The following is a 72,089-nucleotide window of genomic DNA, read 5'->3' on the forward strand; positions in this document are numbered from 1 at the left end:
TGTCTGATCAACATCTTTCTTTTTCTCATCACCAGCACCAACATCATCACCAACATCCAAACTCTCAGTCTCTTCAACCAAGTTTTCTATCTTCACTTCTTCTTCTCCTTCTTTCTTCTTTATATATTCTTCAACCTGCTGTTCTTCAGTAACAGCTTCTTTTTCAACAACTTTTTCTTCTACCTTCTCTTCCTCAGCTACCTTCTTCAAATCAGTTACCAACTCATCAACATTCTTCTTCATTCTTTCTTCATCCCTCTTCTTCAGACTTGATGTCATGGCATCTCTGATGATTTTATCCAACTTTTTCTTATAGTGTTTATCCTTTTCAACATTTGAGTAGTATTCGCCGGATAGAGGAATTACTGCAAGAACTTCATCAAAAACCACTTCCTTTGGATGAACGACTGGTTCACCATCCCTGTTTACATAACACTCTCGCTTCTTGTCCCATCTTTTATTGCTTCTTGCTTCTTCATACTCTTTTTCCATATCCTCAATTCTGTATCCAACGATACATCTTTCTCTGTAAGTTTTCTCTTTCAGAATCTCTTCTCTTGTTTTCTCCTTTATTTCAGCAACAAAAGCACGAAGTTTGCTCTTTGATACAGTTATGCCATGAGCTGTGAGACGGTCATCAACAAGATCATCTTCTGGAAGAAATTCGCTCCAGTTAAACCCTTCATCATCATGGATTACTGCACATGCTCTTGACTTCTCTTTGGGATTATTTTCAATCAATTTCGGCTCTTCTTTGCTACGGTGGTAAATCGCCTTTCGGTAATAATCATCATTGAAAGGTTTCTCGGTTTCATCAACTTCAGAATTTTTGCATTCTCTTTTGAAATGACCTTTTTGCTTACATTTGAAGCAGGTCGCTTTGGATTTATCGAATCCCAACATTGTTGATGGACCACCTATTGACTGCTTCCCAGTAATCTCCATATACCTCTGAGCTCTTCGAATGCAACTTGCTAAACACCAGCGTATGTCAATGAGTTCCATTTCTGCTGGATCGATCTAGTCATAATCTTCCTTTGTCAGTTCTGAATTTCTAATTTTTCCAGATACTAGACCTTCATATGATTCCAGGACAGATTCCAGAAAACTCATTTGTTGTTTTGCTGCATTGATGCTCATAGTCGGAGAATTCTTCAGTTCAAGGCAATGTTGCAGAGAATTTCTTCTGATTCTTCAGGATTTGCTTTTGCAGAAGATGAATGATATCTTGGATTGTAGCTTGATGAGCTTTTCTGTGGTTCTTTTGATTTTTCAACACTGAATGCTGTCTTTGGTGATTCACCAACTTTCACCGAATGTGTGCTACCTTTGTAATAAAGACCAACATTCTGTTGATGTGTAGAACTGCTCATCTTGCTTTGTTTTTGCAGCTCAAGCTCATGACTTTCTATCTTTTCTAACAAAACATCAAGAGTAATTGAATCATATAAAACATCATTTTTCAAAATAAACACAAACGTCTGCCACTGATCAGCTCGTGGTAACGCTTCAATGATTTTATCAATTATTTCCTCACGTGTTTTCATAATTCCAAACCTATCGAGTTCAATTTTTAAATGACAAAATCGTTCAATCATTTGCCTTACTGTCTCTTCGTTTAAACTATCAAACAAACCAAATTCCTTTTTAAGTAATGCTATTTTATTCTTTTTAATCTGTTTACCACCCTCAGCTTTAACCCTTAACGCTTCCCAAACCGATTTTGAAGATCCATCATGAACAAGTAATGAGAATATGTCATCTTTAATTGATTGCTGGATTAAGGCAATCATTCGTTGTTCATATGAAAAATTCTTTTTATCTTCAATGGATAAGCTTTTTAGTGGAATTTCTTCATTTTTGTCATCAACAGGTCTATCGTAACCAAACTCCAAGCAAAACCAGCTTTCATGTGCATAAGCTTTAGCCCAGTTGATAAATCGTTCTTTCCACCATGTGTAATCCTCAATATTTTCAAGCTTTGGTGGTTTTGAATAAGTCCCATAGAAGTTATCATGTTTAATGTTATCATTGATTGTTTTTGTTATTGATTTCGGTGTGACAGTTGATGTTTTGGAAGATTCTGATGTGAACGCTTTGTAGAACATGTTGTAGAACTCTTCAACAATGACGTTTCTTGTTTATCACTTCGAATCACAGCACCCGAAACGAACAAACACAATTAGTTCAAACACTTATCAAACAACTGAATCTGACGGGTATCCGGTCAAGTTAAGTCAAACAAAAGTCAACAAATAATGATGATCAGATGACAACGGATCGGATGATGATCCGATCGAGTGACGATCCTATGATTGACAGTGCGCTTTGGATCAGGTAGTTATCCGATCGAGTAACAGGCTGTCCGATCGAGTGAGGTGATGTCCGATCGGGTGAGGTGATGTCCGATCGGGTGGGATGTCGTCTAATCGGGTGAGGATCCGATACTTGTACCTGAGACACAAACAAATGAAGAGTTTAGGATCGGATGGCAATCCGTACGGATTGCCGTTCGATGATTTGCACAACAAGTGAATTTGTGAAAGAGTGATAAAGAACGGATGATGATCCGATCAAGTAGCTTTGTGGCTCGATCGAGTGGTCACTCGACAGTTTACACTAATATGCAATTGAGTTTCAAGTTCTTAAACTTTCACATGTACTATCAGTATATTCACATGCAAACAATAATGACTTCACATGTAGTTTATCAATTGCCGATAAATTGTATTTTGAAAACTTAAATTTTTATACTTACACAAATCACATGCTAACTGATATCATGAACTAACAGTTCACATGTAACAATGTCAGACTTGAAAATTGATTATTGGACCTCAAAATAAAGTGGGCAGTTGTTGAATATATCGATTAGTAAACAATTAACATTCAATTTATTTTGGCCGACAAACATTCAACTCAAACAATATCTAATTGGACCGTTCAATATGGACTTTAATAAAATGATTGGGCCTAGACAAGGTGTAATATATGAATTCAGGAGATCACGTGATGTATTGACCCGAGACAAAAACTTAAAATGTTTGTTGATCGGATCACCGCTCGATCGGATGGGGATCCGATCGGGTGACAGTAAAAGTCAAAATTTTTAATGATATGCAATGAATCGGGTGGTGAACCGATCGAGTCACCACTCGATGCTTATGCCACTCAACACTTGTTCACACAAAATGATATTATCTTTAAGGACCGTCAAACTATATTACTTCACATGCAACTGACAACATTGAATTTCTAAATGGCCGACAACATTTAATGCTCTCATGGACTTGGTTGACAAACACAAATTGAAATCACATGCAATCAGAATCAACTTTGTTTCTATTGGACCTTAAAGACTTAGTGGACTGTTAATATTGTTTCTAATATTTTGATTGGGCCGAGAGAATGTATATCACGTGATTAGATGTTGAAGTTTATTAAAATAGGCCGACACAAAACACTTAAACCTATTTGACCTGTGACCCGATCGAGTGAGATATTTGGACTGGATGGTCACCCGATCGAGTGACAATCTGAGACTTGACACTAATGTGCTTTAACAAATCAATGTACAACGAATCGGGTAGTCATCCGATCGGATTGCCATCCGATCGGTGAATACCTTTTTGAATGTTAACAGCAACAGTCAACATTATGAACATTTTCGAACCAAAAATATTCAATATCTCATAAACCGCTTAGAATTAAGATCTGAAAATTTGTAGGCTTTTAGATCAAGTGTTTTCGCACAACATATCCAAAAATCAGCAATTTTTATCCGTAAAAACTCGTTTAATTTTGCGATTTTCAGTCAAGAACGTGAAGAAGGTGAGAAATGAAGAATTTTTTTTTGATAAATCTGGATGAAATTGGATTTGAATCTGATGAAATTCTGTACGAATCTGTATGAGTGATCTGTGCAATCGAGCTCCTGCTCTGATACCACTTGTAGGATCGGTTTTGACTCCGTAATGATTGCGAACCGACTCGTGTAATGTGCGGAATCCTTACACGAACGTGACCGAACACAAGATTGTACTATAAACGTGATTCTATTGATAATCTGAAAACGTACAAAGCACCACGAATCACCTTGAGCACTTTCTCTCTCTAAGCAACAAGCTCTCCAATTTCCAAAATGGCAAAAGTCCTTAAACTAAGACATTAGGTTCCTATTTATAGGCCAAGGGGCTTAATGAAAGTTCTCATTAATTACATAAATGCCACCTTGCCTTTTACTCTAAATATAACACTAAAAGGCTTGTTTTCTTCAGTTTCATGCTACGAACTGGAATGACGGAGGCGATAGACATTACTGCACTAACAATCATTATGATTGTAATTTCCTAATCTTATACTTTAGTTGTTAGACTTGGTGACGTGGAGTGGCCTCACCTCCACATCAATCATTAGCGACTCCAACACCTTCCTGAGGGTGCAAAGTGGCTTCAACTGAGGGTTGTCAGTGGAATGGTGGTCGTAAAAAAGGGAGGGCTTTGGTAGCAGCTTAAGTGAACCAGTAAGAAGCTTCCATTTGGAGAGGGGTTTAGACTATCCGGTGCGGAGGGGAGTCCCTCCACGCCAGTGTAACACCTCGGAAAATCATGTCTAAAATAATAAAGACACGTGTCATGAACTTTAAACGTGTAATGAATTGATTTCGAGGGACTAAAGTTGACAAGCGAAGAAAGTAGGTGTGTAGAAGGATCCAAAGTGTCAACATTTGAAAATTTTGCCTTTCAATAACCCTACACGATGCTTATACTCTTAAACGAATAAATTTTGAAACGTATGAAGCAATTTGTGAAAGAAAGTGGAAGTTTACAAGACGCGAGGGTTAAACGTGTCAACATGTTAAATTACTACCTCTTAGTGACCTTTTAACGAACCCGAGACTTTGTAACAATTAATTACACTCTCAAGAATAAGTGACAAAAATTTCACGAGGTTTCGATATCGTTTGATATAAATACGTTAACTTTCGTAAATAAAGGGTTAAAAGAGTCAACGAGGCAAAACTTGTGTTTTCGATTATCGTTTAACGAAACCGGACCTAACGATGTTTAATCATATCCTAAAGATCATCAAAATATAAACTTTATGGGTTAAAAGTGCTTAAAATTGAAGTTATGAGGTTTTAAAGGTCCAGGGGTTAAATCTGCCAGGTTTGAAACTTATTGTGCTGGTCACCCTAGGGGTGGCGTTGCGCCACACCAAAATCACACTGCCGTCGCGCGACGCGATGGCCTAAAATGGGCAGAAACCATGCACAGGTGCAGGTTCTGCCATTTCTTCACCATTGCATGCTTGTATTCGAAACTAGGAGCTGTTTGATGGTATCTAAAACCACCTTGGACACTTGTTAACATTTGGAGACAACACTAAACACCTGGGATGATCTGGAGAGGCTCACAATTGCTATAAATAGGTGCTCTTTGGCAGCAATCTTCACTTGCACTTGAAAATTTCACATACTCTCAAATTCTAAAGCTTTGGAGCATTCTCTGGAGCATCTTTAGCATTAAGGAAGCTCTCTTAAGTCTAATCTTCGTGCTAAGGACTCTTGTAAGCGTTCTTAGCTTCTGTAGTTAAGATTTTATTAGTTTAAGGACCGAAAGTCAAAGTTAGTGTAAATCTGCTTTGACTTTGTGATTAATCACTAACGGTCCAGCCATTATTCGAATTGAAAGTGTCTATGTGTTGGTAATTAAGTAGGTGATAATCCCTCAAAAGGGCACCTTCTAATTATCACGTTATCTCAGTCAATTGTCGGGTCAAAGTTATAAACAGAAAAGTTAAACGAGTCAGTTTTTATAAAATAATTCATAACTGATAATGTAGAGGCCATAAAATACGTTTTATCACTTAAATAATTTGGTAAATAATATAAGAACATGTTTAGGCATGTTTAACCCGACAATTCTGAGTATTAGGCTCGGTTCGCAACCGAAAGTCGCAAAAGTAGACTTTTGCTTTGACTTTCAGTTCTGACCCGAATTAGCTTAGTTTAGTTATGCCTTAGGGTTCCTTTGTTACCATATTATATGTTAGTATAACCCTCTGAGATTATACTACATGGTCCCTAAGAAATCTGAATCATTTGCATGTTACCGTCAAATGCTTAAAAATTGACCATTATGCCCTTATGTTATAAAAACGAGATTTTTGAAAATGTGAGAGAACAAAAAGCTGTATTATTGATATATAAGTATGTCCTAAAAATTTGACATCCGTTTCTGGTCTCAAATAAAAGTTACGCAAGATATCGTAAAAATGAAACTTTTTGTTAATTAAATGGCATTTTCAGCATAAATCATATTTAAACCCAATTTTTGGCACCAAAATTCCTACTCACTGTTATGATATAATATTTAGGAATTTTTGAAATTTTTGTCAAATTTTATACTGGCCATAACGTAGAGTTCTAGCATGAATTCGGTAATTAACGATAATGCCCTTTTCGTTAATAAAATGAGTTTAACATATGATTTGAATACCAAACCTTTTCCTACTGATATCATATGTTAAATAAAATATTTTAAGCTTTAAAGACTGATCAAAACTTCAAAATTTTATAAACATCTCAAAAATCGTCAAATACCGACTTTTACGCTTATTAAGCGCATAGTATGGTTTAAAACCATATTTAACGCTTAAGACTTGTTACCTACTGATTTTAAAAATAAATTTTTATATGTTAAAGGTAAGTATAAGTCTTGAACTCAGATTCCGAATTTGACCTTTAAAAGCCTATGTGAAATGACCAAAATGCCCCTACGGTGCATAGTTTGGCCATAAATGATAAACCTCACACATGTATGATATCTTACTGATGTAACTTGATAAAATAAATATTTTTACTAAATATTTTAGACCAGAACCTCAGTTTGATATTTAACCACTTTTATAAACTTTAAAATGACCAAAATACCCTTACGGGACTTAAATTGGTTTTAAATTCGTTTTTGGGCATAATGGAAGATATCCTACTGATATCACAACATATTTTAAACATAATAACTTATGGAACTTGTACATGACTCATTCGGTTACCCGTTATGCATATACGCGTTCGGTATGGTTTATGTAACTAGTTTGCATAAATTAGCCGAAACGGGTCAAATCTTATCATTTTTACTTCAAAATCCAGAATGTATTTAGTTTACCCATTCTATACAAGTCATCATACTTGTTGGGTCTAAATCGCATTCTAATCCGGTCTTCGCTTAATCTTGCGTTTTGTACCGAAAACCTTTCTTTAAAACTAACCGATGTAAGTTAAAACTTAAATAAGACTCGTTAGGAATCTAATAGGTTATTAAAAACCTTCGTTCCAGATTAGGAGCCCAGTAAAAGCTACTTGCACTTGCTGATTAGAATATATGGCTAAGAATAAATTACATTTTAGCTCAGGTAAATACTTTTAACTTATTTTCCTTTATACGGGCTTGGGATACAGTAAATTATTACCGCTTGGTCGGGTATTGAATATTTAATCGATTAGTGGTTAAATCATTGAGATAACCCGTTTTAATCTGTTTTGTTTGATATAAAGCATTTGGGGGTTAATATGACCGTGTCCCGGATATCCTCGGCTCATTCATTTGAAATGGCCACGACTTAAGCACGGGGTGTAGGCATACACCTGACAGTTGCGTATGTAAAACGGTATCTCACTCGTGAGGAAACTTACTGTGGGCTTATACTAGTGGTGTGTCTATTAATCTTGTCCCGGCTCTTCTATTCCGGGCCTCGAACGTACGACAAACAAGTAAAACTATATACAAGATTATATTAAATAATCGTCCCAAGTTATAAAAGATTTTATGCCTTGTGCATCCAAACCAATTATATAAACACTTTTAAAAAAGAGTTAGTTAATTGTACTTACCAGTGTAAACTGACGTATTTTTCAAAAAGATTAAGTGCATGTACTACACGAAATGGGCTGGAAACTCCTGAGTATTAATTAAAGAGTCTTGCAAGCTTTTAATACTTAAAGTCTGTTGAACAATATTTACTTTCTGTTTTAGATCCGCCTGTGGATCCACTTACAACCGATGTGTAATATTTTATTATACTTTCAATTTGGTTTGTATTATTACTTTAGACTTCCGCTGTGCATTAAACTGTGATTATTTGACTATGATGATATCAACTACGTCACGATACTCCCCACCGGTAAAACGTGGAAATATCGGGGTGTGACAGCCAGCATAGCCCAAAGGAGCTTGAATATTTCGCGGGCGTGGGGTAAGTGTTTGGTTGTTGACTTGGTTGAATTTTGGGTTTTTTTTTCTTCAAAAAATTAGCCGTTGAATGGCTAGATTTATAAAAAATAAAAAATCCTAAAAATTAATTTATACACACATTTAACCAACAACCTATTCAAATCTCCCCACACACACCTTATATGACTCTCAAATTCCTCATTGCTTTAATAAAATTCAATCATCATCATTTTCGTTTGACAATTTTATTTTATCATCTTCATTTAACAAGGGAGCTGTAACACTCTTCAAATTTTACTTGATTTAATAATAGATTATACCCTTGTAAATAGAAGTTTCTTAATTATCATAAAATTTCAAGCAAGAAGTTCATAAGTAGCATAAACCTTAGTCAACTAACGACTAAGTTAAAACATTTCTAAAGTGTTTAACAATTGTTTACAACCCATAAACCAAGTCTAATTAAGATATAAAACATTGCGGAAGCTTCAAAAGAAATTGTGTTCGGTTCTTCAAACATGCTTGATCATCATCCATATTCTTGCCAAACCTGAAAACTAAAGATTTTTAACAAATCTTAATGTTAGAGATTTTTAGGAATATTACGTAATCAATACTACGTTTAAAAACGGATTTGATTTCAGAAAATATACAAAGTTCAACATTTAGGGCTCCACCGTAACTTACGGTAGTCACCGTAAGTTACGCTGGCTTCTGGAAAACTATGGTTCCACCGTAACACAGGGGTAAAACACCATAGCCTTCTGACCTATCTCTGTCCGACACAATGGATATCGGTACCCCATGACGGGCTATGATTTCATTGGTGTACACCTCCGACATCTTCTCGGATGTATAAGTCTCATGAATCGGAATGAAGTGAGCACTTTTCGTCAATCTATCCACAACTACCCATATAGCATCAAACCCACGGTTGGTTTTGGGCAATTTGGTCAACAAATCCATGGTGATTTGTTCCCATTTCCAAACTGGGATGTCCAATGGTTGCAATTTACCATATGGCTTCTGGTGCTCCGCTTTGACTTGCAAGTAGGTCAAACACTTCTCCACATATTTCACAATATCTCTTTTCATCCCGGGCCACCAATAGTTTTGTTTCAGATCATTGTACATCTTGGTCGCACCCGGATGAATTGAATATCGGGATTTATGAGCTTCATCAAGTAGAAGCATCTTCACCCCACAAGTATTTGGAACCCATATCCTCCCGAATCGAGTCTTCAACCCGTTATTCCCATCCGACAAATCTTTCAACTGACCGATTATTCTTTCCTTCTTCCAATTCTCCTCTTTTACTACTTCTAATTGCGCCTCTCGAATACGTTCAAGTATACTCGAGGTCACCACGAGCTGCATCGACCTTACTCGTATTGGGACATAGTCCACTTTTCTGCTCAGAGCATCCGCTACCACATTTGCCTTTCCGGGGTGATAGTGTATTTCACAATCGAAATCTTTCACCGTTTCTAACCATCGCCTTTGTCGCATATTTAACTCCTTCTGATCGAAGAAGTATTTTAAGCTCTTGTGATCTGTGAATATGGTGCACTTTACCCCATATAAGTAGTGCCTCCATATTTTTAAGGCAAATACTGCCGCAGCCAACTCAAGATCGTGCGTGGGATATTTCTTCTCATGTATCTTCAATTACCTCGAGGCATAAGCTATAACTTTGCCCTGTTGCATCAAAACGCATCCGAGCCCCGATAATGAAGCATCCGAATAAACCACCATGTCTTTGACTCCGTCCGGCAATGTCAGTACCGAAGCTTGGGTTAACTTTTCTTTTAGCGTTTGAAACGCTCTTTCTTGATCGACACCCCAAATAAACTTTTCTTTCTTTCGGGTTAGCCTTGTTAGCGGTGTCGCGATCTTGGAGAAATCTTGAATGAATCTCCTATAGTATCCCGCAAGCCCCAAAAAGCTTCTAATTTCCTAAGGGTTCTTTGGGGAATTCCATTTCGACACAGCCTCGATCTTGGACGGATCCACCAATACTCCGTCGGCACTTATGACGTGGCCAAGAAATTGTACCTCTCGTAACCAAAAGGCACACTTAGAGAATTTCGCATACAGCCTTTCTCGTCTAAGTGTCTCTAACACTTCTTGTAAGTGGTGTGCGTGTTCAGCTTCACTTTTCGAATACACCAAGATATCATCGATAAACACGATGACCGACTTATCCAACATTGGCTTGCAAACCCGGTTCATGAGGTCCATGAAAGCCGCAGGTGCATTTGTTAGCCCAAATGACATCACGAGGAATTCGTAATGTCCGTATCTCGTGCGGAAAGTCTTCGGCACATCCTCTTCCTTGACCTTTAGTTGGTGATACCCCGATCTAAGGTCAATTTTTGAAAACCAATTCGCACCTTGTAGTTGGTCGAAAAAATCATCTATCCTCGGAAGCGGGTATCGGTTCTTTACCGTGAGTTTGTTTAACTCCCGGTAATCGATACACATACGCATGCTTCCGTCTTTCTTTCTCACGAACAATACCGGTGCGCCCCAAGGAGACACACTCGGCCTTATGAATCCCTTGTCAAGCAGGTCTTGAATTTGGGACATCAACTCTTGTAATTCCGACGGTGCGAGTCGGTACGGAGCCTTCGCTACGGGTTTTGCGCCCGGAATCAATTCGATCCCAAACTCTACTTCCCGTTCAGGCAGTATTCCCGGTAAATCCTCCGGAAACACATCTTCATAATCTCGTACTACCGGTACATCTTCAATCTTTTGTGATTCTTTCTCGGGCTCATTTGCGTATATCATGAATGCCTTGCATCCTCGCTTCATAAGCTTGTGGGCTTTCAACATTGAGCATACTATGGGGTTGCCTCCTTTTTCGCCATAGATGGTGACGTGTTTCCCGCTCGGAGATGTTAGTTTTATCTCTTTATGAAAACACACGACCTTTGCATAGTGCTGAGATAGCCAATCCATCCCAACAACTACTTGAAATTCCCCCATGGACATCGGGATTAAGTCTATCAAGTATTCCTCATCGTGGATGCTTAATTTGCAGCCTCGACAAACATCACAAACTATAAAACTTTTGTTGTCCCCTATTTCAACTTCTAAGGGCATAGATAATTTCGTCAATACAAAAGAAGGATGCCGAATAAATCCATGCGAAATGAAGGATTTATTCGCACCCGTATCAAACAGTACACGTGCTGGAATTGAGTTAATTATGAATATACCTGAAACCACATCGGGTTCTGTCTTCGCTTCAGCCGCGGTAAGTTGGAAGGACCTAGCCTTCGCTTTGGGAGCTTCTGTTGGAGACTCTTTTGTGTCTCTCTTTCCTACCAACTCGGGGCATTCAGATTTCTTGTGACCGGGTTGATAACACTTGTAACAAACGGAAACTTTTCCGGGACATAGCGATGCAGTGTGCCCCGTCTTCCCACATACCGGACACGACTTGTCTTTGAAACGGCACTCACCCTTGTGCCCCTTTCCACATACTTTACAGCTTGGTGACCCGCCTTTAGTCTCCACCTTCTTTCCCGATTCAGCAGTTCTAGCTTTCTTTGTAGGGCTTGGATTCACATCTTGTGCCCTTCGTTCACCCCTTTCAACTTGTTTCTTTAACTCGATTTCCCGCTCCCGGGCGGTGTTGATAATCTCCGTGAGGGTTTCGTATTTTGACGGAGTCATAAACTCCCGGTACTCGGCACTCGGCACTCAGCATGTTGTAATAGTAGTATATCTTTTGCTCTTCAGTGGTGACTAACTCGTCACAAAATCTCAGCTTATCCATGAAGATACCCGTGATCTTATCAATTGTTTCACCCTTTTGTCTTAGCTGGATGAATTCTTCCTTGATCCTGTTAATAACCGCTTTGGGACTGTGGTGTTTAAGGAATGGTACCTTAAACTCGTCCCAGGTCATAACCCTCGCCGCCTCGGTTCCCATTTCCTTCTTTTTATTGTCCCACCAATCTTTGGCTTGATTTCTCAATTGACCCGTTCCGTAAGCAACAAAGTCACCTACGTCACAGTGGGTTCGTTCAAACACTCCTTCGACATCACTTATCCATCTTTGACAAATTATCGGGTCAACCTCCCCGTTATAGATTTGCGGTTTACACGCCATGAATTCCTTGTACGAACACCCTTTGCGTTCTCCCGACTTTTCTTTTATAAGGTTGACATTATCTTCCAACCTTTTGACTCGCTCTTCTACAAGAGACAACACCGTGCTTTGAATCTTGTCTATAAACCCGGATAGACTTCCTTCAATTGCCTTCCCTACCTCTTCGGCAATTATCTCTTTCATTTGTTCGGTGCTTGTTTGCACCGGATTGTCATCATTCCCATCAGACATCTTGAAACTGAAATGTTTACATTTAAACGTTAAACATTTCATTTATAACATTGCTTCTTTTGTTTCGGTTTAGCCAAGTTCTCAACTTGCTTTAACCGTTCACATTTGGTGCACTTTCTGGGTTTGAGTGTGTTAACACGCTCTTCCCATGCACTTCAATTCCTTTCTCATTCTTATATGAGACATAATTTGTTAACATAATAAGTTAATTCTTACCGGACGATCGATCAAGCTTGAACCGAACACTTTGTTGACAACCTTAAGCTCTGATTACCAACTTGTAACACTCTTCAAATTTTACTTGATTTAATAACAGATTATACCCTTGTAAATAGAAGTTTCTTAATTATCATAAAATTTCAAGCAAGAAGTTCATAAGTAGCATAAACCTTAGTCAACTAACGACTAAGTTAAAACATTTCTAAAGTTGTTTAACAATTGTTTACAACCCATAAACCAAGTCTAATTAAGATATAAAACATTGCGGAAGCTTCAAAAGAAATTGTGTTCGGTTCTTCAAACATGCTTGATCATCATCCATATTCTTGCCAAACCTGAAAACTAAAGATTTTTAACAAATCTTAATGTTAGAGATTTTTAGGAATATTACGTAATCAATACTATGTTTAAAAACGGATTTGATTTCAGAAAATATACAAAGTTCAACATTCATTTTAGGGCTCCACCGTAACTTACGGTAGTCACCGTAAGTTACGATGGCTTCTGGAAAACTATGGTTCCACCGTAATACAGGGGTAAAACACCGTAGCCTTCTGACCTCTACCGTAAGTTACGGTGGTACCGTAACTTACGGTAGCCTCTGCACATATAAGTTTTTGACTGTTTTGTTTGTGTTGTCCATACCAATTTCTCGAATCCTTTATTCTAACAAACCAACATATTAAATTCTCGTGTTTTAATATGTCAATATTCAATTGTCATCAATAGACCAATCAATCATATTACGAAGCAATACCCATGCTTTATTTGATTATTCGACCCGTTTGGCTCGTCTAAGGAATCCTCCTTCATGACGACTACCAACGAGTTCCAACCAAATTTGGCCTATTATTCAATATAGCGACATCACCGCTTTAATTCAAAACAACCCGTATTCTAAAATTTAACTACGCATATTATAATCATGAAAATTTATTTAATGTAACGGGTCAAGTTACATACCTTCAAAGTAGGCCTTTCAAACATGGTTCGCCACCCGATTGTCCGCTTGACGCTTTTGCGCCTGTTCCTATAGAGTTCATTTCTGATATGTTTAGAACTCTCTTTAAATCATAATTCGCATAATACACCAAAACATCATAATTATGCGTTTAAACTTGGAATTTCAGTTTTAAGCCTTCTTAGATGCATTTCAACAAACACTTCAAGGGCAGATTTTTACATGATTAAACATCAATTCTCTAGTTTATCATTTAACCCTATTTTCACATCATTCAACCTTTTTATATGATTGTTATCTTCTAATTTCCTGAAATTACTTCAAAATTGTCAAATTACACTAGATCAACAATCTATTTCCTAGTGTTTATCAAATTACACATAACCCACTAATCACCTACAATGGTGTTCATAGGTTTCACTAAATTTCATATGATTTCAGCTTGTATTTGTCTAGGGTTTGTCCCTAGACACTATATTGTTCTTAATCCATCATAAAAATAAACATGCAACCCTAAATTTCAGATTTCCCGAATTTGTGAGAATTTCAAGTTGAGAGTTTTCATCAAATTTTACATACCTTGTAATCCCCTTGTGATGAGGATCAATAATCTATGCTCGATTTCTGTTTTTGATCAGATTTGGACCTTCAATTTATGATGAACTAGGGTTTTGATGGAGCTTGGAGTCGCCCCTGGCTCCTGATCGATCTCCACAACACAGACAAATGTGTTTGTGTTTTAATTTTGTTATTTTAGTAACACTAGTTCTCATTTAGACACTTTTAACCCCTCACGTTTCATACTTTATTTGTTTTAGCTCTTAAATGCTTATAAGTGACCCACTAACCTGGTTAGTGCCACTCTCTTTGTCAGTTTTATTCACTATTTTATTTGCTACCATATTGTAAATTTAAGAACTCGTATTTTCGGGATGTTACAGGAGCCGAACTAATAATATCTTCAGTTTAGAAATGTTGTACAATGTATCGTTGAAGATGTTGGGAGTTCACATACCTAACATGAATTATTGGTAAGTGATTATTTTTCACCAAACTTCCAACATATGACGATAAGAGTTTTAGGCGACGTGTTCGTGGAATGACAGAGAGAGTAACACTGGAACTTGAATGCATGATCGTGAAATGGAGGTCGATGTGAAGATTGAGGAAAAAATGAGGAATGATGCATAAACACAGTGGGAATAGAGTTTCTTATTTTAATTGTTAGGGTAATAAAATAAATAAAAATTAAAAAGTCTAAAAAGTTTAGATAAAATAAAAGTATGAAAATCTTTTATGAATATCATAAACAAGCAAACATGAACAAATGCTCACGAACACGTTATCGAACGTTCACGAACACAATCGAACGAACGAGACCTTTGTTCATGTTCATTCATATAACTAATCGAACGGAATTTATTGTTCATTTTCGTTCATTTATTAAACAAACAAACGTCCGCCAAATGGTTCACGAACTGTTCGCTGAATGTTCGATCCGTTTACAACCCTACTTATCCCCACAAAAAATCGCCAACGTATGCATATGTTTCCCAAACAAATACCAATTTCCCCCTGTATTATTTTGCAAAATTTCACCTACTCAGTACATTACTGTTCAAATTTATGTATCGTGATTGGTTATTGAGAATGCTTTGGGACCACATAAACAAACCCACCCATTTACCCAGACACACAACCACACTCCACTACTCATGTCTCTCTCTCTCTCTTGATGGCACCACAACAAGTCACAACCACCATTCCATTAGTGTTGGCACCACACCACCACTAGCCACCAGGTCGCTGGTGCTATCTCCTCAGTCGAGTCGCGTTGCGCCACTGTCGTCGTCCACGATCAGACTTGGATGTTTTTCCGGAGGTGGCGGCGGACGGGTTTTCATTGCGATGAGAGTGAGAGAGTGTTTGATAGGGGGAATGTATGTAGAGAGAGAAACAGGGTGGTGATGTTAAGGTGGTCGCCGGTGCTGTAGTGGTGCCGACTAGATGTAGGTGTTGTGGCGATGACTGTGCTAACATCAGGTGTAGGAAACCAAAATAGAAGGAGACGGATGTTCGTTGGTGTTAGAGAGAGAAAGAAGTGGCGGTGTTGGGCGGCAGAGGCGACGATGACGGTGGTGAAACCGGCAAAGGTGGTTAAGGAAGGAGCCATGAGGAATCATGTTCAAATCTCTACTCTTAATCATACAACACAGTTTTGCTGAGTGGATCAAACTTTGTAGAGATTCTTTTGCTAATATCGTTTTATCCCCACATAAGTATATCACTAAAATTAAATTATATGTATTACTAAATTAATATATTGACAAGTTAACCCTCTATAATGTGTATGCCAAGAGAATGGCGATTTGATGTGATTTGATATCGGTTGTCATATTTCTGTATAGTTTGTATTTCTGTCATGTTTCTAGTGGTCAAGAGCTTAGATAGTTTTCAAATTTCTTTAATGTGTTTGCATTTTAGGGGGAGTAGAAAATTTCAGAAAATCCAAAAACATTAGAAAATTTGAAAAAGCCTAAAACATGATAAAATCAAAAATGAGTTTTGTTGTGAAAAAGAGGAAATGATAGTACATCAGTGGACTATCACAGCACGCTAAAGATTTGAAAAGTTAAATGTGATAAACGATTTTACTGAGGATGTGTCAGTAGATTTTTACACATTTAGTAAATTGAAACGAGATATAAACCTAATTCAAATTTGCTTAATTCGTGGGTAACTATTCTTGGATATATGGGTAACCCCTGAAATCTTGTTTGAAAGATCCCTCTTTCTGAAATACTAGGTCTTTATGCTCAGTGATATTTGGGGTATTATTCCGGGACTTCTGCTAAATGGAAGTTCTGACCTAGTCCCCGGATAATGCTTTTCGCAAATGCTTGAAACATAGCATCGCCCTCAGCATGCTGATGAAACAATAAAATTGATAGTCGCTGCTGTTGAAATCAAAAGATCCTCTAAAGGGGACTCACCAAAAGTCGAAGCCGTCATCTCTCTGCGTATACAGAAGTATCGACCTGAGCTCTCACGGCCCTCGCACATAACCCCTTTATAGATATCATCTGTGGTATACTCACCTGTAAGACTGAATATTGGGATCTGGATACAGGAGTATATTCGAGTGGAGTGATACACAATTAAGTTTAAGTTTCTAAAACATTAATATCGTATCTCGAATCAATTGAAATTTGTGTGAAAATTTAAAATGGACCAATATACTGACAATCTAGGTAAATTGTTTAGAACTAAGAATGTTTAAAGCTTAACGGTGTTAGTGATATGTCTCAAAACTGATATGATCCTCTTGCACAAACTCACAAAAATATTGTCTGTAAATATTTCATTTCTGCATCTTTTGTTTTACAAGTGGTGTCAGTTATTATCTTTCAGAAAATACAAAAAGATTTTAGTGTGTTAGCATAAATTTTGAAAAAGTCAAAAAGATTTTCAACGACTGATATTGAAAAACAGATTTTCAAAATTCTAAGTGCTAAACATGATGAACAGATGGTTTGGGAGATTGTGATGTTTTGATAAAATGATACAAATTTCAAGTGGTTCATCAGTATCTGATTGGTTGATTAGTTTGTGATTAGTGATGTCTATATGCTTAAATGTTTATCATAAAACTTATGTTTGTGGTAGAGTTTTATGCAGGAAGAGTCAATATTTGAGGGGGAGTGCATGTTGGAGATGAGGAACTTTAAAGATGTCAACATCTAAAAGAAAGAGATGAAGATAGAGAGAGAGAAGCCCAGAGACTGATCAAGACTGAATGTGCGAAGATATGACATTGTCAAAGACTCGATGAACGACTCGTCAACATCTGAGGGGGAGTTTGTTGGTGCACTACATCTGTCGACTTCGTCTTGGATCGAGTCTTAGTTTTAGATTGTTAGATCAGGGCATGTTTTATGAGAAAATAGGATAGCATATAGGTTTAACTTAGGAGGTCCGCTTATGTGTCAGGTCTGCTTATGTGTCACTAGGAGGTCCGCTTATGTGTCAGGTCCGCTTATGTGTCCATGTACCTTGAAGGGAACCTCAACACCTATAAATAGGTGCACATAAGCGAACCACAAAAGACAAGACCTTGTAACTCGTACCGAAGTGCTGCCGGACCGAGATTTGGATGTAAACTGTTATAAATCAATACAGAAAGGTGTTTAAAGTGATTTGCTAGCTGTTTCTACGTTGATTACTTGTTTTCCGCACCTGTAATTGACGAAAACTCCTCTGAACGACTCGTTCGGGTCGAAACACGATCCTACAGTACGACAAACAAGTAAAACTGTATATAAGATTATTTTAAATAATCGTCCCAAGTTATAAAAGATTTTATGCCTTGTGCATCCAAACCAGTTATATAAACACTTTTAAAAAAGAGTCAGTTAATTGTACTTACCAGTGTAAACTGACGTATTTTTCAAAAAAATTAAGTGCAGGTACTACACGAAATGGGCTGGAAACTTCTGAGTATTAATTCAAGAGTCTTGCAAGCTTTTAATACTTAAAGTCTGTTGAATAATATTTACTTTCTGTTTTAGATCCGCCTGTGGATCCACTTACAACCTTTGTGTAATATTTTATTATACTTTCAATTTGGTTTGTATTATTACTTTAGACTTCCGCTGTGCATTAAATTGTGATTATTTGACTATGATGATATCAACTACGTCACGATACTCCCCACCGGTAATATGTGAAAATATCGGGGTGTGACAGCCAGCATAGCCCAAAGGGGCTTGAATATTTCGCGGGCGTGGGGTACGTGTTTGGTTGTTGACTTGGTTGAATTTTGGGTTTTTTTTTTCTTCAAAAAATTAGCCGTTGAATGGCTAGATTTATAAAAAAATAAAAAATCCTAAAAATTAATTTATACACACATTTAACTAACAACCTATTCAAATCTCCCCACACACACCTTATATGACTCTCAAGTTCCTCATTGCTTTAATAAAATTCAATCATCATCATTTTCGTTTGACAATTTTATTTTATCATCTTCATTTGACAAGGGAGCCGAACTAATAATATCTTCGGTTTAGAAATGTTGTACAATGTATCGTTGAAGATGTTGGGAGTTCACATACCCAACATGAATTATTGGTAAGTGATTATTTTTCACCAAACTCCCAACATATGACGATAAGAGTTTTAGGCGACGTGTTCGTGGAATGACAGAGAGAGTAACACTGGAACTTGAATGCATGATCGTGAAATGGAGGTCGATGTGAAGATTGAGGAAAAAATGAGGAATGATGCATAAACACAGCGGGAATGGAGTTTCCTATTTTAATTGTTAGGGTAATAAAATAAATAAAAATTAAAAAGTCTAAAAAGTTTAGATAAAATAAAAGTATAAAAATCTTTCATGAATATCGTAAACAAGCAAACATGAACAAATGCTCACGAACACGTTATCGAACGTTCATAAACACAATCGAACGAACGAGACCTTTGTTCGTGTTCATTCTCGAACGAAATTTATTGTTCATGTTCGTTCATTTATTAAACAAACAAACGTCCGCCAAATGGTTCACGAACTGTTCGCTGAATGTTCGATCCGTTTACAACCCTACTTATCCCCACATAAAACTGCCAACGTATGCATATGTTTCCCAAACAAATACCTATTTCCCCCTATATTATTTTGCAACATTTCACCTACTCAGTACATTACTGTTCAATTTTATGTATTGTGATTGGTTATTGAGAATGCTTTGGGACCACATAAACAAACCCGCCCATTTACCCAGACACACAACCACACTCCACTACCCATGTCTCTCTCTCTTGATGGCACCACAACAAGTCACAACCACCATTCCATTAGTGTTGGCACCACACCACCACTAGCCACCAGGTCGCTGGTGCTATCTCCTCAGTCGAGTCGCGTTGCGCCAATGTCGTCGTCCACGATCAGACTTGGATGTCTTTCCGGAGGTGGCGGCAGACGGGTTTTCATTGCGATGAGAGTGAGAGAGTGTTTGATAGCGGGAATGTATGTAGAGAGAGAAACAGGGTGGTGACGTTAAGGTGGTCGCCGGTGTTGTAGTGGCGCCGGCTAGATGTAGGTGTTGTGGCGATGACTGTGCTAACATCAGGTGTAGGAAACGAAAATAGAAGGAGACGGATGTTCGTTGGTGTTAGAGAGAGAAAGAAGTGGCGGTGTTGGGCGACAGAGGCGGCGATGACGGTGGTGAAACCGGCATAGGTGGTTAAGAAAGGAGCCATGAGGAATCATGTTCAGATCTCTACTCTTAATCATACAGCACAGTTATGCTGAGTGGGTCAAACTTTGTAGAGATTCTTTTGCTAATATCATTTTATCCCCACATAAGTATATCACTAAAATCAAATTATATGTATTAGTAAATTAATATATTTGACAAGTTAACCATCTATAATGTGTATGTGTCCCGCTGCAATCAATTATTTTAATACTAAAAAGTCAAAGTAATTTATTTCAATGAAATAGTACGGTCCATAGACACTTTTGGTGTGGGCCTAGAAGCCCAATTTCTACAACCCCAAACAAACAAGAAAACAAAGGGAAAAACACTTGATGTATTTTCTATGAAGATTCCGAAGAAATCTAACAAAAGATTTACACAAATTGTAACCCCAAACCCAGGAACCAGTAAAACACATATTCATTTCAATTTTAGTAAAACCTAAATAAAAGGAATTCAACAATACTAAAAATATAAATAAATACAAAAAATAAAAACAAAAACACTCCAAAATTCATCTCCTTTTTTCTTCTACCAGATTAAAAAATTAAAAAAAATAAATAAAAACAATTGGCTTTTGATCTCAAAATCCATCATCATCCAATTGTATTTACAAATTCAAGAAACCACAACAACGTGTTTTGTGTTTAAAAAGAATAGAAAGAATTGAATTTCTAAATTGAAAAAGAAACCTAAAAATTATAAATCTTTAAAACAAACATACAAACAAACAATATGGAAAGAAGATTAATCAGTGAGATCAAAGGGACGACTCAAACTATTATTCTTGTTGTTCTTTCCTTGTTCCTTTGGAATTGTAACAATAATAATATCTATCTCCTCTTCACATCATCAATTTTATTGGTTCTATTTTCTTCTTCTTCTTCTCTCTCTAGAAATCTTTTACTCTCTCTCTACATACCCCCCTTTATTATAATCATCTTTCGATTTCTTGAACCAAATTGAAATCCGCTTGTGGGTTATCTTTGTTTCGTCAAAGGGTGTTGGAAAGTTGTAAACTTTATGTCGGTTGGCATCTGGGAACCCTAGTTTTTGTGGGTCTTGTGATTTCTAGGGTTTCGTTTCAAGATTCGGTTTAATGGAGACTGGGTCCGAAGGAGAGAGCAATCGGAACATGAATGATCAGATTAATGGTCAATCTGATGGATCCAAGAAGCCTAAACGCCAGATGAAGACCCCTTTTCAACTTAAGATGCTTGAAAGCACATATGCTTGTATGTCTTCATCTTTCGCATATTTTTTTAGCTTTTTTGATGATTTGTGTTTTGGATTTGTTGTTGGTTTTGTGGGTTGTGTGTGTAATTAGGGTTAGTTTAGGGATTTGTTGGTTGTTGTAGGTTAAAGTTTGAAGATTGTGTTTTTAAAGATTTGTTTGAGCAATTTGGTTTGGTGTGAATAATTTTGCTTGTATGTCTTCATCTTTCTGATAATTTGTGCTTTTCTTTGTTGGATTTCTTGTTGGTTTTGTGGGTTAATAGGGTTGATTTTGGGATTTGTTGGTTGTTAAAGCATTATATTGATGGATAAGTTAATGACTTTGAAGGTAATTTCTTAGTTTTCTGAATCCCTGGGTCGGAATTTTTCTGGGTATGGTTGTTGTTGTTCTTAGTTTTCTGATTCATATTCTATGATTTATTGAATTTCTTGTTGGTTTTGTGGGCTATGTTTGTAAAAAGGTTAAAATTTAGGGATTTGTTGATTGTTGTAGCTTAAAGTTTGAAGCTTGTGATTTTAAAGATTTAGCAATTTGGTTTATTGTGGTTAATTTTGTTTTGCAGCGGATATGTATCCGTCCGAGGCTGTAAGAGCACAACTATCGGAATCTTTAGGGTTAACCGATCGGCAATTGCAAATGTGGTTTTGTCACCGTCGGTTAAAAGACAAGAAAGAAGGCACTGTGAAAGCATCGGTTGGGGAACGCAAGGAGGTATTAAAACCTGCTAAACAAGAGTTGGTTGTGGCTGACCGCGGCGGTGGTGGGAGTGACCACGGTTCACGGTCCAGGTCGCGTCATGAGTCATGGGCCAGGTCGGGTTCGGATTCGGATTCAGATTCTAGCCAGTTCAATGAGCCGTTGGTGCATAGCAGGGCGTATGAGTTGACTCAGCAGAAGATGATGTTACGAAGGATAATTGATTGTGTGGAGGCTCAATTGGGTGAACCGTTAAGAGACGATGGACCATCTCTTGGAACGGAGTTTGATGAACTGCCTCCGGGTGCTTTTGGGACACCGATAGGTAATTGTCGTCCATAAAGAATAATGTCAATTAAGATGCTTTTTCTCACTTATTGTATTCTACAAGAATGCTATGTTATGCTATTGTGAGTGATTGGAGTATGTGAGCATATTAGCATACGGTGTTTTCATATGTATTTTTCTTATTTGATGGAATGGAAACAATATTTTCATCTGTTGCAGTTTATGTTGGGCAATTCTTTAAATAAATCTTTATATATTTCTTTATTAAATATATTCAGTTATTACAAATAATATATCTGGTATATATTTTTTTTCTTTTTTTTTTTTAATCTGTTGCTTATTAGTTTTCAACAATCCTACTAATTTTTATATATTTTCGTTGGATGTTACTTGTTTAGCAGTGGTGAAGAAGCCTCACGGTCAAACTAGTAGGCGTTCTTATGACGGAAATCTATTTGAGCCACCACCGATCAAAGTTGGTTCTCCACCTTTACTACATATTATTTTATTTATTTATCTATTGTTTTATTTTTTTATTTTGTATCAACTTATTGTATATTTGTAGGATGAGGTGGCTGGTCTTCAGGAGGGTGGTGTTCCTAATATGAAACATGAACCGTACAGAGCGGTCTCTCGGTTATACGACTCACCCGGTGGTTACGCAAGTGACCAAAGATTAGCTCTTCAAAACGGTCAACTGCCACCACCGTATGGTGCTCTGGGACATTCAAAGGGTGTTAGTTTATCGGTGCCGAAAGGGGAACCAAGGTATTTATCATCACCTATAAACGATAACGACTTCATTCAACCTAATGAAGAAGTTATGCAAATGTGGAGAAAACGCAAGGTATGCTTATGGATCCTTATATATCTAACCGTTGTTATGAAATTGCGGTACTGACATGTGTAACGTTGTGTTTTTATTTGTGGTTGCTTTTGCAGAGTGAAGATGGTGGAAGGGACGGTCCGTCAGAAAAGAGGATGATGAAGGAGCTCGAGAAAAAAGATATGTTGAGGAAAAAGGTACGACGTTATTTAAAATAGTTTTATTTTCCGGACTTATTTTAAAGTTTATGTTGTGCGTTTTTTCTTGTTTTAGAAAGAAGAACAAATGAAAAAAGAAATGGAGAGACAAGACCGTGAGAGACGGAAGGAAGAAGAAAGAATGATGCGGGAAAGACAACGGCAAGAAGAAAGATTTCAACGCGAAGAAAGGCGTGAAATGGAACGCAGAGAAAAGTATTTGCAAAAGGAATCTTTAAAGGTAACGAATGATCTACCATCTTACATTTTTACCCTTGTGTCAGTGTTTGAGTTTGACTTGACTTTGACTCTTTTGAATATACGTTCAACTTTTGTAAAGGCGGAGAGAATGAGACAAAAAGAAGAGCTTCGAAGAGAAAAAGAAGCAATAAAAATGAAAGCTGCTATCGAGAAGGCAGCAGCACGGAAAATTGCGAAAGAATCTATGGAACTAATCGAGGATGAACGTTTAGAATTGTTGGAATTAGCCGCATCTCATAAGGGTTTGGCTTCGATCGTTTCACTTGACTATGAAACCTTGCAAAATCTCGATTCCTTTCGAGGTAAATACCACTTCTTTTTGCCCATCATTCACCATTTAGATATTTAGATAATTAGTGATAAAGTTTTTGTAACTACTTATATGAGTCCATTTTATTTATTCTCAGATCATTTATGTTTGTTCCCACCAAAGTCTGTGCAAGTGCGGTTTAAAAGTCCGTTTTCTGATCATCCATGGATCGATTCAGAAGAAAACGTTGGAAATCTTTTTATGGTATTTTTTAATATTTTTTCATTCTTTCACAATGCACTTCTTAATTGTCATAATTAAAATGAACTAAATGAATTATCCGAAACAGGTTTGGAGATTTTGTATGACGTTTGCCGATATTCTCGGGCTTTGGCCGTTTACCCTTGATGAGTTTATTCAATCTCTTCATGATTACGTGAGTTTCACACAAATATCTTTGAATTTCTTCATTTCATTTCTATATAGAACACTTTTATATATATATATATTTTTTTTATAAATATCAGGATTCAAGATTATTGGGAGAGGTTCACATTGCTCTCCTAAAGGTAATAGTTCGAGATATCGAAGACGTCGCAAGGACACCCTCTGGTGGGCCCGGGACTAACCAATACACGGTTGGTAATCCCGAAGGTGGTCATCCTCAGATTGTCGAAGGGGTAAGATATTATCGGATCCCGAGATATTTTTTTTTTACCTATGTCTTTGATATGGTTGCAACATATATTGACCAATGTTTTTTTTTTCTTTTTAATTAGGCATATATGTGGGGCTTTGACATACGCAACTGGCTTAAACATCTAAATCCATTAACATGGCCTGAAGTACTTCGACAATTTGCTTTGTCCGCTGGTTTTGGACCCCGGTTGAAAAAAGATAAAGCCAAACATCCGTGTTTGCCGGAAAATGATGAGGTGCATATCAAGTTCTTTTTTTTTTTATATAAATTGTTGTCGCCTAAACTCATGGAGTTTATTAGAGGTGTCAAGTTTAACTTGGTTGTGTTTTATCTCCAATGGGTTAAATCAAGAAAAGAGTTAATTACGTTTTTTGTCCCTGTTGTTTGTTGAAAATAACCATTACAGTCTATTAGCTTAAAAATGACCAAAACAGTGCCAGTACTTTCACTTTCGTAACAATTACAATCCACCTCCATTAACCCCATCTATTTTACCGTTAAGTTTTGTAGACGTTTGTTAGCTATGGTAACTAACTTAACGGTAATTTGGATGGGGTTAACGGAGGTGGACTTTAATTGTTACAAAAGTGAAAGTACTGAAACTGTTTTGGCAATTTTTAAAATAATAGATGGTAATGGTTATTTTCAACGAACCACAGGGACGGAAAACGTAAGTAACTCTTAAGAAAATTTAGCTAACAATGAAACGGGTCGAAAGTTGCCCAAAGTGTATTCAAATGCTTACAACTTTCTACATTGCTTTATTTAAATCAGATTATTATGTCAATAGCTAGTTATCTAATCATCATTATTCAATAGCGCATAATTGGTATTTATCCGGTGTGTGCTTGTGCAGGGTAAAGATTGTGAGGACGTAATTACCATGCTACGGAACGGTTCAGCTGCTGAGAACGCAGCCACATTGATGCAAGAAAAAGGAACCCATCTTCAAAAAAAGTCTCGACATCGTATGACTCCTGGGACGCTTAAATTTGCTGCGTATCATGTTCTCTGTCTCGAGGGTAGCAAGGGCCTAAACGTCTTGGAACTTGCCCAAAAGATTCAGGTTATTATAAAAATATTGTATTTTGACTTGGGCTGTAAATGAACCAAACGTTCAGTGAACAGTTCGTGAACCATTCGGCGGGAAGTTCGCTTGTGTTTGTTCATTTATTAAACAAACGAACACGAGCAAGAAATTTTCTTTGTTTAGTTAAACGAACATGAACAAAGGTCGCATTTGTTCATTTATGTTCGTGAACGTTTGGTAACGTGTTCATTTATGTTCGATTGTGTTCGATAGTTCATTAGTGTATTTGGTTTTTATATTTTTATTTAAATTCTTCAAAATTCCGACATATAACATATTTAATAAGTGTCAGCGTATTATATTGAAAGCTTGTTTGTGTTCGTTTGTTTCCATTTGTGTTCATCAACGTTCGTTTTCGTTTGTTGCCTAAAGTTAACAACGGAACACGAAACGTTCATTTCCTTAACAAACGAACACGGACATAAAATCTCGTTCGGGAACACATATATTTCTCAACAAACGAACACGAACAAGGTCTTGTTCGTGTTCGTTCGGTTCGTTTGCAGCCCTACTTTGATGTTTCTTTTGTTATGAAGATTATATATTGACGACTCTTTTTAACAAAGATTGTTTTTTTACTGTTCTTTTTGTAACTTTTGAAGAGAACGGGGCTTCGGGATCTTACAACAAGCAAGACACCGGATGCTTCAATCTCTGTTGCGTTATCACGGGACCCGATTATATTTGAAAGAGTAGCTCCTTCTACTTATTGTGTTCGGCCCGCTTATAGGAAGGATCCTGCTACTGCTGATGAAGTTATTTCATTGGCTAAAGAGAAGATACAGACGTACGCTAACGGAATTTTATCTGGGTTTAATTTTGAGGATGCTGAGAAAGATGAAGATTATGAATCTGAGGTTGTTGAGGGTCAAGAAATTGACGATTTTGGTACTTCGTCTAGTATCAAAGACACCGGCTTTTTCGGTGAAGATGTTAAAACGTCCGTTCGTGAAGATGTTGATGTAGATATGAAAACCGAATTTGAAAATGCTGGTGAGTTTGTTGTATAGTTCTCCTGCCTTAAAAAAGTACATTTTTTAAATTATAAGGAACTCAAAAGATGTTTCTCTGGTCAGTCGCACTAGCCCAAATCATACTTGTTAATAGCGATTATAGCGCTCGCTATAGCGAATAGCGTAGCGAATCTGGAGTGCGTCGCTATATGATGGTTAGCGACTAAATTGCGGGAAAATAGTGGATTTATGTTTTTTTTTGATAAATATTGATAGCCATTGAAAAAAGCGTATTTAGGGTTTTTTGTAGGGCTGCTAACGAACCGAACGGACACGAACAAGACCTTGTTCGTGTTTGTTTGTTAAGAAATATATGTGTTCATGAACACTTACCGAACGAGATTTTATGTTCGTGTTCATTTGTTAAAGAAATGAACTTGTTCGTGTTCGTTCGTGTTTGTCAATTTTAGGCAACAAACAAAAACGAACATTAAATGAGCACAAATGTGCAAAAACTAATGTTCATGAACACAAATGAAACAAACAAATACGAACAAGCGTTCATGAACAGAATATATAATACACTGACACTTATCAAATATTTTATATGTTGGAATTTTAAAAATATAAAAACTAAAAACACTATCGAACACAAACAAACACGTTTCCGAACGTTCACGAACATAAATGAACGAACACGGCCTCTGTTCATGTTTGTTCATTTAACTAAACGAACGAAATTTCTTGTTCATGTTTGTTTGTTTAATAAACGAACGAACAATAACGAACTTCCCGCCGAACAGTTCACAAACTGTTCGCCGAATGTTTGGTTCGTTTGCAGCCCTAGTTTTTTGTTTCAGGATTGAAAAAGGAAGCGTATTTTCTTCCATATTTACCCGATTTTTGATAAAATTACATGTAAAATATTTCTAAAGTTTTCTTTTAGTGTCGCTAAACATGAAATAGCACGAAATAGCGCCCGCTATTTCATTGCTATGTAGCGTATTGGTAGCTTGTCGCTATCGTCTGCTATTCGTTATTGACAACTATGACCCAAATCACAAAGTAGACTTCTTTTGTGATTCTTTATAGTTTTGATTAGAAGTGGCAATTTTGAACTATTTACTTCGATTCGGGTTATGTTTCATGTTTCAACGGTTCATCTGGTAAAATTATATACTTAAGCTAAAAAGGAAATGGATGGGTTGGATTGGTCGAAAATGGCCAACATGTTTTTTAATGCATAAAACCTTCCAAGTCATTTTAATAAAAAAAATGAATTATTACTAAAAACAAAAAACCTTATCGTATTTGAATTTTTGACAATCAACTATTTACGTAAAACTCATTTGTTGCTTTTTGATTTAAAATTAGCTTATATCTTTTTTTTTTCAAGGCGTTGGGACGAGTAATATTAATCAAGAAAGTACCGAAATTGACGAAAGAAAATTAGGAGAGCCGTGGGTTCAATCGCTTACAGAAGGGGAATATTCAGATCTTTGCGTTGAGGATCGTCTCAACGCTCTCGTTGCTTTAATTGGCGTTGCCAATGAAGGGAACACTATTCGTGTAGTTCTTGAGGTAATTTCAAGTTCCGCATTTTCAAAATTTAATTTTAACCTTTTTTAAATAAAATCTAAATCAATAACTTGTATTTCTATTAACCCTTGTATAGGATCGCTTAGATGCGGCCACATCCGCTAGAAAGCAAATGTGGGCCGAAGCACAACTTGATAAAAAACGTTTGAAAGAAGAATTTACACCCAAATATCAAGAATCTTCTTTCATGGCGGCTACAGAAGGTAGTCAAAGCCCGTTGATTCCGGGTCAAAACGGTTCTGCGTGCCAGACAAATGGCCAAATTCAGAACAATGGAAATTATTCGACTGAAAGATCACGATTACAGTTGAAAGCTTTCATTGGTCACAAAGCAGAAGAAATGTACGTCTATAGATCGTTGCCGTTGGGTCAGGATCGGAGGCATAATCGATATTGGCAGTTTGTGACATCGAATTCAAGACATGATCCCGGGTCTGGCAGGATATTCGTTGAATTACAAAACGGTTGTTGGAGGCTAATCGATTCCGAAGAGGTAAACTTTGCACTTTACATATACAATTTTTTATTTAGATGCCAAGATACAATGCGTTAATCATAATCCTTTTTTGAGGAAGTGATTTCACACATTTACTAAATAATGGGTCGATTTGGGTTATGTTTATGTCTCTCTGCTAGGTCAAATGGGTCGAATAAATTTTTAATTAAAAACTTATATGGAAAAAAGTCAGAATTTTCCCAAATTGTTTGTTTAACACATTCAATCTCAAAACACTTCATTTAAATATTTCGATTGTTATAATATTTTTGTTGTAATTATATAATAACAATTCTTGAAACAAAAGTACTAGTAACTTACGTGCTTATTTTTATGTACGTGTTTGTACAAACGTTGGTTTACGTTCGACGTAAATTTTTTTCGTAAATGAGCCAGGTCAAATATAATACTTTTTTTGTGCTTATTTTTATGCATGTTTTCAGTTGGTTTATGTTTTGATGTAAATTTTGTTTGGTAACGAGTCGGGTCAAATATAATTGAATTACTTTACATTTCGACACTGCCGCAACGCGCGGCGGGTAAACTTATTAGTTATATCTATTATCTAAAACATGAAATGGTAGAACATCATTTTAGTGTGATACGTAAAATCGTTCTTAAATTTTGTTAAAATAATTTATGGTTACCAATATTTTGCAAAGGCTACTGATGAAAAAGGGGTAATTTCAATAGAAAATTTGCCAAAAATGTGAACTTTTTAACAATTATGGTTATTTTAAATCTTTTAATGTCATACAAATCAGGCATTTGACGCTCTTCTGTCGTCATTGGATACACGTGGAGCTCGGGAATCTCATCTGCACATAATGCTGCAAAAAATAGAGTCGTCATTTAAACAAAACATCAGAAGAAACTCAAATAACACCGGTGTTTCAAGTTCCGATTCAGTGGACCCGTCACCATTTAAAATTGAGTTGCAGAGAAATGAATTGGAGAAAGAAAACGCTATGAAACGGTATCAAGATTTAGAAACATGGATGTGGAAAGAGTGTTTATACTCATCAAATTTGTCGGCGAAGGCACATGGTAAACAAGTGTGCACCCCGCTACAGGGGATCTGTGATTCTTGTCACGGGTCTTATTGCTACGAGAAGGCTATTTGCCCACGATGCTATAGGTCTTTTAGCACGTTTGGTGACAAATTATGTTATCCCGAAGTAGATATTCAAGACGGTGATCGTAAACCGAACAATTCAAATGACTGGGATATCACCCATCCGATAAGAATCCGATTGATCAAATCCATGTTAATGTTCTTGGAGGTAAGATTCGTATATGATCGAATTGTTCATCTTCTTAACAGTAATTTATTTACCGTTTTGTTATGTGTGTTTATATGTTTGACTTTGGTTTGACTAATTGTTTGAAACTACTACATAGGCTTCCGTCCCACGTGAGGCCCTGCAATCTTCTTGGACCGAATACAGTAGGAGTCCTTGGGGTTCAAAGTTGCATGATTCATCGTCACCTGCGGATCTTCTACAGGTTAAACTCGATCTCTTAAAGTATATATAATGCTCAAGAAAATAATCTTTTTTTCTTGTGTAGAGTACACGGATGGTCCCTTTGGTTTGCACTTTGTAACACATTTAGTCCCTAGCTAACAAATAACGTTTCAGCCGATCCAAGTTAAGGACTAAATGCGTTACAAAGTGCAAACCACAAGGACCATATCCATGTACTTTTGAAAAAAAGTTGGGGACTAAATGCGTTACAAAGTGCAAACCACAGGGATCATTCGTGTACTTATGGAAAGCTAGGGATCATCCATATCCATGTACTTTTGAAAAAACAGTCTTTATTTTCTTGAATAATAGTATTTAAAAATTATCTTTATTTTTCTTAAAATATAATCTTTATTTTCTTGAATAATTGTATTTAAAAACGATCTTTATTTTTCTTGAAACATATTTATTTTCTTGAAATGCTGTTTTACATATCGTGGCTCAAATTTGGTGACTGCAGGTTCTTACGCAGTTCGAGAGTGTCATAAAACGAGACTATATGTCGTTGGAGTTTGAGACCACAGAGGAACTGCTTGGGACCTCTGGCTTATCGGACCGGGTGGGATCGGGCTCGGTCCCTGTACTTCCATGGATACCACAAACAACAGCTGCTGTCAGTCTCAGGCTTTTTGAGCTTGACGGCTCGATTTCTTATACTCCTGAACAGAAAGCCGAGCTTAATATGGTACAAAAATCGAAAGATATTGTGGATGAGGTATACCTATCTCTCTATCTTTATTTGCTTTATTTTCTCCTTTTTTTCACCCGAACATGCACACATTTTAGAAGTTTTGACTTTTGGGGTCAAACATGCTATACGCAAAAGTTTAATTAAAATTTAGAGTAAAATGCCATTTCCGTCCTTGAGGTTTGGTCAGTTTTGCGATCTTTGTCTAAAGGTTTGTTTTTTCGCATCTGGATCCAAAAGGTTTGAAATCTTGTCATTTTCATTTGGCTTGTTAACTCCATCCATTTTTCTCCGTTGAAGTCAGAGGTATTTCCATCTTTTTTGTTAACTTAAAGGGCAATTTGGTCTTAATGGATTCAGTCAACGGTATTTTAAATGCTTGTACATAAAGTGAAAAAGCCCGATTTGCCCTTTTAATTAACAAAAAGACGAAAATACCCCTGACTTAACGGTAAAAAATGGCAAGGTTTCAAACCTTATGGATCCATACGCGCTCGAAAAACGCCATTTTAGGTTTGTATTTGTACAAGTAGGAAACCAATAGTTTGGAACCGGACAACTCTTAACTGAACCTGTTCAAGTCGGTCTGCTTTTTGGTTGATATTAAATTTCAGACATTAACGTAATCTTATAACTTGTTTCTCCACAGAAAGCTCCGTTAAAGTTCACATTTTTGAAGAACATTGGGAAAACGTTGAACGCAGACCATGGTAAACCTATAAAACTGCCTCGTGGTGGTGGCGGTGGACGTAGTCGTGGTGGCGGGAAGTTGCAGAAACGTGCAGCGGGCTTATCGATCTCCGGTGGCCGACAAAATGTTAGAGCCAATGTTACAATGAGTCAAGTTACTAAACAACAAGCACATGCAATGGGCCAACTAACGGTTCGGAAAAGAATAATTGAAAAGGCTCAAGAAGAAGAGCCCGTACGGAACTTCATTGGTGAAGAATGGATTCATGGACCGGTTGACAAAATGGAAACCGACAATCCTGAGTTCCATGTTAGCGAAGAAGAAGAAACGAGTGAATCTGAATCTGATGATGATGACGGTGAGGGGCATCAAGTTGGGTTTGAAATGGGAAATGCGGAAAGTTCAGGGTATGGAATTGCAAATAATGAAAGTAGATGGGGTGGAATGGAAGTTAGCGATGACGAGGGGTTTGAAAATGTTGGAGAAGATGATGAGATTATGAATGATGATTATGTAGATGGGAATGATGGAAGGAGTTTCAAGGTTGAAGATTCGGATTCGGATTCTTTTGGTTCGGGTGAATATAGCGATTGAAGTCTTAAAACACGGCGAATATTTATATCAATTTTGAAGGTAGAAGATGATTTCTTTTTTTCATGTTTTTTTTTTTTTTTTTTTTTTTTAGTTTTTATACTGTGTTATAACTAGTAGATGTGTTTTTATGCATAATCATTGATGTAGGAAACAAAATAAACGTATAAGTTGTAGTGACATTACGGATCCAAGAATTGTCATTAACGAGTCGTGGGTCAGGTAACAAGATGATTTAGACAAGCTTAAACGACCGCCAATTAAAATGATATAAACTTTCCATGATGGAGTATTTGTGAAGTTTGAAGCCTCATACACAGACTAATTCTTTGACCTAAATGAATCTTGCTTGTGTAATTTTACTAGTAGTATGTGTGTGGTAGGCGGGTTTTTTTTTTATTTTTTATATTTTTTTTAGTGGGAACCCGCACCACTATGGTGGAGATGATCATCTAGTGTCACTAGTGGCCATCAGCTATGACCGTCCGGTGGAATGTGTGGGCCCCTGCAAAAATTAACTTCAGTTGGTGAGTTCTGGATGGTATGCAGTTTAAAGACTTTCAGGAGAGGAGTCAGCATAACACATTACTTGTTCTTTCTCGAAGACGATCTGGACTCAGGTTTGCTTGTGGGTTAAAATTCCAGCTATCTCTAATGGTCTTTGCTTTCGAGTATTTTATGGGCCATGGTTCATTGAAGGAAAGAAAGTTACGATGCGGGTGCTTATGGCAAAAAACATTGTGGTCCTTATGGCTAGATAGGAGTGCACGGGTCTTTGGTGGTAAGGTAGACTGGTAGAGGCATAGTCGTGGTTCAAATTGGTGGAAAGCAAGGGGAATCTGGCCCACCATTGAAGTTAAATATCAAGAATCTCTAAACGTAAAATATTAATGAAGTTACTTTTTTTTTTTGGAACGGCGACCAATGAAGTTACTTGCAACCAACTTTTCGATCATTTTCCACGATTGAAGCTTCTTAGGGCCCACTTGAAATGATGAAAAATATTGGTCTTTTTGCTACTTCTAGCCTTCTAGGACTCACAATTGAGATCCTATCCCTTTCCCCGTACTTGAATATAGAAAGAAAATTATAATTTTGTTTATTTTTATTCATAAATTGTAGTCCTTTATCTCCAAATTACGTAAAACCCAAAGTAAACCTCAATTCACATGAGTTCACTATTCATCTCCAAGGGTATATATATCTTATACTTTTTAGTGGAAAATTGTTTTATTTAATTGATTATGAATATGAATATATAGAGTGGGAGTTGGATACAAAGTCAATTTTTCCTATAAAGTGTAAAAAGTCATAAAACACCGTAATATCAACCATAAAATACACTCAAAACCCACAAATAACAAAGTGAAGATTACTAAAACATTATATTTGTGGGTTTTGTGTTGTGTTTTGATTGATAAGACTTTGATTATCGAATGACTAACATTAGTGTGTTTTATGTTGATTATCATGTTGTGTTTCACATTCATAGTTCTACAATGACGTGCTTGATTTTTTTATGCATTGTTAGGGTTTGGATATTGTGTTTTAGTGATCTTCACTCTGTTATTTGTGGGTTTTGAGTGTGTTTTATAGCCGAAATTGTGGTGTTTTATGACTTTGTACACTTTGTAGGAAAAATTGACTTTGTAGCCGAACTCCACCCTATGAATATATATAGGGGGAAACGGATGTGTAGGGGTTTTAAAAAGTTAACAAATTTTAAGAATCTTCTATCTGTACTTTCTATAAAAGGGCATATGGGCATGACATAAGAAAAGCTGAGGTGACAATCATAGAGGCTGTTCAACAATGTTTTTCTTATGTCATTATCGCATCATAAATCTTAATATAAAATCACTTTAAAATACATTTAACCTCTGCCCATATTCATTTATACAAAATTCAAACCTCTGCCATCAAAATCTCTACCCATATTTAAAATTCAAAATTCTGGCTCTAGATTCAAAATTTAAACCATATACATATATAACATACATGATTCTAGCTCCACATTCAAATTTCAATTAATCTCTCTCTCTCATATCCAGAGCGAGCCACACTTTCCATCTAGGGTAAACCACCGCTGTGTACGGCGTCGGAAGCAACCTCCTCCGCCGCCGTAATAGTAGCTTGAAGCTGACCAAAATCGTTGTTTCCGAACCCTCCGTTCATATCTATTCATAAAAAAAAAAACAATCGCAAACAATCAAACAGAGAAGAGGCACTGGCTTTAATCAATCAGAAAGTTAATCTCATCGGCGTTATCACTGAGATCAGCATATCCAAACAGAGTAGAGGCACTAGTGCGTACACTCATCTTCACCATTCTTATTTGTTGTTTCATTTCAGTTCGTAGTGAGATTTTTTCACCAAGATCAACAAATTTGAGCATCCCCGTTTGTGGTGCTGTGAAAAAGGTTATACCTTTCTTGTTTTGTATCCAGTTTTGGTAGCTATTTTGTTGTGGGTTACCTCTGTTTTTAAGTTTAGGTTGTGGATTTGAAATTTTGAATTACAATTGTCGGTACGCAAACCCTAATTTTGCTCTGTTTGCTCAAAGGGCAAACTGTTGGTGTGATTGGAGCTGGTCGTATTGGATCTGCTTATGCTAGGATGATGGTAAATCTTTGTTCTACACTTTAAATTAAGGTTGTTAATTATGCATCAATTTCACTCACGCACCAGTTACATTTTGTGATGTTTTGAACCAGATCGTGACTAGCCGCGGTTACAAGGAAGATGTGAGGAAGAGTAACGTTGGATTAGTGATCAGGCCTCTCTTTAGAACTGAGTATAAACGGACGAAGTGGCGTCTGGAAGATTAGAAAAATTGACTAAGAGCACGTGAGGCTATAAATGGCACTGACCAAAGGAAGCTTGACGATGATAAGAAAATTGACTAAGAACAAGTATGTTTATCTCTTATGATATTTGATGTTATTTTTATGTGATCCGAACCTAAGAATCGTTATTTTTCTTTTTTGATTTTGTAAACCCTAAATGCTCAACGTTTACAAAAGGTCGTGCTTCAGGTCATCCCTACTGGTATCAATCCACAAAGGGTATGTTATCTATATAAACCTTGCATTTATGTGATATATTATTACTTTCATGGTTTGCTTTTAATACTTTTGGTTTGACTTATAAGTATTAAATAGAGATTTATAGTTCATCTATACCTGCTGTTTATTTGTTCTTGATGTTTTAAAGGACCATAATAAAAGATCAACTCTTTGTTCTTGGTGTTGTTCTCTTCACTCCGATTCTTCGATCTCAGTTTCGCGCCAGGTAGGTAATTAACCTAACGAATTTACATTTTGTTGTTTTGTGTTACTCGATCGAAGCTGATTTAAGTGATTTCTGATATTTGTTGTTGTGTAACGTTTTGTGAATTGAATTGTTTGTACGAATTTGTAAATGAATGAAGTAATAAGTTATTGGAGTTGTTGTGCTGATTCAGTCTGATTTCGTCTGCACAAGCGTTGTACGATTATGATTGAGATTTTACATAAAGCGTTTGGATTATTGTTAGTGTTCTGACGATTGATGTAGTGTTTGTTAGGCTATTGATTGAATTTAGTGTGATTTTGTTTGCGAAAGCGTTATACGAGTATGATTTGATTATATATGAGATTTTATAGAAAGAATTTAAGAATCATTGTAAGTTTCTGATGATTGATACCAGTGTTTGCTAGGTTATTGATTGAACTAAGTCGGATTAAGGAGGTGGCTCCTTCCGAAAAAATGGCGACAACGACGACGACTTCCGGTTCGAAATGTAAGGTGGATTTGAGGATTAAGATCTGGAAATGGACGGTTTGATTTGATTTGAGGTGTTTGGTTTTGAATTGAAAATTGAAGAAAACTTAAGTTTATAATATGTGGAGTAATAATTTTCATCTTGTAAAGATGGAGTTCTATATATTTATTCTGCAAGTCAAACCTTTTGAGTTTCAACATAGAAAGCATTTAAAGAAAAAAGAAAGGCTATTGCTTTACATAATCTCACATCTCACTATCTTTTGTATTCAGGATTGCATATGATGTTAGCCTCACTGATGATGGCTGGTCTCCCGAAATATTCAAAATCATCTCCGGAAACACTTCAACATCTTGAGAAAGGCTTGATGTGTAGGTATCTAATATTCAAACTCTAAGATGTCTACATACAATATCCTCGATCAAGATGATGGTTGCTTCTTTTTGACTTGATTCTCACACTGACTATGCTTTTATACCATCAGTGGTGCTGTTCTATCTCACTCCATTGAGCTGGAGTCAAACGTGAAAACCATCTTCTATAGCACACCAGCTGTTATTACATTCCATGTCCCCACAAAGGCCGCACTGTACGTTGATTTACAAAGTAATCCAATATTGTTGTTTTACTGGTATTGTATGTGTTTAGTGAGTTTTAAAATATTTTCGACTTCAGGAGGCATATTCGACGTCACTCCTGCCTCTTGAAATCCTATTAGATAAGCCTATGGTGAGCACACTTCATCTTGTAAGTTCTTTTTCTACATCAGAAGCAACTTCATTTACCAAAAGCACTTCATCTTGTTCAAGGTGCTAAGATAGCTACGAATAAAAGTTTTTAATCACTTAGCAGCATCAGAGATGGCAGACTTTGCTGCCTCAACCTTCTTTGTGTTTGCATCATCTTAGGGCCTCTTAGCCTTTTTCTTCTTCCTCCCTCCTGCACCTGCTGCCTCAGAAGCTTCAAGGCTTGAACCCTTTGAGCCATCACCACCTTCAAAAAAGGTCTCTTGGTTGTCACCAGAACAAGGACATTTCTTTGAAAGGGACTTCAACACTTTAGCGCAAACAACCTCATTAAGGCCGCAGGGTTTTAGCTCCTTCAAGACATAGAGAGGTTTCCCAAAGCATTTGGAGACTTCACTCACATAAGGGTAAGTCAAATGCTCCATCTTCAAGACAGAATCCTTGAAGACTTTGAGGGCTTTGGGTTGGTAAAAAGAAGACTTATCTTTAGGAGTCCCAACTTCACAGGCTTCGTAATCGACAGTATAGCCTTGGTGCCTTCCATGGACGAGGAGTTTGGTGTATACATCGTCCAAAGTCCTGTTGAATTCGAAAGAATGAAGAAGATAAGTGACCACCTGTTGAAAACCATGCTCGATGAGCCATTTGTTGTCCTTGGTCACTTGGGCTAAGGAAGCCTCCAAGCCTTCTTTCTCTTTTGAAGAAGCTTTTTCTCGAGCACTCAAGGCTTCAATATGTTCTTTCAACAGATTCACTTCAACCTCATGCTTTTGGGTGAGCTCACCAACCTTCATCACCCAAGCTTTTTCTTTCTCAGCAAAGCTTTCACTTTCCTTGTTCAAAGTGGCCATTGTGGCCTTCATACCATCTCTCTTCTTCGAAAAAGCCTCGTACTCTTGCATCCTTTTACGGAAACGAGATATCCCCTCGGGAAGACAGGCACCCAATATCATCTTGGAAATCATTTGATCATCATCCATCGATGAGCAAGAATCTCGGAGAGCAGGAGGGGAAAAGTGAGTAAGTACATCCTCACAAATAGATGAGGATTTGAAGCTATCACCAACCATAGCTTTCCAACCCGACACATAAATCTCCCCCGGGTTAACATTAGCAGAACCTTCAGAAACCTTCCCTGAACCCTTTAACCCTACAACCAGTGGTAACTCCTTCTTCTTCCCCTCAACCCCATCTTCCAAATCATCCGGAATCTCTATATCATCGCTAAGATCAACAGTCTTAGAACCGGATGGCTATTCAGCACCCTTTAACATGCGACGGGTGGAACGGCGAGTGGAAGCTTTAGAAGCAGCAACCTTGGTAAATCCCTTAACATTGGGCACATTCACGTAAGTTGAACCCTCAAACCTATGCTCGGTACCACGAACACCAGCATCCTCACCTTCTGTAGCTTTAGCATCCGTGAACATAACATCGGACGTATCGTCGCTCCTAATGAAATCCAAGGCAGACATAACTGCCATCAAACACAAAACAAAACATAAGTAAAGATATGGAAAAACAATAAAGAAATCAACAAAGTAAAATGCATACCCTGACCACCCCTCATGAGTACAGGATCTCGATCCGGTTTATCCCACAACTTGCTAATACCCATTAACACTAACAAGTGTTCAGGAAAGGGACGAAGCCTCGAAGGACATGCCCTGATGGATTTTAAAAACCAACTATCCAACTCAGATTCAGAGGGCTCCAGTTCATTAAGGACAACAACCGGATGCCTCCAAACCATTTTGAACGGAACAATCGACTCGAAAACCCAAAAGAACCGGTCTTTCCAAGAACCAAGGGTGGTCACCATAGACGAAATCAAACATGCGTCAACTTGAGACGTCTCGAAAGTAAACCAATCGCCGTTCTTAGCCAAACGGAAGAAACGGCGAAACGATAACAAAGACAGATCATACTCCACAGCCCGACACACAACCTCGAAGTGCAAAACCCTAGCGAGGCCCTGGGGGTGTAATTGACCGAAAGAAACACGGTAATATTCTAAAACATTGAGAACAAAAACAGAAAATGGGTGACGGAGGTTTGAAAACTCAAAATGACGGCAATACAAAGCAATGGAACCAACAGGACATTGATCGATAGATTTGTCCAAACCCGGAGTCACCGGATTAAATTTTGGATCGATTCCCCATTGTGTGCAAAATGCATCAACCTCTTCTTGAGTAAGGCGAGAATAACTAACAGGTTGATCCTTTCGGGCACCCATGAGTGACGATCGAAGGAAAAAGGAAAAAAGATAAAGAAAAACTAACCTGGACAGAAGAGAGATTGTTTAATGAAACTTGAAAGTGTTTGAGAGAAATGAGTAAAGTTAGTTTCTCTTGATAAATGAGTACATAAATGAGGACCTGACGGTTACTATTATTACCTAGGGAACTAAAAACCGCCGTCTGCAGAAAAACCGTCCAATCAGTCAAATCAACTATCTTTTCAAATTTAAACCCAGCGGTTTCGCCGCCCAAAACACGAAGCCCAGATCCCTTCAAGCCTTGAAGCCTTTTAACAAATAAAAGTGTTGTGCAAAAGTCAGAAGCCTTTCAGCTTACACCCCAAACACCTCTGACTTGGGGGGCTGATGACGTGGGTAGCTCAAGCTTAATAAACTGGCTAAAAGTGCAATACAACTTAAAGGGTTGAAAGGTAAAAGGGTTCGGAGTCAACCAGCTGTTGTGAACAACAAAAAGCACAAAACAGTGACAGGTCACATCACACTTTACGTGTGATCTCTCCCACCCAGCCGCAAAAGTAGCATGTGTAAAGAGACATCCTTTTACCCCTAGGTCCGAAGCCTTTAACCTACCAAAAATGGCAAGCCCACCACTGCAACCTTGGATCACTAGTCAAATGTTTCTCCTTATAGTTGGCCCATTCTCTATAAATGTCAACACATTGTCATTCAGCTGGCCACTTCCAAAAATCTCACTTCTTCTCTCTGGAACTTGTTTCTTACATGTTCTATTCTTCACTTACTTTAATACAATCACATTGCATACAAACATTCTGGGTTGGATATTCTTCAATCCAGAATTCAAGGCAAGCAATAACAAAGTGATCCAACCCTACGTATTGCATACGTGGGGGGACCCCACGACCTGCGTTAGACAAACCGAAACCCTTGAACCCTTTTGCCTAACCAATCTAATCACTATCCTTGGTTTTATATTTGTTGTAGCAACATATGTAGTTTTTAAAAGACTTCGTTTTACTATTCAAAAAGGAATAGTGGTTTTACCTTGAATTTCAATTTCAATGTAATTTTCTATCTTTTAGGTTGAATTAAATTTGTCCTGTGTTGAATGTTTTATTTAAAGATACGATACTACTTTTGGATATTATAGAAAATACATAAATCATATTATATATTTAAAGATACCATATACACAGTTACTAAATTACACGATCAGCTAGATGTTATGCTATTATTATTAAATATCATAAATTACATTCCTAATCAGAAAGTTTTTACATTGTTAGACATTTGATTTTTTAAAAGGAGATTCAAATTATGTTAGTGTTACGCCCTTGATTATGAATGATATTGGAATAACTATATAGTTAAGTATGAGTATCTAGGAGCAACATCAAGACGAGTAACCTCTCTCTACTTTAAACAACCAAAATAAATCCATTAGCTTCTATCGGACAAAAAAAAAAAAAAAAAAAGAAAAGAAAAAAAAAATTGGTAGGTATAAGGATCGGATTCCATTTAATTTTAGGAACAATCTTTAATTATGAAATATAGGGTTGAGATAAATTGGTCATTTAATCAAATTATAACAATCATATTTTAACGTCTGTTGTTAAAAATCATATCCGTAACAAAATGTCAATTCAAAAGATATAAATTCTGATAATATATAAGTGCGTGATTCAAAATCTAAACATAACGCATGAACCATTCACATAATGTATTCTATAGATATGTCTATTGCTTTGCTTATTTTTATATTTGTTGCCGAAAGATACTTTTATGGATCAACAACCCTTGGGACTTTTTCAGTGATAGACTAGTAGGAGTGGGGGGTATGGTTAATCGGTGATTGAAGATTCTCTACCCAATAATACTATGTCATGTTACGGGTTTGGAGACGTGTTCACGGGCTCCCTTTACATCTCGCTGCCCCGGAGATTCTCAGGAAGATTGGGGAAGCTTATGGGAAGGTTCTGTATGTTCCTAAGGGCGTGGGGGAAGAGTCAGACCTGTCGTTCCATCGTGTGGCAGTGTTAGCGGGTAATGATGCCAGGATTAAGGAGTTTCTATGTCTCAATTGGAAAGACAAATTTTTTAGGGTATGGGTCACGGAGGAAGACGATGTGTGGGTGCCGGATTGCCTGAAGAGACAAATGGTGGATATTGGGTCCCCGGAGGCGAATCAGGCGAGCTCATCGGAGGAGGAGAAGGTGACTGCGGATTCGAACAGTAACGATAAGGTAGCTGAAAAGGTGGATGAGGCCACGGGTGACGTTCCCGTTTTCGATCAGGTTGGGAAAGAGACAAACGATACTTTTTGTGGGGTTCACGATGTGGAAGTTAATTCTTCGGCGGCGGTGTCCCCTATGTTTGTCTGCCAAGATTCCAAGGTCAATCGGGTTAAGGAAGGTGGGCCCAGGATTTGTAAAAGTAGAAAAGGGAAAAAGAGTGTGTCTCCAGTGGGCTCCCCTCTTGAACTCAGGCCCAAAAAGCGTTCCCGAGCCCATATGGAGAAGAATGATTTGTTTGGGCTGGACGAGCTTATCAGTAAAGGCCCATATCCTTTCCAAAATGAGTCGCATATGGAGGCCCCTATGGTGGATATCGGCACCGCTTCGGAAGGAGGAGCTTCTCTGGACTTGAATAAGGGGGTTTCGTGTTCTCATGGGCAATCGGCAGGTGCGGCCGGTCCGGATCCGGTGGTTCCTGATGTGGCCGATGAAGTTGTTTCGGGTTACAGACTAGTCGATGAAGTGGCGGCTACGGTAAGGGTGGGGGCGATGCTCGGTGTTGATTTGAAGGACAAAGAGCAGTTGGTTATGGAATCCATCATAGGTGAAGGTATTAATGCTGTTCCTCAATGAATTTTATATCTATAAATGTTAGAGGTTTGGGGGGAGATGTCAAGGCTAGATGGTTGAGAGATATTCGGTCAAAATTTGGGGTTAACTTCATCGCGATTCAGGAATCTAAACTAACTGTGGTGGAAGTTCAGTTCCTCGCTAAGATTTGGGGGGGGCAGGGGTTTCGAGTCGGTTCATGTGGGATCGTCGGGTCAGTCGGGCGGCCTAGTTTGTTTATGGGATCCTTCGGTTTTTTCGGTCTCTAGCTGTGTTAAGGATAGGAATTTCATGCTGATTGAAGGGGTGTTGAAGGGGGATGGGGTTCCGTTTAATTTCATTAACGTTTATGCCCCGCAAGGCATTCCAGCGAAGAAAGTGCTTTGGGATAAGCTGGAGGAGATTGTGTCTGATCTTTCAGGGTTATATGTTTTAGCTGGTGATTTTAATGCGGTCAGAATCCCGGAGGAGCGGAAGAATTCTATGTTTAAACCGCGTTGTGCTAGTAACTTTAACTCTTTCATTTATAATGCTGGTCTTTTGGAATATAAGATGCAGGACAAACAGTTCACGAGGTGGGTGGCGAACGGGAGGAAAATGAGCAAGATTGACAGATTTCTTGTCAGTGCCGATTTCTTCAACAAATGGCCAGATGCTTGTCTGAGGGCGTTGTCCAACCTGTTTTCTGACCATTGTCCTTTGCTTTTATCTATTAAGAGCTCGAATTTCGGCCCTAAGCCTTTCCGTGTTTTCAATTCTTGGATTGGTCGGGTAGGGTATGAAGAGGTTGTGTATAATGCAGCTATGTCGTTTAGAGGGGATGGGCCGCCCGATGTCAAGTTTTGCAATAAACTCAAATTCGTTAGAGACCGTATCAAGGAATGGAGAGATGTTTTAAAAGAGAAAGAGGAGGGAGAGGTGGTTTCGGCGAGGGTCGAGTTGGAAGGGTTGGAGCGGATTTTAGATGAGAGGGATTTAATTGAAGAGGAGGAGTGGGCTATGTCTGAATCCAAGAGAATTATTAGAGAGTTTGAAGAAAACAAGACGAAGGATTTAAAGCAAAGGTCGCGAGATAGATGGATCAAGGATGGGGATGAGAACTCTAAGTATTTTCATTCGATGATTAATAGCAGGAAGGCTAGGAACGGTATCTTTGGGATGAGCATTAATGGTGCTTGGTGTGATAAGCCTAACCGTATTAAGAAGTTCGTTTTTGAGTTCTTCAGAGATAAGTTCAAAGAAAAGGTCATTGTTAGACCATCTTTCAATATGGGTGATGAGAGGAGGCTGCCTGACTCGCTTGGGGCCCTTTTAATTGAGGAGTTTAGGAGTGACGAGATTAGGAGGGCTGTTTTCGAGTGTGGCCCGGATAAGGCCCTGGGTCCCGACGGGTTTAATTTTCGATTCTTCAAGCATTTTTGGAGTATTTTTGAGTCGGATTTCCGATGTATTGTGGAAGAATTTTTTTATTCAGGTAGAATCAATCGTGGCTGTGCGGGCTCTTTTATTGCCCTTATCCCTAAGAAAGGAGACCCTAGCGGTTTGGGTGATTATCGCCCTATTAGTTTGGTGGGAGTTGTGAACAAGGTGCTTTCTAAGATTCTAGCGAACAGGTTGAAGTCGGTTCTTGGTAGTGTTATCTCGGAATCGCAATCCGCCTTTCTCAAAAACAAGTTCATCTTGGATGGGCCGTTGGTAGTGAACGAGGTATATTCCTGGTTGAAAAAAGAGAAAAAGCCTGCCTTTATTCTGAAGATTGATTTTGAAAAAGCATATGACAACGTGAATTGGAATTTCTTGGTCGGTATCTTGGAGCAGTTGGGGTTCCCTCCTCGGTGGTGTAGTTGGGTCAATGGCATTTTGTCTTCGGCTAGAGCTTCGGTTCTAGTGAACGGGGCGCCTACGTTTGATTTTCCGTGTTCCAAAGGGATGAGGCAAGGCGATCCTTTGTCCCCGTTTTTATTTCTGGTGGTTATGGAAGCGCTCTCTCGTCTCATTAATCAAGCGGTTGGGGCGGGGATTTTTAGAGGCATTTCTTTGCCTAACGGTGGGCCATGTGTCTCTCACCTTTTTTATGCTGACGATGCCATAATTTTGGGAGAGTGGTCCGAAGAAAATATACTTGCTATGATCCGGATTTTAAGGGTTTTCTACATGTGTTCGGGGCTGAAAATGAATGTTAATAAATCAAATTTGTATGGCGTGGGGGTCGATGTTAACGATTTGGATTTGGTAGCGACTCGGGTTGGGTGCAAAATCGATAACTTTCCTTTCAGATATCTTGGAATTACTGTGGGGGCAAACATGAATCGGATATGCAATTGGAGGCCTGTCTTCGAGATTTTTGAATCCAGATTGTCGTTGTGGAAAGCTTCGGTGCTGTCTTTAGGTGGTAGAGTGACGCTCATAAAAGCCGTTCTTGAGAGTTTACCGTGCTATTTCTTCTCTCTTTTTAAGGCCCCGGTTAAGGTGATAAAAGATCTTGAAAAAATCATCAAGAAATTTCTGTGGGGAGGTTCTAGCGAAGGCTCTAAGCTTCATTGGGTGGCGTGGGAGCGCGTGGCCTCTCCGGTTCGTGACGGAGGGTTAGGATTGTGCAGTCTCGACACCATTAATAAAGCCCTTCTAGTTAAATGGGGATGGAGATTCAAGTCCGAGGTGAACAGTTTTTGGGTGAAGGTGATTTCTGCCATTCATCGGCATCGCCGGAGCTGGGATTTTCTTCCGATTCGGTCCTCTGTTCCGGGAGTGTGGAAAAACATCCACAAGGTCTGTTCAAGCCAATTGGGGGATGGAGTTTATTTGAAAGATCTCATGCGAGGTAAAGTTGGGGACGGCTCGGAAATTATGTTCTGGTTGGATCCTTGGTTACTCTCGAAGCCTTTAAAGGAGGAGTTCCCCATTTTGTTTAGGCTGGAATCTCACAAATTGTGTAAAGTTAAGGATCGCATAGTGAGGCCGGTTTCTAATCCGAGTGGCAGGTGGGCATGGAAGTCGATTCCGGATTCGAATGCGGAGCTTGCGGAATGGAGCCGCCTGTGCAATGTTCTTAATTCTTTTTCGTTGTCGGTTGATAAAGACGGTTGGAACTGGGAAGGGGTGGCTTCGGATGGGTTCTCGGTTGGGGCGGTCAAAAGATCTATCGAGTTAAGTAAGGATTTCAGCCTTCGGTTTGTCTGGAAGTGGTGTAAATGGCTTCCTAAGAAGTGCAACATCTTTGCTTGGAGAGCTGAACAAGACCGTATTCCTACCAGAGAGGCGCTTATCAGGAGGAATATTCCGGTGGTGGATAGCAGCTGTCCGTTGTGTCATATGGGAGTGGAATCGGTGGACCACCTTTTCACTGCTTGTAGCGTTTCGTCGGTCATATGGCAAAAGATTCAAGTGTGGTGTAAGATTCCGCCGGTGGTTTTATTCTCTTTTCGAGATGTCTTAGAGCTTCATCAGTGGGTTGGTTTGGTCGATAACAACAAGGAAGCGTTTTTCGGTATCGCTATTCTTACGTGCTGGGGCATTTGGAAGGCTAGAAATGATCTTATTTTTTCCGGTAGGCGGTTCAATTGTAACGAGGTTTTTAGTGAGGTTAGATCTCTGGGCTTCGTTTGGTACAAAAATAGGTCGAAGAATAGTAGTTTAGCTTGGGTTGATTGGTGTAATTTTGTAAATATGTAATTGGGGGTTGCCTCTCGGTTTCGAGTGGTCTGTTTTTTGTGAATGAAGTTTTCTTTTCAAAAAAAATAATACTATGTCATGTCAACTCCCCATTCTACTTCTTATTTTGCACTCAAACACTAGGTATGGTTAATTACTCTAGGGTGTTTGAGTGATTCTCACTTTTGATTGGTTGTTCTCTCCTCTCTCCTCTTTCTCTCTCTCCTCCATCACTCTTCAATCACTTCGGTGATTACACACCGTTTTTGGTCACCTCTCACCCACTCACCCAAACACTTCAACATCAGGGTATGGTCACCGCTCGGTGACTCCCCCTCCCCGCTTAACTCCCCGCAAACCATACCCCCACCCTAAGGGTTAAAATGGAAATTGAATTATTTGTTTTCAAACTTTTAATGCGTTGGTCAGGCCTTTTGTGTCTCACTCTTTAAATATTTCACAATCAGTGATGTTATAAATTAGTCTTTATGGGTAACGGGCGCTCCACTAGGGAAACTAGTCCTCTTTTCACCTCAGTCAATCTTACTCTAGCATATCAGCTCCCATCTTCACTCCATATTTTACACTTAGACAACATTTTTTCCAAACAAATTTTCCTTTAAAAATACAAAAAAAATAAATATAAAAGTGTGATTGGGGGGAAGTGAGTGGGCCCACAACTAAATGCATTCACATTCATTCTCCAAAATTATGTGAGGAAAGTTTTATATTTTATGAAAGTGGTTGTAGATGGTTGTGAATATAAGAGAAAAAACATGTTATTACTATTTCTCTGTAAATTTGAGGAACACTGTTCATTCTTTATAATTTTTAATATATTTTGAAAATGGTTTTGAGTGGAATAGAGAGAAAATGTAACGATGAATGTATTAAAAAGTTTATTTAATTAAAAAAGAGATAAAGAATACTGATTTATAATGTAATATAAGGTAAATAATAGGGGTTATATGTGAATGCTCTAACCCTCTTTCTCTCTCTTTAGGTGAATACTCCCCTCTTCGCCTTCATGGCGTTGAGTTTACCGCGCGGTGTTGTACAAAACTCATACTCAAAGTGATGACCGTATTTAGTGATAGGTGAGGATTGATATCCAATACGGTGGTGATAAAACAACAAGAACATACACCCCATAGTAAAAACTGTATGTTTTGTTCCTATGAAAATGGATTCAAACTTCAAAGCACATAATTATGACAACTTGTTGCATAATTCGAGTTCATATCAAGCACCTTTATAAATCTCCTCTTCAAGCTATATTCAAATCATCAGTACACAAATCAGTTGTAGTATTTTCATTTCTGGTTTATTTTAAAAATAATAAAATCATTTATATTGCCTTTGTCACTAGGCATTTACTGCAAAATTTATGCCAAATACACTTATACTACTTTGTTCATTTTGACCAAACACCTACTCACATGGACTTTCCTTACACGTAACATATACTTTAAACATGCATTTTTTAATTTTTGATTTCATATACATTTAAATTTAATTGTAGATATCTTAGTTCTTCTAAACACGTCATGTACAATCTCACCTTCAAGACAATTTGTGGCCATCAATTTGACATTCTTATGAAATAAAAGTTTGATCGAAAGTTAGAGTGAATTACAATTTTCATCCTCGTGGTTAAGAACCAAATCTAACACTTTTCGTAATGGCTTATGTATATATACATGAATTTCTTTGGTTTAACAATGTTATCAATCATAATCATCTTAGTTGATTGCAAAGTCAATGTTTATGAGAAGAAAATTAGTTTATGTCCAAACATACTTTTTAAAACACATACCAGTAATTAACGTTTGAATTTTAAATTAAGGAAAGCAAACATAGCTTTATACTGGGTTAACAGTTAGAAAATATTTAGAGTTAATTGCCATTTTAGTCCCTGTGGTTTGGGTCATTTTGCCAGTTTAGTCCAAATGTTTCATTTTTAACATCTGGATCCAAAAAAGGTTTCATCGTTGCTATTTTGGCCCAACTGGCTTAACTCCATCCATATATGTTAAGTCTGCCAAGGGTATTTTAGTCATTTCATTTTTTTTATTAACCCTTTATGGCTAAAATGACTAAAATGCCCTTGACAGACTTAACAAATATGGATGGAGTTAAGTCAGTTGGACCAAAATGGCAACGATGAAACATTTTTGGATCCAGATGTTAAAAATGAAACCTTTGGACTAAACTGGCAAAATGGACCAAACCACAGGGACTAAAATGGCAATTAACTCAAATATTTATGACAAAACAAAAAGATTTACTAAGCTTAAACTATTAATTTTAGACGAAAAGGATATTAATTTTAGACCAAAAGGATTATATGGTTGAATACTTTGTGGGAGTGGGGGTGGGGGTGGGGGTGGGGGTGGGTATGTAGGCCTTTTAAGGTAGTTTGGAAAATCAATTAAAAATTTCTTTCTAGTAAGGGGGTGAAGGTGTTTCATTTTTCATCACTCCATACCCCTGGCTTAAGCCCAAGTCAAATTGGGCAACTACAAACTTGTGAGTTTTTCCATTGTTAATGTAAACATTATTATCCATCTGATTTATTTGTTTTCTACTTTGTTGTTTATTAAATTGTTATTGGTTAGAGTTTCTTATTTTTTTGTTTTTCATCTAAATTGATTTTGTGAACTAGTTGAAATTGAATAGTATGCCATCTTTTGATTTTGATTATTTGAATTCGTAGATTATATGATGTAAGTAGGATTTTTCTTATGAAGATGGTCAATATATTTGAGATAAATTAGCCTAAAGGAATTAGATATGTAGTATTTATTGATTACAGTGAGATTCATGATAATATAACTATACTTAAACCTAGGAAAATTTGGATAAAAGCTTTTGAACTTTGACAAAATCTTCTATCCACAAAGTCATAGTAATGTTGGCAGTTATTAAAACTCAAGGACCACTAATTATGTTGTTCCAAGCTTTCATTTTCTTACTAAATGACCACTAATTTTGATGTTCCAAGCTTTGATATTTTGTTGGAGGTAGTATTTTCTTCATTTACAAGTGACTATCTTTGTGACTTGAAATTGTGTATTCTTGTTCTTTTTATGTGTTACATGTTATGATTGTAAAGCATAATACTAATTTTATTTATTTATCTTGTTTTTGCGAAAAGGGCCCCAATTTAAGAATTCGCTTTAAGCCACTAGAAAGGTTGAGCCGGCTTTGGTGATTTGTGACGGTTGTGTAAATCAATGAATTAGTTTTGCGATTGGATTTATGTGGCTGGAACTCACTAATAATAACCTCGTTATATAAAAGTATGTGTTACTATGGAAATAATCTTAAAAGTTGTTTACGTTATTAAAATACAATATATATATATACAGAGGGTTAGGATTTAGAGAGAACGGTGAAAAGTGTGAGAATGATGAGAACGATTTTGGTGGTGACATGTGACATTATTGTTAAATTACACTAAATGGTAATATTGTCAAAAAACCCACTCACATGAACTGGGCGTTCAAATAAAACGCCATAAGCTATTTTTTGAGCTATAATTTACAACAGCTCAAAAAAACCATTTTTTTGAGCCATATAGCTCCGAGTTAAAACACCATAACAAAAAAAAAAACTATTTTTTGAGCTATAATTTACAACAGCTCAAAAAAATCATTTTTTAAGCCAGCTCTCAGTTAAAACGTCATAACAAAAAAAGCTATTTTTTTGAAATATAATTTACAATAGCTCAAAAAACCATTTTTTGAGCCACATAGCTCTCAGTTAAAACGCCATAACAAAAAAAAAACTATTTTTTTGAGCTATAATTTACAACAGCTCAAAAGAACCATTTTTGAGACATATATCCCAATTAATTAAAACGCCATAACAAAAAAAGCTATTTTTTGAGATATAATTTACAACAGATCAAAAAAACCATTTTTTTGAATGCCATAACAAAAAAAGCTATTTTTTGAGCTATAATTTACAACAGCTCAAAAAAACCATGTCTAACCGCCTAAATTAATATTTTTTGAGCTCAGAAAAATCATAATTTGTACTGTAAAAACGCCATAAAAACCCAGTTCAAAAAAAGTCATGAAAAAACTCAGTTGAAAACACCATAAAAACTCAGTTTAGAAAAATGCTATGAAAATACCTAGTTAAAACGCCATAAAAACACCTAATTTAGAAAAACGCCATGAAAATACCTAGTCTAAAACGCCATAAAACACGTAATCAGAAAAACGCCATAAAACTCAGTTAATTTTTTTTCGAAAAGTATATCAATAGTATACTCACTGGAAAGATAAAAAAAACGCTGAGTTTTATGGTGTAATTTTTTTTCGAAAAATAATCACGTATAAAAAAGTTATTATCGTTTAAATTTGATGGGGGAAAATGACATGTGATTAGCATGTGCACCTTTGTTTGGATCTTCCTATTTTAACCCTCCTGGTAGTTCCAATGCCCCTATTATTTACAAAAATGTCACCACATCAATCTCAGCCACAAACCACTAAGATCTTGTGGCTGAGAATCGTTCTCACCGTTCTCACACTTTAAAGCGTTCTCTCCTGATCCTGTTCCTATATATAAATACAAGGAGAAAGTGATGAAGTGATGATTGCTAATATATATCAACCAATAGAAACAAATTATATGTGGGAATAACATATTTTTTTTACCGGTGAATTTCATGTATAAGATTATCATATTCTCTAAATTGGAGAGTCTCGTATTGCCTTACTTTGGCCTGGCTATGTTTTTTTAACCGGCCTACGCTGGCTTTAAAGTTTGACTTTTTTGAGCGGTCCCCCGGGAAACCATTTGTTCCACCTGACAGTCATTGTGGCACCACAAGAGTAGAACTCTTTGGCGTAACACACAGTGGGACGAAAACCTGGCTGGGCTCGCGAATCGAACTGATAACCTCACACAAGGACTATTCAAATCCTTCACTGCCTATATCCACCCCATATGACACAAGTGAGAATCAAACTTAAGTCTCTATTAAACGACTTAAGTCTCTTACTAGTGGGACACGAGTAAGGAGACAATGAGGGAATAATATAAAGACATGACTTCTTGTCATGCTTTGTGAAGCACTTTAATGCTCTACTTTTCGCATCCCATAATTGAAGCACTTTATGACCACGATCTTCCTCCATTTCCTCTCCAATTTGCACGTAAAAAGGTCTAACCTTTTCTTAAAAAATAAAAAAGGTAAACTGCAGTTTTAACCTTGAGATTTGGGGCATGACACTCTTACCCCATATTTTTACATTTTTGTTGCGTTACACCCTGCGTATGGCCAATTTGATCAATGTTGGACCTTGCTTTTTAATGACATCACAAATCTGTTAGTTGTGATGTGAAAAGACATTTATACCCTTCCTTTTTAAAACTTGTCTTTTATAACAACTAAACGTTTTACCCCCTGATGCAAAATGACAATTATATCCTTTCCATTTATACCCAGTACTTTCTAACACCTATACGTTTTAATCCCTGCGAAGATGTTAAGCAATCTCGCCTTAAATGTTTGACCCTATAAAGTCAAATAAAGCATTTAACACTGACCAGGCAAAGTCAAACGTGTAATTCGTGCGTAATTACCAATTAGAATGTACATACATTGGCCAATGAAACTTTCTTATGAAGAAAACAAAGATTGTCATGCAAGATTTCATTAATGAAACATTCAAAATGACAAAAACTAAGTTAGTATTAATAACTTAGATATTCAACACAATGTAGGTGTTTGAATTATACAATAATAACATGATCTTGGTACAAGTAAGTTACCTAACATCAAGATCATCAAAAAAATTCCTAAACATATATCATATAATAAGTAAAACATATATCATATCATGCTAGTCTCGATGCAAATGCAGTGGCAGGTCGAGCAGTGGCAACTCCAGGGTTGGGTTATCAAACATAGTGACAACTGACAACCATATGAACGATCAACCTTTAAAGGGTCAACCCTAAATTCAACTACAAAACAATGTTTAAAATCAGTAGTATACACACAACTTCATTACAATCATACCAGCAATGCATAGGTTCATTATAGCTTCATTACAGGTTTTGTTTAAGATCAAAGCAATAATCTCGAAAACAGGGCATTATACCAGCAATACACAATACACAGGTGGAAGATCAAAACAATATTTCCCATACCAGCAATGTAATACAATGTTTATAATCAGTGTGTTTTAATAGCCACATGAACAGTTAACCCTTATTGTTTATAATCGAAAACAATAAACCTTGTTTTTCAATAAAAAATGAACGATTAACCCTTAATTAAACCTCTAAACAGTTATAAACCATGTTTAATCAATGTTTATATAAGTAAACTGTTAAAGTTGTAAATTTATACCTCGAATCGATCGTAGTATGGTGAGGAACATGGTCCTAATCGGCATTGCAGGTTGTTCGAATGAACGATTTCAATGTTGGTCGCCGGAATTGCAACGAGGATCGCCGAATTGCAATGAGGATCACCGTAAATTTGGAGTCAGAGTTGAGAGAGTTTCATGTGAAAGCAAGGGTGTAATGGTGAATGGGGTTTAATATGCTAAGGTCCGAAATAGACATGGCTAATTAATAAAATAGGAAATTACAATAATAACCCTCACTATTCTGTTGACTGTTAGCTTTGTGGTGTTGACTTTAATGACGTTAGGACCCAGAGTCCATCATTGATCAAATTGGCCATACACGGGGTGTAAAGCAGCAAAAAAATTGAAAATAGAGAATAAGAGTGTTAGCGTCCCCCAAACATCAGGGTATAAAATTGCAGTTTATTTAAAAAAACTCTGTGAGGGCTTATTCAAAAAAAATTTACAAATCTTGACCTCTCAAGTCTCAACTTTCATTTTTTTACAAATCATACTAATAAAAAATTACAAGATGACCCTTTTAGAGCTTATTATTTAAATCTTAAAGTTTCCCAAATATTTTTGTTATTTATACTTTTTAAGTTTACGTTTTTTATTGTTTCCATCATTTTGTTCTTGATACCGATTATTCACCTTATGCTTTGCCTTACAAATGAGCGTTTAATGTTTGATTAAATGAACCTTTTAATGATTATTCGAAAGAAATTCTGGGACCTAAATATCACTACTAAATTTTTCTTAAAAGTCATAACAAAAGTTTGGGTGTTTTGTAATGTAAACTACATTTGTTTCCATGTATAGTTTGTATAGTAATTTGAGTCATTTTATGTCATTTTACCATTGGTTTTGCCTATTATTGTATTTTGTGTGCTTTGCAGGGTTCTGGAAGTGAAAACGAGCTGAAACGTTAAAGAAACGAGCAAACAGGAGGAGGTTTGAGCTTAGTGAAAGATTCTCATGGAATGCAAATGGATATTTGAGAAGATGAAAAGATATAGAATTGAATTACGAATCCACCCAGTAGTTAAACAGCCTAGTAGATTTCCATAGGTGTCTTCTCGAGAAGGGTCGAGGGTCCTGCTCGGTTATCCTATAGGTTTAGTATCTTTCGATCCCGGTTCCATAATAGTCCCAAAACCGATAGAACGTGTCAAGCATATGTAGGGTTCTAGCCTAGGTAGTGTCTACCCATCATCTGTACCAGTTCTCAATCTTAATTCGTGCCATCGTTATTTTAATTAATTCTCTAGGTTATTTTAGTAGTTTGTCTGAAAACCCCCCAATCAACAAAACATATTAGTCATGTCAGTTCGTTAAATAAGTCAGTCGAGTCCAGTATGCGTAGTTAATAGAGTTCTTTGGGTTTGATACTCGGACTTCTGGAGCTATACTGCATTGATCGGTAAACTTGTCGGTTGTGCAGTTTAGGTTAAATAGAGTCTTAGGTTTATAAATTTCAAATTTGGGGTGTTTAGTTTTAGGTTAAAATTAGTTAGTTTAACTAATATAGATTGAGCACATCAAGTTTGTAGCGCCTTTGCCGAGGACTCCTTCGCAATTGCGTTTATTAGCTTCAATAGGAATTTTTGCAACATACGTGCTACGTGTCTTTGTTTTTGTGTTGAGTCTAATTAGTTGTGTCTAGAGCCTCCTCACGTTTCTTGTGTTTGCTTGCAGTTTATGCCACATACGCGCCCATAGGGACAACCACTAAAGAAGGACGATCTTTCGCTAATGGATTCCACGCCAAAGGTTAGTACTTCTTCTTCATACTCTCCATTTTCTAACTCTACTCCATAATCTAAACCACTCTCATTCAATTACACCCAATTTTCCTCACCACACCCATCTCTACCAACAAGTCCAAATGGCCGCCCATAGAACAATCCACTAGCAAGGCACCCAGGGCTTCACTTGTGTGAATTCACCCATTACCGTGCCACCCATCACCAACGAAAACTCTTGGCAGATTCCTTCGTACATCATGACCGCACTTACTAACACGTGCCAATTCCATGGTCATGATGATGAAGACGCACCAGACCACATCTCCTGCTTGACCCGAATCTATAGCACCTTTAAGCTCCAAGGTGCCATAGAAGATGCCATTTACCTTCAGCTGTTCCCATTACATTAGCTGGGCGGTGACGTGAAGTCGAAGTCTCACTCAAAAATAAACCAAATACACTAATTAGATAGTGGTAAATGGGTATCGAACACAAGGAGTTTGTGGAAAATGTGGTTACTAAGTAGCTTGTAGATTACATCTAATAAAATTAAAATTGCAAAAAATTAATCTCAAATTTTGGTTTGATTGTTTTTTAGAACTAAAATTAACTAATTATCACTTAACAAGTTTTGATTCAGAAATGAGAAGGAATGTTTTCCCCCAGTTTCAGGTGTTCTATGAATGACAATTTCAAAGTTTAATTTGGGAAGAACTACATAGACATAGTTTGTGAGTGTGTGTTTGATTGTGACAAAAGGGGAGCAAGTACTTGGATTACAAGAACACAAGGTTGTCACCCGATAATAAGTTACATATAGCCAACCCTAAATCCCTCCCAATAAATCCTGATTGCCTATGGCACAAAGAACTAATGGTTTAGAATAAGAAATCTAACAATACGAACATTTACTAAACAAAAACAAAATCACCATAGCAATATAATCAAAAAGATCAAATTACTATCCCACAAATAACATAAACAATGATAAAACATTTAATAGAAAACCTTACAATCTGGGAGAAAACATAAAAGAAATTAGCCACGCATTGTTCGGTTGATCATCATCACTTCAATTCCATTGTTCATATGAATCAAAGATGAAAAAGAAACAATAAGCACACCCAAAATGATGTTTTACAACCCTAATTTCGCCTCCACAAAGTTCTGAAATGAGAATAATGAAAAGGATATCCAAAGGTCTCTCCATACCAACTACTATAAAGAAAACAAAATTTTTCGTCTGGCCTCCACCGTAGCTTACGGTGGCTTCAAAATCCTTACGGTGGAAACCTTCTGTGCTACGGTGACTGTTTGTTGTTCAAAGCCTACTGTAGCTTACGGTGGCTAACGTAAGCTACAATAGCAGCCAACTTTGACTTCCTTGATTCTGCAAACATCTTCATCTTTCCATTCCGCTTCCACTCTTCACCAAGCTTTCTTTCTTTCTTTCCATCTTTTATGCCTTTTGTACCTGACATGACAAACATACCGTAGTCATCCAATCCCTTAAAATAACCGAATTATACATATGATTTTCATACCATTGATATCATTTAAGGGTTGTCCTACGATTCTGTCACACCCCAACCGATGGAGGAATCATCGGGGCATGGCACTGAGCAAAACAGATTGTCCAGAATTTTCCATAACAATTATCATTACCAATCAATTTAAAGTAACATGTCCCATACCATGTCTCAAAAGGTAAACAAATTATTACAGACAAAATCTAGGCAAATAGTTCTATTCCGACAACTCAGATTTTACAAATTACCCAATTGTTTATCTGCTTCTAGAGACTCTTGATTTCATTAGTACAGACAACTATTTGTTGCCCTCTAGAAACTTATTCTAGCCTTGCTTTCCTAGCAGGTAAGCATCCTAAACACCTGTCACATACGTTAAAATAAAAGTCAATACATATAGTGTAAAGGTGAGCATACAAGTTTGATAATAGCATATAGAGTTCGAAATAGTTTACGCATAACCAGCACGTACACAGAGGAAAACGAAGCATGTTAATTATCTACATGGATCTATCGATACCAATGACTGCGGGTTGACTGCCCAAGGCAGTTCGTAATACATGATCACCACCGTAATCGATACAAATAATTGTCCTTAACAACCCCCGTGTGAACGGGTGCTGAGTCCAAACTATAGTACTATCGTCGTTAAGGCAGGTAGACAGCATTCCATGTGTAAACATAACAAACAAGAATTCATTTAGTCACGTAATAAATGCGGTAAAGGTTAGCGTTTAAAGTATTGCGTAGTGTGTTCGATTGTGATTTTGTATAAGTAACGTATGTAACACCCAAAAGTGCATAAAGCAAAAAGGGATCGAGTATACTCACAGCGGTTGATGGATTGAAGGGAGCGCTTGAAAGTAAGGTTAGCCTGATTAGAACGATAGCGTAACGATAAGTGTCTTGTAAACGAAAGCAAGTGTTGATGGGTCGAATGGCAGTTCAGTCGAATGATAATCCGATCGGACGGCCAGTCGCGCGGATGATAATCTGTTCGGATGGTTATCCGGTCGGACGATAGTCCGGTCGGATGACTATTCGAGTGGATTGTTTCTTTCTATGAGAAGGATGTGTTTGTGTATGATGGTTTGACTTTTGAAGTTTTTGTTGTAGTATTTTGAAAACATTGAAGTATCTCTACCCTTCAGGTTGGTCGATCGGACGGTCGTCCGAACGGACGACAATCCGATAGGTAGACACTTCAGTGAGAACAATTTCACAGCATGTTGTCACTCGATCGGACAACAGTCCGGTCGGGTGGCATTACTAGTGCATTGAACATGTTGAAAATCGATTAAGTGTTAAAGTCAAGTATCTCATGATCCGAATAGTAATCCGGTTGGATGGTATTCCGATCGGATAGCAGTTCGTTCAATACTCAAACTTTAAATAAAGTTGGTTAAGTGAGGGACCCAAAGTGTCAGCCATTCGGGTGGCCAGTCGCTCGGATGACTGTCCCGTCGGATAGCACTCCATGCTGGTCGTTCTGTTCGTCTTTCACTTGGTCATTTTGATTGTTTGAAGTTTTATCGAGGCGCTCTTGACAACGTGTTAACCAACAGAATCCCGTCTCGACCCTAGTAACCTGACCGAACAGGAATCACCCAAGTTCGACCAGTTAACTGGTTCGCGGCGGTTGTTCTTGATTAACCCAAAATCGGTGGTCTCATGGATAGAACCCAGATCTTGAGCCAACGCATTACTAAGAACGAGTAGAGGTTAGAACGAGATCCGATTCTATCGGTTTTGAGTGCATTGAGTGTAAAAGAGTTGAAAAAAAGTTAGAGAACATTCTATCAATCCTTTTCACCGTGAGTATGTTCAGATCTATGCAAGATCTTTGTTTATTTTTGTTGAAATCGGTTAGATTCAAGTTTTTCTTGGTGGATTGAAGCCAAAACATGAAGTTCTTCAAGAACACATGTTGACATCATCCTAGAACCCTTGAATCTTGGTGATTTCATGGTTAAAAGTGAAGATTTAAAAGATAGAAAGGTGTAGGAGTGCGTGTAGATTAAGGAAGTACAAGATTTAGGACAAGATCTTACCGGATTTGAGAGAAATCGAAGAAAAGGTGAAGAACACGAGCTGCTCGGACGTCACTTGCCAAAAGTGGAAAGAATGAAAGTGACATGAGTATTTATAGGATTCCAAAAGTGGAAAGCGTGGGTTGGCCAGATGACACCACACCCGGATGATAGGTCGGTCGGATGGCACATCGACCGGATGGCAGCCCGGTCGGGTGGCGATCTGGCCGGCTGGCATCTGGTTCGAGTGCTCGGTGCGACGATTTTTGATATTTCGATTGCGATTGCGAGCGTTGCGATGCGATGGAGTTTCCTAGTCAAATTACTTTTAATCCCAACCACTCATATCTCGCACTATCTCTTCTCCACTAATTATCATACTATATCAACATACAATCATCCTTATTTCGTATTCGTTTTGCGATTGCGATTCGATTGCGATGAGTTCGATTGCGTTTCGATTGATTACCACACATAACATAAGTAAACATGCACAAGTAACACATAAGGCACACACACACACGTATAACAATCATCAAATTGCGTAATTCGAGTTGCGAGCGCGATGTTGATTAGATTAGATTAATTAGCGTTTAGTTAACTTTATCGCATTGTTACTTCCTATTATTCACAGTCGTAAAGCGGTTCGTAGCGATAGATATACATCGATTACTTCGACTTTAATTGATTACTCCACATAATACAACTAACATAAACATAAAATAGACTAACTACAATCAAAGAAGTCAAAACAGGAATTGAGCAAGGAGAGACAGATTGCAATTAGCAATCTTTTCTTCCTTTGACTTCAATCTTGACTTTGACTTTGACTTTCGAAACACTGGGGTGTTACAGCCTCCCCTTGTTTAGGGAATTTCGTCCCGAAATTAGGTTGAAGCCGTGTAGGATCGTTTTGCGACCTAATGAGTCATTCAGAGTCAACACAAAGCTGTTTGAAAGGCGAAAACAGTCAAACAACCTCAAATCAGTGTAAGAAAGGTGTAGAGACAGAGTATGATACTTAAAACAAGCTTCTCATTGATTTTAGACTTGATTACACGGTGAAAATTGGGCAGCACTTCGTTACACAACTTCTGATTTCGTACCAAATGAGAAGCATGACATGCCTATATATAGGCGACTAATTTCGCACGAAATAGCCATATGCTATTTCGTACGAAATAACACAACTTAATTTCGTGCGAAATAGCAACATGCTATTTCGTGCGAAATTACTTCAAAACATCATAAAAGTACATTTTGACCCCTATACAAGCTACCGACATGACCTAGACTTTAGACGTAGGCTATAGACATTATGCACCAACAAACTCCCCCTTGGATATTGCGGGAGTCTTCAATCAGGTCTTCAGCGCTTTCTTTACAACGACTTGAACTTTTCATCCCTTGGCTTAGGCTTCCTCAGTAACTGCTTCCTAAGCTTTTCATTCTCATCAACCTTTCTCTTTTCTTCAGCAGCCATTCTTTGAACAACTGTATGCCGTAGCATGTTGTCTTTGTCTTCACGAACTTTCCTTTCTCTTTCAGCCTTTCGAGCTTCTTCTTTCTCAATCTCTCGCCACTTAGATGACCATTGACTCTCAGCATTGATTCCTTTCTGGAAACAGATGGATACAACCCTCTGAAACTGCATAGCCTGGTCTTTATCTTCAGCTTTAAACCCGATCTTGTTAACAAACAAACATTCAGTATCCTTTGCTGAGCAGTTCACTAACCACAAAGGATCATACATAAAGATGTGTCTGATTTCATTTTCAGCTCTGTAGGTGATCACAGCTTCAGTCGACAAACAGCTGTATACCCAGTATAAGAACCCCTTATGAAAATCTTGCTCCATTTTTGGTACTGGAATGTTCTTTATAACTCTAGGCCTTTTCACATGCAATATCGTTTCTTCATTTCCAGTCACTGGATCTACCCTCTTCACTTTCTTTGGGTAGTGAGGTTTCCAGTGTTTGAACCCTCTAAAGGCTTCAAATTTCATCAAACCCCAGATGGGTACATCATGCTTTCGTACAGGATAATCTAACGTTCTAACTTTCGACAACTCTTCAACATCCCACCAAGGTAGGGACATGATATCCTGTATGTACTCAAAATACTGCACTCCAAATTCTCGTCGAATAGCATACACGTTCACTTGTGGCAGAAAGCCCCAATTAATAATATCTCCTAGTGACACATCCCTGTCTCTTTTATAATACTTCAATGGCCGCTTGAACTTTCTTTCTGTACTCTTTCTAAACCACTTCTTGCATTCTTCGCGCTGTGCATCTTTCATAGTACCATCAAAGTTCTTATCTTTCAGACATTCAGCAACTTTCCTTCTCAACTCATCTACATTCTCTTGACGAAAAAAATCAACAAGAGTTGGAAAGTTTGAAGTATCTACATTCACGTTCTCTTCATCGCTTCAGTCTTCAACCTCAACCCTATCATAGTTATCAGCTTCATCAACATAGTTGTACTGATACTCGGGCTGTTGGTTGACATCAAATGCATTCAACTCTTCTTCAAAGTCAAACTTGAAGTTAGGATCATCAATACGCGTCATCTCGATAATATCATTCATAGTGTAAGTATGCTTGATTTCACCTTTTTCAACCTCAGGCTCTAGACGCAAAATCAACTTTTCTCTTTTTTCAACATTCTGATCCTCAACATTCTCCCCCTCACCTGGAGCATCCTCAGGCTTTTCATTCACATCGTCATGAAGATAATCTTCGACATTCTCTTCATTAGATGCTTCTGTAACTTTAATTCCTGTACCACCTTGACCATCGTCATCATCATCATCATCATCACTATGGCTACTTGCAGAGAATACATCATCTGCATCATCTACTTTTTCTTCATCATCATCCTCTTCATCATCATCATCATCAACATCTTCCTCATCATTAATAACATCATCTATTAACACATCTTCCTCAAAAATACTGGAAACGGCAGATATAGGACGAGGATTCTGAACAGGTGACTCAGGAACAACTGATGGAATAATTGCCCTTTTAGTAATATCAGAAGCACCTTCAACACCCTTGCCTTTATACTTCATCTCAGCATCAATTTCAGCTTGACGTCGAGCTCTAACCTCTTCATTCAGTCTCTTCAAATCTCTGCTCAACAGACTTTCCAAGCAAATTTTCTAACACTTTATTCATCATGTATATCTCGTGTTCTTTCATTTCTTTAGCAGCTTCCAATTCTATGTTCTTTAACTCAAAGTACTTGTTCTGCTCATCTCTGCGTGCTTTCTCTTCTTCCAACTTAGCAACTTTAACTTTAAGAATATCAATCTCTGTCTGATTAGCCTCAACTTTCTTTAACAATGAATAATTTTCAGCTTCCACAGACTTAACACTCTTTTCAATTTCTTCTCACGATCCAACAACTTTTTGTTTTCAACCAAAACTTCTTCAACTTTCTTTTCCAATCTCCTTACTTGCTCATTATTTGCAAAGTCAAAATCTCCAATATCATCAAGACCAATGTTCACATTCACAGGGATATTTGGAAAATTTTTGAATCCAGAAGATCCAGGAGTTGTTTGGACAGGTGGTTGTGTGGATGGTGGTGTTTGGAAAATTTGTTGGGAAGTAACAACAGGTTGTTCATGTGGTGGTGAAAGATGTGGTGGTGATAGATGTAGTGGTGATAGATGTAGTGGTGATAGATGTGGTGGAGGTGATGGTGGTGGTGTAGGTTGTTTTGGTGGTGATTTATGTGGTGATTGAGGTGGTGATGGTTCAGGTGGTGGTGATGGTGGTTGACTTGGTTTTGACTTTGGTTTTGATGTGCGTTTAGGCAACTTGACAATCAGCTTTCTTCTAGCTGCTTTTGGAGAAGTAACACTCTTTCTTGCACTTGTCTTCTTCCTACCACCAGATGATGGAGGTGTCTGAGACTCTATAACATGCTCAAGAGATGGATTGTACAATTCATCATCTTTATCTTCTTTCCTCTTTCTCTTGAGCTATTTCTCTTTTTCAATCTCAGCCTGAATTCTTTTTGCACGTTCAGTTTCATCAATATCTTCATCAGATGAACTTGATGAACTTTTATCTTCATTATCACCTTCATCACCAGCTGTCTTCTCTGTTTAAGCATTATAATCAGTAAGAGATTTCAACAACTTTGCAGATTCAGGAGATAAATGAACATCTCCTTTAACATTAACTTCAGCTACAGCTTCAACTTCATCTTCTTCCTCTGATTCATCAACAAGCATAGTCTCAACACTTTTCTTTTGACGCTTTTTCTTTGGCTGAGAAGATGAACCCTCCTCTACTTGCACTTTAGGAGTTGTTTTCCTGCTTCTTTTCTTTTTCTCTTCTTTCAAGAACCATTCGTTTCTAGTTTCTTTGAAGCTTGCAAGTGTTTTCAACTCATCTGCATAACTTGCTTCTTTCATTTCTTCGTTATTCCTCCACTTTTGATGTTCAATCGGATCTGGATCTTGATAATTTTTGTCTTTGATGAACCCAAAGAATTCAGCTTTTGTTGATGGCTCTGGATGATTTGGATGATATCTGGCCAATTGTTTCAAAGACTCATTATCCATGCAGAATAATTCCAACAGATCATTGTTTTCATCTCTCTCCAAATTAGGATAAGCATGGTCTAACATCATTTGAACAAATCGTGGATAAACCCAAGTCTTGCTCTTTGAAGTAATATTTTCTACCATATAATGAAAAAGAATCTTTGAAAAGTTATACTTCTTATTCAACACGAGAGTTGCCGCCATGTTCTTTTGATAGTCCCTCATCACATCGTAACCTCCCTTCCTGTGACTGAGAGCATGCAGCACTGAATGTATCAAAAACTTGTAAGGCTTGGAAAAACACGCTTTCAAATAGTTAGCCTTGTTCAGAGGTCCTCTATATCCCATCCGCAACATGCAACCTTTAACCATCCTCTCTGGAAACTTTGACGGAGAATTTTCATCATCTGGAAAGTCTATCACCTCACGTACCAACTGCTCTGTGATAATGATTTGTTTGTCTTCATCATTCAAGCTCACAATTGAATTTATTGTTTTGTGTTCTTCGTCATACGTTGCGTTTTTCCAGAAGCGTTCAATGTGTGATTTGAAAACCAGATGTTGATTTGTCAAAGCTTTCTGAATCGGCAATCTTTTCATAAACTCCAGAACACTCTTGAATTCGGCCATCTTTGGTATCTTCTCCTCATCGTAAACACAAAAAATGTTGTGCAATGGATCAAATATCACATTTGACGCCTGAAAAATAACAACATACAATCAAATCAAACACTTTGAAAATTTTCATCACAAACACATCATTCAAACGAAATACCCTCATACGAAATACACACTTCATGCGAAGACATACACACAAACGAAATCACATTTCATGCGGAATGACTGGTTTCAAACGGAATGAATATACAAACGGAATAACAAAACGAAATCACAGTTCAAACGGAATAGCATTTTGATGCGAAATAACTTCTTGAAACGAAATTACCATTTGAAACGGAATTCCTATTTCGTACGAAATATGTCATTGTTTCGTTTGAAATCCATTCTTATTTCGTTTGAAAACTGACAATATCAACACAATGATTTTGCAAGAACTAATGATCAAATTGATTATCTGGGATTGTTTTTTGATGAATTCCGAGCACAAGGACCTGTTTATTGTTCAATTTTAACCACAAAATCAACCTAGATCTACATTCAAAGTTTCAGATCTACCGACTTCAAATGAAAACATGTTATCAACATCAAATTGAAACCCTAGATAAGATCTATAACATATTCCGAGTCCATAGGTGTGTTAATCGGTCATTTTTACGTGCAGATAAACCCTAGAACTATGTTTTAAGTTATATTCGTCGCCGGCCAAACGAAATCAGTTCAGATCTGGGTCAAATCAACAAGTTTTCTCACCTTTCCCATGATTATAGTTGAGTAGACAAACTAAAATCAGATTACGAGCAACAAATCGGGCAGAATAACGACTTAAAATCGAAGTGATGTAGTTTCGTTTGAAATCGCCTTGGCAGAGGGTTTGAAACGAAATATGAGAAATGATCTGTTCAAGAGAAATCAAACCCCTATTTATAGACAACCTTATTTCGCACGAAATAGGTACTGAAGCAGTTTCATGCGGAATCAATTGTTCAAACGAAATCACATTTTCAAGCGAAATAGCCATTTCGTTTAAAATTGCATTTTTTTCAAAATTTTTCAAACTTTTTCAATTTTTTAACTTTTTGATATTTTACCGTCACACCCAGTTAACCAAGTCCAAGTTAATGACCTTGGTCAACTGTTTAGCCTGCCAAGTCCAAGTTAATGACCTTGGCTGACCAGTTTATGAAGATGCTGATTTTCTGAAACAGATTTTAAGTTCAAATGAATGAACTTTTGAACTTTCAAGCAATTTTCAATCACTTTTTCTCAAACTTCTGCTTACCCAACCCTCATGATCCAACTTGTTCAGCACATAGAACTTTGATCATCTGTTCCCCAACGTCCGTTGTCGAAAATAAGATGAAATGCAAATCTTTTTGGATTTTTGATATTGATAAGCAATAAACTGTACACACAATATTTTTGTGAGCGTGTTAGGGGATCATATCAGCTACCGACAAGAAACGAGTACCGTTAAGCTTTTATTTCATACACAACATTAAACAATTCGCTTTGATTGTCGATATACTGATCCTCTTAAATTTTCACACAATTTTCAATCTGTTCAGGATACGGATTTAGTGTTTTAAGGTCTTAACTTTTACGCGGGTACCACCTCAGAATATACTCCCGTATCCAGATCACTATATTCAGTCTTACAGGTGAGTGCACACTAATGATATCTGTTATTAGGTGAATGCGAGGCCATGAGAGCTCAGGCTAGAACTTCCGTTCGTACAGAGAGATGATGGCTCGACTTTCGGTGGGTTCCCTTTGGGAATTTTTTTTACAACAGCACATGATTAGCATTTTGCAATGTTGTTGGATCGTCGTGTGACCCTAACGAGTCAATCAGAAGAGTTTAAGATCAATATCAAAGGCGGAATTAGTGTAGGATCGTTGTGCGACCCAAATGAGTCGATCAGAAGAGTTGTTTATCCGAATCAAAGGCGGAATCAATGATACGGACGCTCGATGTAATTATAATGTCTCTATTATGGATCTAACACTGATTTACAACCTGGAGACAATCCGGCAGAGCTTCGCTACTCAGATCCAAAAGTTACAAATGAAAAACCAAGTGCACCTATATATACTATGCTGATTTTGCTTGAAATGAACCAAAGCATTTTCAAGCGGAATCACTTAACATGATTTCGCTTGAAACTGTCTTTGGAACTTTCAAGCGGAATCACCTCCTTTTAAGTGAAAATCAGTTTCTTGTATCCCGAGCACTGGTTATCCTATTCTATCCTATTACATGACTTGATACAAGACGAAGTCGATAGACATAGTGCACTAATAGACTCCCCCTTGGATATTGACGAAGTCTTCAGTGTCGAGTCTCTATCATGACACATCTTCAGTCTTGATTAGTCTTCACGCTCTTCCCAAATTGTCTAACACTGTAAGCATCTATCAATCTCTTTCTTTTCTTCACAGGTTCTCATCCTGGCTCTATCTTTATCAGCTTCTTCAGGCTCCCCCTTTCGTCAAGCTTCCGTGCTTTAGGGATCGACACCTAGCTTTCCAGTTACAAGCTCCCCCTTGCTTTGAGCTCGTCTTCAGACTCCCCCTTAGACTATGCTGTCGGGATCGTAGTCTGGACTCTTACCTATAACACTCATACATTTATAAGTAACAACATTTTAAATTTCAAATATCCAGGAATATTAACCTGGCTCACTCAATTTATCTAAGACTTTCCCCCTATCAACAATCTTTACAGATTTGGCAGTTTCAGTAAACAGAATCGTAAACTGGCTCTATAAAAGTATAAGCATCCAAATCCAACTCCTTCACGGTTAATCATCCAAGTCCAAACTAATGACCTTGGAGATATCACAAACTGTTTTTGATTTTTGATTTTTAATTCAAGTTTCAAATTAATGAACTTGTTTTATTTTCAGAAACACAATCAGCTTACTTAGATTTTGAAACACAGCATTTCAGACATCGGTTGTCGAAAATAAAGTAGAATCAAAAATCTTTTTGTATTTTTCTGAAAATATAAAGCAGTAAAGAAATATGTACAAACATATTTACAGACAATATTTTTGTTTGAGTATGCGTCAGAGGATGATATCAGTTTTTGACAAGTCACAAGTACCGTTGAGCTTAGTTACACATTAAAAATTAAACAATTCACTTAGATTGTTTATATACTGATCCACTTAAATTTTCACACAAACTTCAACTGATTCAGGATACGAATTAGGTGTTCTAAGAACTTAAACTCATTCATGTGTCCCACCTCTTGAATATACTCCCGTATCCAGATCCCAATATTCAGTCTTACAGGTGAATATACCTAGATGATATCTGTAAGGGGTTAGATGCGAAACCGTGAGAGCTCAGGTCAGAACTTCCGTTCAGCAAAGAGATAACGGTTCGACTTTTGGTGTGTACCCTTTAGAGGATCTTTTCTTCAACAACACATGATTAGCGTTTTTCAATGTTTCATCATTTTTGTACTGAGGGCGATGCTATATTTCAAGCAATGCGAAAAGTATTATTCGGGGACTAGGTCAGAACTTCCATTCAGCAGAAGTCCCGGAATAATACCCCAGATATCACTGAGTATAAAGACCTAGTATTTCAGAAAGAGGGACCTTTCAAACGAGATTTCAGGGGTTACCTATATATCCAAGTAGTGTTCCCCACGAAATAAGCAAGTTTGACTTTAGGTTTATATCCCGAAAAAGTTTACTAAATGTATAAAAACCTATCGGCATATCATCAGTGGACTGTTTAACGCTATTTAATCATTACATTTCTTTAGCATACTGTAACTGTCTACTGATGTACTATCATTTCCTCTTTTTACACAAAAACTCAATTTTTGAATTTTATCATGTTTTTGGCTTTTTCAAATTTTCTAATGTTTTTGGATTTTCTGACAAATTTTTCTCCCCCTAAAATGCAAAATCATTAAAAGAAAATTTGACAAACCGATATAGATAGCTTTGTCTCTCCATCCATTTTCTGCTTAATGTGCTCTGATTTGCAGAAAATCTAATATAAAGTAACAATTACCCCCATGATTTACAACCCATTGATTTTCGACAGTTTGAAAACCGTTTTTCAATCTTGTTAAAGTAATCATGTTTGTTCCGCCGTGAGGGTTTCGGCATATTCAATCAACACATATTTTTTGAAATTTTCTATTTTTGACAAAAATTAAAAATAAACATATTTTTGGTTTTTCAAGTTTTAACAAACTAAAAACATATTTTTGGTTTTTAATTTTTCAAATTTTTAGGGTTTTGAAAATATTGTTTATTTTTATACAGAAAAACAAATAAACTCTGTGTTTCAACCAACACAGGGTCTAGCAGCCTCCTCTCCTCGTTGTGTCTGGCTGCTCCAACTTCCATTCTCATAATCTTCAGTTTCATTGAGCACCTGAACATACAACAATTTGATCATTTGAACAATTTAGCCCAGGTCTGTTTGACCTTAGGCATTTCAATGCAATATGTATCATGCAGTTTCAAAAAATCTTTGTCATTAGGAACAAAGACTTTTTCAATTTTAATTTCAACTTTTTCATCTTTTGCTGAATCAACTTGTTTCTTAACACTCCATGTTTGACCTTTCGGAGTACCTCGTTTGTAAAAATGTGAATCTTTTTGAACACTTTGTTTTTGAACAATAATTTTTGGTTTCCAAAACTATTGGGGTTTTGTCATATCAACTGATGTTTTCCAACTTTGTGTTGTTCTGAATCTGGATGTGTGAGAATTCCAGGTGTGTCTTGAATCGAACCTATTTTGGTTTGATTTCCAATTTTGATTCGAAGCAAACTTGTTTGTGTTGTACCTCCAAGTTTGTTTTGAATCAAATCTGGTTGACCTTTGTCTCACATCCTCAGATTTTTGTTTTTGAACACTTTTAGATTTCTTTTTGTCAACATCAACAGGTTTCAGATTTGGACACTTTCGTGCAAGATGTCCAATTTGATCACATTTAAAACATGTTCTGTTGGACACATCTTTGACCTGTGGTTGTTGCTTTTTCTTTTGAGCTAAGAAGTCGTCATTAGACTGTCGTCTAAATTTTAGTTCTTTCTCTTCTTCTGTCGTTGTTCCATGAACAAAACTCATTTTTTCCTGATAATTTGGCATTTCATTTCTTTTCCAGCTTTGTTTCTTCTTATAACCCAACCCAGCCTTCATGTTTTTCTTTTTAAAACCAGGTTTGTTATAAAAAGTTTTGTGACCTTTACCAGCAAACTTTGAAATTTCATATTTTTCAATCTCAACCATTTTGAAAACTTTGTCAATCTTTTCTGAAATCACATTCTAAATCGGGAATACAACATCTAAGAACAATTTGTCTGATCCAATCATGGTATAAACCAATCCTTTTGAATCATTATTCAATTTTTTCTTAGATTTTGTGTTTTTCAGATATCCATCATGAAAATTACCTTCATTTTCATTTTGTGATTCAGAATTACCTGTATCGACTGACTCTTCTTTCAACACACTTTCAACGACTTTACCTACCACCTCTGAATCACTAGAATCATCAGACTTGGAATAGGTTATGTCAATGTTATCTGGCAATTGATCTACCAGGTTGAAAGCTTTTTCGACCTTTTCTTCATCATAAAATGCAAACTTTTCCGGTGGTGGAACTTGATGAAATTCTGAGCCAATGCCTTTCTTATTTTGCTCAGACTCACCATCTCCCGGTTTTATATTGAAAATTCTTTCAAGCACATATGACGACACGTGATAACTTTTTAATTTGTTGTTGTCCTGTTCTAAATCAGCAATCTGTCGCTTTATCCTAGCAACATCTTCAATATAGGAATTAACAACACCTTGTTTTATTTCATACATTCGTTTAAGCTCTTTAGTTGTTTCAGAAAGATAATTCATTCTTGATTGAGCAAGTTTCATTTCATCTTTCACTTTTTCATATGACTCTTTTGTAATGTGATACGCCAATTTCATTGAGTCATATTCTTTCTTCATTTCTTGACAAACACTTTCTTTTTGATCACATTCTTCTGTCTTTTTCAAAACATTTTCTTTCAACATCTCATTTTCTTTTTCTAATTTTTTATATTTTTCTGAAAGTTTTTCATCATTTTCTTTTAAAACTTTTTCTTTTTTCTAGCATTTTTTTGCATTTTTCTTTGAAAATGTTTTCAATTTTTGTGAATTCAAGATCTCTTGTTCTGAACTTCTCATCTTTTTTAGTACAAGCTCTGCACATTTCCATGCATTTCTTGCACTGTTCAACAATTTTGATTTGGATTTCAGAATTAGAATTTACCTCAGTGATTGGCACTTTGGTGTTTTCAGCTGCCTCTGTCTGCTTCAGCTCTAACTTCTTTTCATCACCAACACCTTCATCACTAGCAGACTTCAAATTCTCATTCTTTACTTCAGCCAAACTTTCAATTTTCTTCTTATTTTCTACAATCTGCTGTTCTTCAGTAACAGCTTTCTCAACTTCTTCATTCTCCTCAACTTTTCCTTCAATCTTTTCTGTCTCAGCAACCTTCAAATCTTCAACTATACACTTAACTTCAACAGCTTTAGTTTTAACCTCTTCAACAGTTTTTTTTCAGATTGTTTACCATGTCTTCAACATTCTTCTTCATCCCTTTTTCTCAGACACGATGTCATGGCATATCTTATCTCCTTTTCATGCCTTTTTGCATATGTGTCATCTTTCAACACATTTCTATAGTACTCGGCTCTTGAAGGAATTATGAGAAGAACATCTTCAAAGATTATGTCTTTCTTAGGAACAACTGGTTCTCCTCTCTGTTGAAGTAGCACTCTCTCTTCTTATCCCATCTCTTGTTACTGACAGCACTTTCATATTCTTCTTGCATCTCATCCATTCTGTTCAAAGCAATGTTTCTTTCTCGATAAGTTTTCTCACTCAAAATCTTTTCTCTGGTTTTCTCTTTTGTCTCAGCTGTGCCTTTTTCTTCTTTGTTTTCCTCTTTAACTTCAGCAACTAAAAAAAACTGTCTTTTCTCTGTCATAGCTCTGCCATGAGCTGCTTTTCTAACATTCTCCAAACGATCTTCTTCTGGACAAATCTCACTCCAATCAAAACCTTCATCATCTTGAATTACAAAACAAGCTCTTGATTTCTCTTTGGGTTTATCTTCAATCATCTTTGGCTCTTCTCTGCTACGGCGGTAAATCGCCTTTCGGTAGTAATCATCATTAAACGGATGTTCATTTCCACCAACTGCAGAATTAGTGCATTCTCTCTTGAAATGACCTTTCTGCTTACATTTGAAGCAGGTCACTTTTGATTTGTCAAATCCAAGTTTTGTTGATGCACCTCCAAGAGATTGTTTCCCAGTAATTTCCATATATCTCTGAGCTCTGCGGATGCAACTAGCTAAACGCCAGCGGATGTCAATGAGTTCCATCTCTTCCAGATCAATCTGGTCGTAGTCTTCTTTGGTTAACTCTGAGTTTCCAATTTTGCCTGCAACTAGACCTTCATACGATTCCAGAACGGATGCAAGAAAACTCATTTGCTGCTTAGCTGCATTAATGCTCATTGCCGGAGAATTTTTCAACTTAAGAGCAATGTTGCACAGTACCTCCTCTGCTTCTTCAGAACTTGCTTTTGAAGCTGATGGATGATAACCCGGATCATAACTTGATGAGCTCTTCTCTGGCTCTTTTGTCCTCTCACCACTGAATGCTGTCTTTGGTGAACTATCAACTTTCACCAAAGGTAAACTTCCTTTGTAGTACAGACCAACATTCTGTTGATGCGAAGAACTGCTCATCTTGTTCTGTTTCTGCAATTCAAGCTCATGAGTTTCAATCTTTTCAAATAATGTATCAAGAGAAATTGTTTCATACAAAGCATCATTTTTCAAGATAAAAACAAACGTTTGCCACTGATCAGCTCGTGGTAACGCTTCAATCACTTTATCAATAATTCCTTCTCTTGTTTTCACAATCTCAAAACGTTCAAGTTCAATTTTTAGATGACAGAATCTCTCTATCATTTGCCTCACTGTCTCTCCTTTTAAACTATCAAATAGATCGAATTCTTTCTTTAGCAAAGAAATTTTGTTCTTTTTAATCTGTTACCCCCCTCAGCTTTAACTCGTAAAGCTTCCCAAACAGATTTCGATGACCCATCATGATTAAGCAATGCAAAAATGTCATTTCTAATTGCCGACTGAATCAAAGCAATCATTCTTTGTTCAGCTGCAAATTTAGATTTATCTTCTTGGGATAACTTCTTGAATGAAAGATCTTCTCCTTTATCATCTTTTGGTATTTCATATCCAAACTCTAGACAGAACCAGCTTTCATGCGCATACGCTTTTGCCCAGTTGAGAAACCGTTCTTTCCACCAAGTATAATCCTCAATGCTTTCCAGAGTTGGTGGCTTTGAGTGTGTTCCATAGAAATTATCATGCTTGATGTTCTCATTAATCGCTTTTGTGATGGTTTTTGGGGTAACGGTTGTAATCTCGGAAGATTCGGATGTAAACGCGTTGTAGAATTCTTCAGCCATGGTTTGAAATTCTTGAATAACCTGGAGACAAAAGAAACAAACACAATCAGTACAAACAATATCAAAATATATCTGAAACAGACTGACACTCAGTTGACGTGAAATGATCTTGACACGAAATATCCTCTTTCAAGCGAAATAAGTAGGATAACACTTTCAAGCGAGATCACTGCTTCAAACGAAATCATTAACTATTCTTCAAGTGGAATACTGATTCAAGCAAAATTAGGTACCAACTTCAAGCGGAATACCATTTGAAGCGAAATCAGATGTATTTTTCGAGCGGAATAACTGTATTGAGCGGAATAAGCTGCTAAGCGGAATAACACTTTTCAAGCGAAATCTATTGAATTTTTCAAGCGAAATAAGGTTGTTCGTTCAAGCGGAATTAAGTCGATGGCCTGTTTTTGTCATTTTTAAGCTGAATTTTGAACTGATTCTGTCAAGGATTTGTTAGAACACTGTTGTTTATAAACTGTGAAAAATTAAATCCATTTTGACCGTGGAATCTTGTCCAATTTGAAAAAGAAGGTGTAGAAGTCAGAAAACTGATGCAATTGAGCTAAACTCTTCTTCCTGTGCTCTGATACCACTTGTAGGATCGTTGTGCGACCCAAATGAGTCGATCAGAAGAGTTGTTTATCCGAATCAAAGGCGGAATCAATGATACGGACGCTCGATGTAATTATAATGTCTCTATTATTGATTTAACACCGATTTACAACCTGGAGACAATCCGGCAGAGCTTCGCTACTCAGATCCAAAAGTTACAAATGAAAAACCAAGTGCACCTATATATACTATGCTGATTTCGCTTGAAATGAACCAAAGCGTTTTCAAGCGGAATCACTTAACATGATTTCGCTTGAAACTGTCTTTGGCACTTTCAAGCGGAATCACCTCCTTTTAAGTGAAAATCATTTTCTTGTATCCCGAGCACTGGTTATCCTATCCTATCCTATTACATGACTTGATACAAGACAAAGTCAATAGACATAATGCACTAACAATTAGTGATATCGACGTGAAACAACTTGATTCTCCTTAATTATCTTTTTATTAATGATTTCAAATCAATCCTGATCGTTTGACAAACTGGCAGCACCTCGGCTTCGAAATCAAGACTGTTACAAATGATTTAGCATGAAGGGTATTTATAGGACAAGTAATTTCGCACGGAACTACACAAGCGAAATTACCTTCAAGCGAAATTAGTAATTTCGTGCGGAATTACCTCATGTGTAATTTCGTGCGAAATTATCCATTCACATCCAAAACCTGTTTTCCGACCTGCTGAACACTGGTTTATCCTATCTAGACACATGACTCGATACAAGACAAAGTTAACAGACATTTATGCAC

At 37.2% G+C, this 72,089-nt stretch overlaps 2 protein-coding genes across 3 annotated transcripts; one reads left to right on the top strand and one right to left on the bottom strand.

Moving 5' to 3' along the window:
- Window positions 1–20,672: 20,672 nt before the first annotated feature.
- On the top strand, window positions 20,673–32,399 carry LOC110910633 (homeobox-DDT domain protein RLT1). Of its 2 annotated transcripts, none has more exons than XM_022155249.2 (19): window positions 20,673–21,260; window positions 21,825–22,283; window positions 22,648–22,721; window positions 22,812–23,093; window positions 23,189–23,269; window positions 23,346–23,510; window positions 23,610–23,832; window positions 23,938–24,044; window positions 24,130–24,216; window positions 24,308–24,460; window positions 24,560–24,715; window positions 25,337–25,546; window positions 26,173–26,563; window positions 27,920–28,104; window positions 28,199–28,615; window positions 29,383–29,901; window positions 30,020–30,124; window positions 30,605–30,859; window positions 31,482–32,399. In XM_022155249.2, exons 1-19 carry the CDS (start codon window positions 21,125–21,127, stop codon window positions 32,115–32,117), a joined length of 4,641 nt encoding a protein of 1,546 aa, XP_022010941.1. In that variant the 5' UTR covers window positions 20,673–21,124; the 3' UTR covers window positions 32,118–32,399. The 2 variants fall into 2 exon arrangements, with proteins under 2 accessions (XP_022010941.1, XP_022010940.1); XM_022155248.2 differs by having other exon boundaries at window positions 20,674–21,260; window positions 22,645–22,721.
- A 27,739-nt stretch (window positions 32,400–60,138) lies between these two features.
- On the bottom strand, window positions 60,139–61,123 carry LOC110913274 (putative proline-rich receptor-like protein kinase PERK11). Its single transcript, XM_022158116.1, has 3 exons — window positions 61,118–61,123; window positions 60,405–61,016; window positions 60,139–60,363 (listed from the first exon to the last, which is right to left on the bottom strand). Exons 1-3 carry the CDS (start codon window positions 61,121–61,123, stop codon window positions 60,139–60,141), a joined length of 843 nt encoding a protein of 280 aa, XP_022013808.1.
- Window positions 61,124–72,089: the final 10,966 nt, after the last annotated feature.

This window comes from Helianthus annuus, chromosome 15 (genome assembly GCF_002127325.2).
Source record: "Helianthus annuus cultivar XRQ/B chromosome 15, HanXRQr2.0-SUNRISE, whole genome shotgun sequence".
Taxonomy (NCBI): domain Eukaryota; kingdom Viridiplantae; phylum Streptophyta; class Magnoliopsida; order Asterales; family Asteraceae; genus Helianthus; species Helianthus annuus.

Excerpts from the sequence above, each read along its gene's own strand:
- LOC110910633 (XM_022155248.2), top strand. The coding sequence starts at position 21,125 with ATGGAGACTGGGTCCGAAGGAGAGAGCAATCGGAACATGAATGATCAG. Across the intron at positions 29,902-30,019 it reads CCATGTTAATGTTCTTGGAG|GCTTCCGTCCCACGTGAGGC; the intron begins GTAAGATTCGTA and ends ACTACTACATAG. Across the intron at positions 30,125-30,604 it reads CACCTGCGGATCTTCTACAG|GTTCTTACGCAGTTCGAGAG; the intron begins GTTAAACTCGAT and ends TGGTGACTGCAG.
- LOC110913274 (XM_022158116.1), bottom strand. Across the intron at positions 60,364-60,404 it reads GTGAGAAGAAATTGAAAAGA|AAAGTTGAGGCTAATCAGAC; the intron begins GTGTTAAGTCTG and ends TCATTGTTAAAG.